Source organism: Biomphalaria glabrata, chromosome 9 (assembly GCF_947242115.1).
Source record: "Biomphalaria glabrata chromosome 9, xgBioGlab47.1, whole genome shotgun sequence".
Taxonomy (NCBI): domain Eukaryota; kingdom Metazoa; phylum Mollusca; class Gastropoda; family Planorbidae; genus Biomphalaria; species Biomphalaria glabrata.
In genome coordinates, this window is record NC_074719.1 from 3,435,952 (window position 1) to 3,508,040 (window position 72,089).

Consider the following 72,089-nt stretch of genomic DNA (forward strand, 5'->3'; position numbering starts at 1 on the left):
ATGTCTTATATAACTTTATACTGTGTTAACTTTAGGATAGCTGCCTTTCATGTATGTTATGTGCTTGAATGGTTTAATTTTAGTCTTTCCTGGGTATATTTCTTGATATTTTGGAAAATACGCATTTGCCCCTCAAAATACGCATTTCTGGATCTGGGATTACGCATTTCCTTTTTGGCATGTAGGCATCTCTTGTTAAACTAGAAAACGCTACACTTAATAACTATAAACGACACCAACACTATAACGCCATATTCAACAGTCCATTTTATTTACACACCCTCACAGTACGAGGTTACACACAACATTATTATTAACTTTCTTACCAAGGGGAATAACTCTGCATACTAATAACAAACACATACACATAAACACAATGTTAACATTAATTATAATTTCTTTTTTTTCTTTCTTTCATTCTTTCTTTCATTTCTTTCTTCATTCATTCAAATCTTCCTCTCTTCCTCTTTTTCATTGCATTTTGAAGGCTAAGTAAAACTGAGCATATAGGCTACATAACGAAACAAAAATAGATGCTAGTACCTCTGACTACCTCAAATTATAAAAGAAAACTTTGCAAGTGTCCTTGTCTACTATATACAATTCAATCTTCCCAAACATCAAGGAGAATGTGTAGAGTGAGAATAAAGAAAAACAAAAATGGCAACTTTAAATAAGAAATGTAGCACTATCTAGTATGTTCAGAGTTGCCTTAGCATTACATTCAATAAAACTTGTACAGCAAAATTTTAACTAATCAAAATAATAAATTTTATTTATGCATAATGTAATGTAATGTAGGCTACGAACATCAATGACATACAATAAAATGACATGATGTTAGACCTGCACATGTAAATGAATAGATTTGAGCAGTATATGTCAAATGGTAAGAGGAGTATTCTGGAGAGAAATAATTTAATTGTAGTACGTCTTCTGACAGTGTGTGTTCATTAAAGAAATATAATCAAAATTTGAACAAAATGAAAACAAAAGAACAGGTATCAGAGAAACGTAAGCAAAGTACTAGTGTCAAGCGAAAATAAAACTAAAAACAAGTATCATAACAATGAGAGCAAAATAATACGGTACATCATGTTGCACGCTATACAAAAGATTGTTAATAAGAAACAGCCAGATTTCAGCCAGTCTTCTTTATGTGCCCGTCTCACCTGATCAGCATTCTTATTTGGTGTCTGGTAATGCAGGGCCTTGGTCACTCATCACGGCGAGTCGTGTACCTTCGTATCTGGTCAAACATTGGCTGTAAGTTGAAAACAACTTAACTGTCAAACTGTGCACATAGAATGGAGTCAAATGGGTTGTCGACATTTGGTTGATAAGACTTGGAATAGAATCAAATGTCCTGAGGATTGGGGGAGGGGGGTAAACACTAGGTATGGAGCCATACATCATAAGAATGTAAGGCTTAAAAGACGCCATGAATGGAGTCAATTGTTCTGAGGATGTTATGGTGGTAAGCTGCCCCACCAAAAGACTTGTACTGTCAGACTGTCACCTTGTTTCTTCACAAGTTCTGTATTCTCTGATGGTAACGTTCATGTTAACAGTGGCAAGTGTAGATAGCATCTTTCTGTTGGTGTTGTAGGCATTCACCAGAAATACACAGTCTCATACGCCCAGGTTTCAAAGAACGTTCTTCCCACACAAAGAAGATAAAATATGGTGGGGTAAATAAATGTTGACAATGCTCTGCAGTCTGATCAAATGTAGTGGGGTAACAAGACTGGGGGGTGACTTTTAACAATCTGCTCTGTTGTTGTTTTTAAACTTGATGTACATCGTATGAATCAAGAGTGACTCAAAGGCAATACGGGAAAGTATTGCCAGTTGTTAAGGAAAACAATGTCTCTTTACACAGCAAACTTGTGGCTAGAGCAGATAGATTCACACTGTCTCCGACTAACACACAGATGTTTCCTTCTGGTCGCTAGATCAAAGGTCACTAAGTCAAAAATATTCTGCCTAATATTTCGACACAGGTGTGTTCACTTTGTTTTTTTCAGTCACATGAACTGAAAGTAGTCTCCACACACACACACAGTCAGCTACAGTATGATTATAACTCGTTGAGCGTGACCTTGGAGTATTGTCCAAACTATATTAGCAGCTCTACTACACATGTATAACTTCAAAATTCGTGCATTCTAGAAGCAGGTCAGCCTTGAATTTCTCCATCACTGTCAATAAAAAATAATTCATGGCTATACTGGAGCGTGCACTGCCCTCATGACCTCGTTGTGGTCTCCAGTAAACGGACAAGTTCCCTTTTCGTCCTCTACAACTTTGTGCGTTTCTGTCAGATTCTCCCAGCTGTCTGGACATTTAGACAAAAGATGTCTGTATGACCCACAAGATATGCATCTCAAAACATTTCCATTACGACCTAATGGGTTTAAACCTTTCTTTCTTGGTTGAGAGAACTGATCTCGAGCAATGTTTCTGACTTGATCTTCACTTCTAAAGTGACTTCCACCTTTATATAGTCTACTTCCATGATGTTCCACTTTCAGCTTGCAGGTAGATTTCAACTGCTTTTTATCTCGTCTTTCAAAGCTCTTGAAGTTTTCACGTCTGCTGTTGTTGAACTGTTGTTTAACTCGTCTTTCCAAACTGACAAACGGTTCATGTTTCTTGTAGCCAGCCGCCCATAAAGCCTCCTCATTCTCAGACAAACACCTTGGCTCAAGTTTGATACAGGCATCGAACTTTTTCCCTTTACTAACTTCTCCTTTGAACTTTCTAAGAGATGCCTTTGCTTCTTCATACAGCGTCTCCCGGTGAGCAAAGTTCATACCTGTCAGAACTAGCATCTTCTCAGTTTGCGTAATTCTTGCCTTTCTAAGCAGCTTGAAGGCCAGAATCTCAGGTAACATTTTCATTCGTTTCTGTTCCAATCTCCTATACTTTGTATCAAACTCTGAGATAAAATCATGTATGGATTGATTTTCACTTTGCCTGAAGTTTTCAAAATCATCAAATTTATCAATACTGTCTGCCAGGTCGTCTTTAGCCAAGTTCTTGTCAAGAAATTTTAACAGATTCTCGAAACCTTCCTGACACTTGAGCTCCGACAGCTCTAATTGCTCAAAAACCTTCTCTCTAATCATTGACTCACTGCCTTGTGGTAATGAAAGGGCTACGACTATCGCTCTCTTCTCTTTCTTTAGCTCCGTGATTTCATTCCACGCTAGCTGTTCTTTCTTATATAATTCATAAGACATATTTTTCAAAAAGGATGGAATCTCAATTCTTGTAGCCATTATTGCTTTAAATAGGATCAATAAGTAAATACTTGTTAAACTAGAAAACGCTACACTTAATAACTATAAACGACACCAACAATATAACGCCATATTCAACAGTCCATTTTATTTACACACCCTCACAGTACGAGGTTACACACAACATTATTATTAACTTTCTTACCAAGGGGAATAACTCTGCATACTAATAACAAACACATACACATAAACACAATGTTAACATCTCTGTCTTATGAGAAGGCCTTCGTGGTCCCGAGTTTGTAGTTTAGGACGATTCGTGTTGTGACAGAAAGACAGTTCGGCATAGTGAGTCCAGAGTTAGTTCACTCCGAGACAGTCAAGGACAGCCGAGTTCAAGACGAGACAGGGTCCATTACGGGCTCAGAATAACAGATACGGTTAGATGTTTAGTGTATCCCAGTCTACAGTATTTGGCTGTTAATGTATTAAACATGTCTCATGTTATTTTGGAGCCGGAAATGTCAAGTTCTTGAGTTTGTTGTTTGTGTTACGCCGTGTTTGCAGAGAGCCTGATTAGAGAGGATTGTAAAAATATCTTTATAATTCTGGGTCAAATGTGTTTTACTGTAATACACCACACAAACACAATATTATAATAATGCAAAAAAAAAAAAGTAAATTTATAACACATTTCCACTCGATCCATAAATGTAGAAAGCTTGGAAGGCAAAACCTTACAAAAAAAAATTCTTAAAAAAATGTTATGCATAATAATTAATCTACTATATATACGCGAAAATAAAAAAATGTTTGTTTGTTTGTTTTACATGTTCCTTCAGAGTTGAAGATAATTACCTCCTAGTCCAAACCTCCCACAGGACGACGGGGGATGGGAGCGGGCAGGGTTTGAACCCTGGACCATCGATAAATCTGAACGACAGTCCAGCGCTCAAACCGCACGACCAGGCAGCCACTCATTGATCACGAGATCTTTTAAACTGTCCTATTTATCCGTATCAGATTTCGTACACAGGTTCCTTTTACCTCCTAGGTACTCACTAAGAACATGTTTTTGACAAATTCACAACCTGACGACCGCTATTAGAGATAAAACAGCAAGCTCTATCCAACCTGTGTATTTTATTGATGGAGCGGGTCTTTCCAAATCAAGTCAAAAGTCTATGTTGGAGAAATAACAATGCACAGGTTAAAAGAAAACATAATGGGGTTCCGGAGAGATAAGAGAGAGAAAGAGAGATAGACAGACAGAAAAGGAAATATAAAGCGGGTCGTAAAATTTCATTGTAACATTCACTAATTCACGGGCTAAAAAAGTTTGTTAGTATCAACCTAACTTTTTTTTTAAGCCCCTGCAATGGTAGGAGTTATCGTTAACATGTGGCCCCGTTTTTTTTTTTTGCAATTCAGGAAAAGAAAAGAAATGGGTGTTCCGGCCATGATTATCAACATATAAAGCTTGGGAACAAATCAACGGGCGTAGCCGGTGTGTACTGCCAGTCATGAATAAACATGGCTCGTAGAAAAAGCAGCAAGAGAAGAAATGGCGAAACTTTTGCTCAATTTTATTGTTGGAGTGCACCAGATTGTGTATAAGTTGTGTCATTTTATTTTATTTTTTTTTTGCTTTTTATTTTTTATTTTTCTATTTAATTTAGGGCCCCCAAATTTAGTTCACCTAGGGCCTCCAATTATCTAAGGCCGGCCATGATACTAAAATGGAGAATATGTCCTCCTTTAGGCGGACGTCAGGTAATCCTATTTCGATTGAAATTTCAGTCGTAATTCTGCCTTATTCATTAAAGACATATACTTTCATACGAGTCTAATATGTTCTATGGCTTCCTTCAGTCGCGAAGCGACTACGGATCATCTCGGTGAGATGAATGCCTGGGCGTTAGCTATGGTCGGAACGATGTCGCCCACACATCAGTTCCCCCCTCTCCACGCAGCTGATGTACCCAAAGGAACGGCAGTGCCGATACAGTTTGGGGTCAGCTGCGTCGCAGGTTCTGCCAGAGTGTAGCACTGGGTGCTGTAAACTGCCTTAGGGTCGCCAGCTCCTGATTTTTCCTCAGGGTTGACTCCCAAAGCTTTTCCCATGATTAAGTATAGTTGCAAGGCAGCAGAGGTTTGAATTCAGAGTTTTCCTTCTCTTAGGTGGGTAGCCAGCCATGGCTAACGAGCCCCTCCTGCCCGAAGCTTACTGGTTAAGGCGCCAGTTACTCGCCTTTGCTCCTTCTCCTGTTAGTGAGAACAGTTCCGCCGGACTCAATATCTGAGCCACACGTGAAGGCCAGGAGTTGGACTGGTTGTCAGAGGCTATTTGAGTCGCATGGCATTAGGAAGCATTTTATAGGTACTGGAGTGCTTACTTCCATTACCACTTCCGGCAATGACAACCTTGCCGGCAAGAACAATATTTTATTTTTTTCTGGTATCTGATACCCAGCAATTTCTTGTAGCATTTACTCTCAAAAGCTTGAAGTCTTCTGTCAGCCTCGGCGTTCATCTATCACTATCATATAGGAGAGAACATAGGCCTAAATCAGTTTTAATTTAAAAAACGTAATACTTATTAAAAGGAATAGAAATCATAAACAATTAATAAAATAAAATACTTCACAACCTAGACTGATTTATTTTTCCACGGTGGCTGAGTGGTAAAGCGCTTGGCTTCCGAACTGGAGGTCCCGGGTTTGAATCCTGGTGAAGACTGGAATTTTTTTTTATCATTTCGGGTCCACCCAACTCTATTGGGTACCTAACATTAGTTGGGGAAAAGTAAAGGCGCTTGGTCGTTGTGCTGGCCGCATGATACCCTAGTTAACCTAGTTACCCTAGTTAGATGGCTGCCTGGTCGTGCGGTTTGCGCGCTGGACTGTCGTTCGGATTTATCGACGGTCGAGGGTTCAAACCCTGCCCGCTCCCATCCCCCGTCGTCCTGCGGGAAGTTTGGACTAGGAAGTAAACTATCTTCAACTCTGAAGGAACATCCGAAACATGTAAAACATTTTACAACATTTTTTAACGTGAGCCACAGAAGCACTGGATCTTCACATCGGCCCTATAGATCGCAAAGTCTGAAAAGGGGGGGGGGGAGACATTCCTTTTACAAATCAGGACTTGAACACACACTCTCTAGCACTTGGGACTGACTTGAGGTCACCTCGTAGACTCAAGTGTAAAAGTGTAACAAAATAAACCTGTTTTAATGTAATGAATTTATTTAGACTATTTTTAAAGTATGACATAATTGAACTATAGACTTGAATCTAGCGATTTAACTTTATTTAAAAAAAAAACAACACTGGCATTGTTCTTCTGTTTCCCAGTACAAGTGTGATTATACCAGGGTTAAGTGGAACAATAGGACATCTTGAACTTATCAAAAGTCTACTTGTAGACTTTCTCAAACAGAAGGTCATTTTCCCATGGTCTTCAAAATAATTGCCTATAAAAGTTAATTTAAGAAAAGTGTCATATTTTAAAGTTGTTTTCATGTGGAATAGAAAACATGTCCTGTGGGTAGTCAAAGCAAAGCTAAAATATATTTTTACTCTAAAACGGTTATAGAATGATATTTCTTAATTAAATTAAAATTATATAACTATTACTATACAGTAATGTACGTAACCAAAATATGGTTAAATGGAAAAACTTCGTACAGATTCAGTAATCACAGAAAAGAGAAATGCATTTATGGGTCACGCAACTCCACTAATTACTAGCTCCATTTCATAGTCAATATGTGAATGAATCACTAATTACACGTTTACATTTCGAAAGCTTATTTAGTGATCTTATGTTGAAAACGAAGATCAGGAAAGTAATCTCCCTTCAATCAATAAAACACATAATTACGCGTGTATACAGATCCATAGCCTAGAAATCGTTTTGATGCTGGATTTTACAAGTCACTTACGTCCCTTTATATATTCTATTCATATATGTTCACATTTCGTATTACACAATTTTATGTAACTCCAGTGTATATTAGCTTGTTTTAGGATAATAAAGAGGTAACAGTATTGTAACTATTTTCTCACTTCTGCAGCTTATTTACTTGTACTGCTTTGGTTTCATTTACGTAGAGGTAAGAGCGTTTATAATTATGTATTCATTCCCTTGTTAATTAATCAAAATAAGAAACGAAATTTTGTACATATTTTTTAAAATTAGTTTTTAAAAAGATTTCTTTATATTAAAAAAAAAAAAAAAAGAGGCTTGTAACTCAAAATGAATTTTTTTATTCCATACCTATGCGACTCGTTTGGGAAAGGTCTACGTGTTGGTAAAATCAATGATGTATAAAAACGAAAATTTGTATCAATTACATTTACTTTCAAACAGCTGTAGCATATATTATGTAGCATATAATAATATATGTTTGTATCTACAGTGGAGTCACTAACATGTTTACAGTGTACTTCGTACCAGCCTTATTGTAACAATTCTGTTACATGTGGAGAAAATGAGGTCAGTGATATTTGTTACATGTTATTTGTTCTTTTTTTGTTTTGTTTTTAAAGCATCATGCTTAACTTTCTAGGCAATTATTTTTTTGGTGGTTTCGTACTTTCTTTTACCTTTGTATTCGCGAATATTATTTTCATTTAAATAGACATGGCCGTGTTTTTTGATAAAAAGATAATACTTGGGGGTATGGTCTGGTTGTGTAGACTAAATAGGTTCTGATGAAATCCTGAGCTGGTCTGTCGTAATCCAAGCTAATAAATACGGGTGTGAAAGTTAAGATGAAGAGAACAATGGAGACACGTGAGACAGAAAGACGTGTATTTTAGTGAATTAGATCTTGTTGAAAGTATCAGTTTCAGCTTGTCTTTCTACAATGTTTCTATAATGAAGCTGAAAGCTGTGTATGTTTATACATCTAAGTTATTTTCAAATTTGTATAAAACGAAGTCTGTTCAAGTTTTTTTTTTTCAACTTCTGTTGGACTCCATCACTCGTAGAACGACTATGGTTCATCTCGTAGAACACTTCTTCAATATGACTGTGGTGCCCTGTTTTTGGAGAGACAGCCCCGTCCACAAATATTGCATGTTAAAGCGGCTTTCGCTTTGGTGGTAGAGGAGCTGGCCATTTTTTTTTTCACTGTCCATAGCTTTCTTTGTCACCATCTCTCTCAACGTAGAGCGGTCTAGGTCTTCTCGATGGCCAGTATCAAAATGTTCACTGTTATGAGGTCCCGTTTAATTACATCCACGTAACGGAAGTGGGGGCGAAAAGCTCTTGAACCAGACGAACATGACCAAGCCAGCGCAGACGTCATTTCCTGAGTATTGCGAAGATCCTGGGAAGACCCGTTCACGCAAGGATCTCACTAATACGCATACACCGGTTAAATGGACCTCATTCACCAATCGTAAACAAACAATATTTTGTCACGTGATCATATTGATAAAACAACGAAAAAAAAAACTGTCACGTGACAGCCACTGTGTATTAAAATTAGATCGTAATTTGTATAGAAGAGATAGAGAACCACGTGGCAAAATGTTGTTTGTTTACGATTGGTGAATGAGGTCCATTGTATTAACAGTTTGGAACTGCCAACTATTATTTTCTTTACATTGCATAGGAGGTTCTCATGGGGTCAAATTAATTTTTCGAATCTTTTCATTTAAAATGCAGTAGCCTAAATCAAAATAAAACCTACCAGTTCCCTAAAGAAAAAAAATGTGTATTTCATTTTCAGGTGTGCTACACCCATACCACTAATGTCAACTCTCGAATACAATATGACATGGGCTGCGCCAAACAAGATGTAGGTAGTTCTTACTTTGCAATTGATTTATCGGAAATGTAAGAATGAAATATGTTTGTTAACACCTGAAACATTTTCAAGTAGATTAGTGTATTTCAATTCTCAATCCCTTGCTTCATCTAAAGATAGATAAGCAATGCCTGTACGATGAAAAAAAAAAGATTTATTGCATAGAATGCCCATAAGAGCAGTAGTGCTGCATATCTTATCTTATCTTATATAATACAGACGTTACTTCAAAAAAGAAGATGATTACGTCCTACGCGTCATATTAACCAATGACGTAAATTCTGCCAAGTCACTGGTTTTCCTGGCTAGCTCAGGCAACCCATTCCATGCTCTAATAGCACTAGGGAAGAAGGAGTATTTGTACAAATTTGTCCTAGCATATGGGACGAGGAATGTGCCTTTAACAGTGAACACTGTTAATTAAATGGACTAAATGGAATTTGTTCCCCCTCTAAGGAATGTAGACCCTGACAGTGCCAGAGAATAATAATAATAATAATAATAATAATAATGTCTTATATTTGTTTTATAATCATGTCATTTAGATATCTTTGTAAAAATTTATTATAATTTTAGGAGCTGCGAGATGTCACAGGTGAATGTGTGTATGTATGTATGTATAATCTATTTTACAAATGAGCGACTCACTGGAAGTGAGATAGTTGTCAAAAGTAGAGAGTTCAGTGTTTAAATTATGTGTATCGATAATGTAATTGTTTAATTGTTTCGATAATTACAGCGGAACATCGGGACACCTAGACGTATCAAGTAGGTAGTTGTCAGAGAGTTATAAATAGATATATAATAGGAAAGCTGTAACATAATAAACCATTATCGACATAGCAATACCACTGTCTCATAACTTAAGAAAAACTAAGATAGATAAACAAAGAAAATACGGGAATCTAGGCTTGGAGAGTAAGCGTCTATGGAAACTATCCAAAATAACATACCCCATTGTTATATCAAGCGAGGGGATAATAACAACTGACCACACAGACACCTTCAAGGTCCTTAACATTCCTAGGAACATCATCGTTGCCTGTCAGAGTGAGATACTGCTGCAGACCTGCCACATCACATCAGAGAGAGAGAGAGAGAGAAAGAGAGAGATGAACTCCAATTGGTGACCTAGGTCTCCCGTAGTGCCCTGGTAAGGAACTCTGCTGTTTGGCGTAACGCCTCATAGCTTCCATACAAACTTAGTGAACCACTGGATACGTCTTCCCGCAGAGAGCGGAGCTGCGGACACTCTTGCAAGACGTGCGCCACCGTCTCTTCTGATTCCCCACAGTGTCGGCAACGGGCATCAAAATTCGGCCGGAACCGGGCGAAGTATGCACCAATGGGGCAGTGTCCCGTACGCCACTGCGCAATTGTCGTTTGTTCCGACCTTTTTAGCCTCCACCACGGGTCCTCTCGATTTGGGCGGCGCATGTGCTGCCAGACTCCCCTGGCAGTTTGCCACATCACCAGAAAATTCCTCAGTGGAAACTGATGAATTTTGTTTCTCTTTAACGAAACTCGACCCTGGCGGCGCCAGAGAAAGACTACTCGTTCGTTTCTGACATAATAATAATAATAACAATAGTAATAAAAATGCTAATGATATATATTATCTTTGTATCGTTGGGGAAATTTGTTACGAATGTCCATTACACGTAAAATACATTATTAGAACAAACGAATTATATGTTAATCGCATGAAATATACGTCCGCAACACAGTTCCTGATAATCATTACAAGTAAAATTTAACATCACAAAGGTGGGTTTTATTACTTTTTTTTAAAACGAAATTTCACTAAATTGATCTAATTCTAAACAGCCATATTCATTTAATCTTAATACGGCTTTAAACTTTAAACAAACTAATAGAGAGGTGTAACTAGCGCAATGATCTTTAGCATCGTATACAATTTTGACGCTCTTTGATGAATGAATCATCTATCCTTGTGTCGACGACTTCCCAGTTTTGTCAGCATTACAATAACGACAACGACATGATCGTTGGAAAGAGAGACACGGAAACGGAAGCAAGGGACAAGAGAGACAGCCTGTGCCTCAAGTGCTGCTCTCAGAATGTTTGCAATGGAGAGATTTGTTCTGAAACAAGTAAGATTGTGTGGACATTGCTTTTTTTTTAACCCGCATATTTGATAAAACTGAAAAAAAATTATTGCATTGTAATTAAGATCGCTTTATGTGATTCTTCTTTAAAATCAAAGTTTAAAAACGAATCATCGGCGTCACTAGGGTCGGAGTCACTCACCCGGTGCGGATTATTCTTAGTGTCACACCCTGGTGGTCACCTGGTAAAGTCCTCCTACTCTCCACCTGCTATAAACGCCACTGCATGTTTTTAAAACCTGAATCCTATAAGGCTATGAAATTTTCTAGTGTTTCCCACTCCCCTAACAACTGAGACGCGAAAAGATCGTAAAATCCTGTAATGATCTTTTTTTAAATTGAGGGTTATACTATTCTTAAATATACCTAGAAAAAAAAAATAGATCGATGAGCATAAAATATACCAATAGACAAGTTCCATTATGTTCGTTACCCAGAAACTAGAAATTGTCATCCTAATAACAATTTCGAGCTCAGTTATCAACTAGTCTGCATAACAGAGTTCAGCCAACCTTGAACAATAAAATGATTGTGTTCCTACATTGTTTAAACGTTGAATGCGCTTCGAGTTTCCTTTACATCAGAGGTTCTCAACCTTTTTTTTTTTTTTTTTAGGTCGGCGACCCCTTTTTACGATTCTCCACTATGCGGCGACCCCAAATGTAAAAATCAATGAAGCCCCTGTCTTATAAAATACAGACGTAATTTAAAACAAAAAGATTATTGTTGTGGTAATACCGGCCGATTTGGGGACCGGCCCACCGGGCATTTGCCCGAACGCCCATATAGCCAGTCCGCCCATGTATGTATGTGACTATTACAAAAAAAGCCTAACATAGCATGATATGTTTCTGCCGTCTGAGGCTTAGTAAACACAAACATGAGATAGAAACAATAGATAACTATACAATTTTCCATGCTCATAGACTCTTCGCTAGCAGAGTGGTTACCGCGTTGGCATGAGAAGCCTGAGAAGGCTTTAGCTCACAAGTTCAAATTCAGGCCGTTCCCTATTTATTTTTTTAAATACAATTCAAAAGCGATCACCCAGATACCCCATTCTTTCTACCCCTAACCCTTACCAACTGGTCCAGACAAGTGATAGGATCATAGCGTATTGAGAAAGCCAAAGACATGAAATTGCGCTAAAAAAAAACAATTGGTAGGCCTACAAAAAGATTTATTATTGTTTGTCTATATCTATATCTATTACAGATTTAATTACACGACTGATCTAAACTCATTGATTGTTTGTTTTTTAAAAGTATTTCTTTTGCTTTTTACTTGTTTTTAATTTGTAGTTTGATTTGTAGGATCAGGTTTGCATTAGGTCATAAAATACAGTAAGATAGTAAAAAAACAAAAACAAAATACAAACACAACAACAATACTATAAGACAAACCTTAAATAAACAATATCAAGGTCGCAGTATTGAAATATCACAGCGCTAAGAACAACACACACACATTTTCGTTCACCTTTTAAAATACATACATGTTGTTAAAGTAAGGCTTCCGCGCGGTGTTGATTCTTGGAAATATAACTAGTGTAGATCTACGTCTGACTGGAAGTAACACTGAACTCAAACTACTTCAGTAACACTGGCGAAAGGCCGAAACAATCAAAATATGTAGTCGACGCTGATGTTGTTCTATAAATATATTTAATAATCAAGAAGGGAATCGTCCAATGTCAGCTATGTCCGTAAATCCGTATATCTATTCTACTGCTCTATACGAAGCGTCTTCTTTGTAGCGTCACTTAGAGCGTTCTTGTTTTTTAAAGATCCGTCACGTCACTTGTCGCTAAGTAAAAACTTTCCCCTTATTCCCGAAACAAATAACTAAATCCTAATCATGTCATAACAATGTATATGATCCTCACTTCCTGTTGTCTGTACACCAAAAAGACATTTATTCATAGTTACCTCCTATAGAAGAAATATTGAAATTGCGCATTTCACAGCCAACACTGACCTACAAATACGACTGAGAGATGGACAAAACAGACACGAGGGAACTGTGGAGGTGTTTCACAACAACAGATGGGGATTTGTCTGCGACGATACCTGGTCCCAAAGTGAAGCCGAAGTGGTCTGCCACATGTTGGGTTATCGAAGGTAATGTAATTGTTCTAATGTGGCTAAATACAGTCGAATTCGGTTCATCGGCACCACGAAGGGGAGCAATCCTTTCGGTCCTAATGACAAGCTGGTCTGATTACACGATTTAACGTGTTACAATTTTATTCACCTCAACCCACAGCGAATGTAGAAACAAGAATTTCTGTTACTTAATTATTATTATTATTTTTTTTTTTATGCTGTGGTACATGCACATAAATAACACCTTTTTCACAATGATTTATAGTACAATGTATAGGTATTCTGCATAATTGAAAAAAAATTATCTCTATGGCACGATTAGGAATTAGTTATTAGTTTCGGAAATATGGGAAGTTTTGACAATCACGTGACTAGTAAAAAGTAGACTCTGTTTTGAGGGAAGTTATCGAAATATCAGCCGAAGTAAACAGACTACTTTGGGACGCTTTATGGAAGGTTATATCGGAGGGGCCTTCAACTCCAAATCCCCATTGGCTATGCTCTTGGAATTAGATGATTGTCGTTTGCATTATTTTTGTTGTTTTTTTAGAAGTGGGGGGTTTTAACCACAAAACCCCCTGGAAGGGGATTTTTAAAATCAAAACCCCCTTGGCTGCGCTGGGGGCAAGTGATGGTTTAATATTTAAAACTCACCTAAAATAAACAAAAGCAAAGCAAAAAATCAGTCACATGTCCCCCGACGCTAGTGATTTTATTTCGGTTCAACACCCCACCCCCTTGGCTACGCCCATGCTAGAACTAGATCTAGAATATTGACTAGATCTAGAATTTTTATATAGAATCTAGATATAGACTAGAATTCATATGAATTTACACGTTTATATCTTAAAATTACTAGACTTAAGCCAATGTTATGATCGGGAAAAGTAGGCATTTTCTTTCCGAGTAAAGGTGTACTATCTATGCTGTTCGTATCCGATTCACTTCTTAATGTGATACCTTTGTTTACATAATAAATAAATCAGCATCCTTGTCAGAAGACTAGCTATTGCATTCATTATTAATTATTAAATTTTTAAAAAATTATTAGTACATTTATAATAGGCCTATAAATATAATTAGATCTGGAATTTATTAGTCTTATTTAGACTGTCCAGTGTATGATTTGAAAAATCTGCTTGCATAGATAATTTTGAAAATATATGGTTCACTTTCCAAAAAAAAGTAGCCGCTGCTTCAGAACTTTGAATGATCTAAAATATCATGATGTCCGATTTTCATGTTCTCTTCTAGTTTCTGACATCTAAACGGGACGAACGGACGGACAGACAGACCACACAAAACTAATAGCATTCCTTACCTTATAAGTTTGTTCTAGATAATGCCGGATATAAGCAGGTAGAAAACCTGGAACTAGAACTACCTAACAGAAATATAATCTTGACTTTAATAGATCTGGCGCCAGAGCGGTGACAAACAATGGATTTCACTCGAACCACTTTTACGACTATCTACTTGACCAAGTCTTCTGTCCGGCAAATGTGTCGACCTTAAACGACTGTTTCCATAATGCCTGGGGTCAACATGACTGTGTACCTGGGGAGGAGGCGGGTGTCATTTGTGCTTCCGGTAATTTTTTTTCTTATAGTAATTACACATTTGCAATTTTCTATGTGTATATAATGTGATAATAAATGAAAGCCTGTTTACTTCTCTGTGTTATCCGTAAATAGAAATATGATTTGCATTTTCCCAGCTTTTTACCTTGTTATTTACTACAGTTTGTTAGGTATTTATCTTTGCAAAGAAACTGAACCACTTCCACATGACATGTCTAAGAAAAATGCCGAATGTCAAATGTCAAGACAAAATACCAGATACTAAAGTCCTTCGAAGAGCGGGTCTGCAAAGCATCCATACAACCCTGATGCAGTCTCAGCTGCGATGGGCAGGACAGGTCTGCAGAATGGAAGACCGCCGCATCCCTAAACGACACTTGTATGGCCAACTAAGCGAAGGAAAGCGCTCGCAAGGCGGTCAAAGAAAACGCTTCAGGGACGCCCTCAAAACTTCTCTGAAGGCGTTCAGCGTAGACACAGCCGCCTGTAAGACAGAGTTACATGACAGAACATCATGGCGTCGCGCTTTGAAAACTGGCGCACAGGTTGCTGAGTAAAAGAGAACAGCGCTGGCATAAGAAAAACGCCGGAGAAGAAAAGTAAGACCAATGTGACTAGCTCCAGCTGGAATAACATGCCCAGTGTGCAGCCAAATTTTCCGGGCTCACATAGTTTTCACAAGCCGAATGAGGAGGCACAAAATCCCAATGCAAGGCCCTCAGCCTCCTGGGTGAAAAAGTGGGAATCATCGAACCACGATGGACGAACTATATATCATTATATATTTATAATCCTTGTGCCAAAACTGTGGCTGAACGGTAAAGCGCTTGGCTTCTGAACCGGGAGTCCCGGGTTTGAATCCTGTTGAAGTCTGGGATTTTTAATTTCAGGATCTTTGGACACCTCTGAGTCCACCCAACTCTAATGGGTACTTGACATTAGTTGGGGAAAAGTAAAGGCAGTTGGTCGTTGTGCTGGTCACATGATACCCTCATTAACCGTAGGCCACAGAAACAGATGACCTTTACATCGTCTGCTCATCACAAGGTCTGAGAGGGGAACACTCAGGCTGGAAAAAAATAAGAAGCTCCTCAACACTGTGTAGAGAAGGAAAGCCCAACTGGCTCGGACAATGTTTAAGAAATGATTCGCTGTCGAACAATCATCCACAATGTAGGTCAAAATACGAGGGCTCACAATAAAAAAAATTCCATAGAAAAGCTGGCTTGACAGTGTATAAGAGATGGACCGGCCTTTCTCTTGTTACTATTTCAAAAATAGCTGCTGTTCTGGAAGAGTGGGAAATTCGGTTACGCCGAACAGTCTTAGTACTCTCTTTACTTTATATAATGATTTTTAATTATGATGATATCGATAATGATGATAAACGTTGATAATATTGACATTGTCTATTCATTTCCAGGTGAAACAGACACAATACAGTTACGTCTGAGAAATGGTTCCAACATCTACGAAGGTCTGTTGGAAGTGTTCTACAACGACACTTGGGGGTCAGTCTGCGATGACTCCTGGTCAGATCAGGACGCGCAAGTCGCTTGCTACATGCTAGGATACAAGAAGTAAGATCAGTGACGTCTTTACATCATAATAAGATAAGATAACATGCGCATTTCGTTTAAATGCATAGAAACCAATGCAAAGCTACCGCAGAGGACAGGCCCAGACGACCGAAATGAATGCTCATAAAAAGAGTTCTGTCTGCGTCAAACGTTAAAATACTTTAGGCTGCAACTGATTCGGAGTATTCATGTTAAATAACTTGACTCCTTCTTAACCTTCGTAATATTGAGATATTACGAGCGGGTATTATTTTGTAATAAAAAATATTTTTTACAAATGTTTTCCTAAAAAGACAACTCCTTCTTGACGGAGCTAATGATTTATAGTAGGAGCGATTATTTAGCAATTAAGAATTAATCAATGATAGATGAAAGAAAAAATGAAACATTTTTTTACTCCGCTCCTCCGTAACAAATCATGAATGTCTACCCACAGTTTATCAAATACTAATGACAAGAAATCTGCCCTGTCAGCTAGCTTTAGGACAGATGAATATGCATGCACGAACTGTGGCAAACTCTGCCGCTCCAAAATTGGCTTGATCAGTCACTCCAGATTCTGCCCCGTCTCAAGACGTAACCAAGCCAGTGACTCATTTGGGCGTATTCATTGTCTTCTGAGACAGAAATAGCCATATAATGACAAGCCTATATATCCAGAACAAGATCATGCGCAAAAGGAATGTCTATTTATCTACTTCTTTAATCATAAATACGTGCGGTGATACCCGCTGAGGTATGTGGTGTTAAAGAAACAGAATGTCTTTAACTCCAGACCAATTTTATTTTTAAAGATTATTAGCCTATATTTGAAAAATAATACTCGAACTAGAGTTTTCCCTTTCTGGACATTTAGCTAATATATTTTACCCAAAGATAAACATAATCTAATGTCTCGAAAAATCGTTTGAGCCATTTTCGAGGTTCTTGTCCGCCCACCATGAACCCATGAAAAATTTGCAAGCTGAAAATAGGAATACAAAATTATATATAATAAAAATATAATTTTTCATATCTCTATATACCTTTTTTTTTTAAAAAAAGTCGAAGTTTAATATAATAATAAGGCGTGTCTTCGAGTTCAAAGTATATTAAGAAATGCAGTTTTTTTTCCGTGGCTACGCAGCCCCAGCTGTGACCTACATATTTTGCCACTTCTATCGCATCGATGATGGGCGATTTAGATTTTCTTTTCGCCGTCTACGTTTGTCTTCGGCAGTGGATTTTCGTTAGTTCTCAGATGTGTATCTCTCGGCCTGTGTAAGTGGAGACCATACGTCACGAGTTTATTAAAGTTACAAACAATAGTGCTATACAAACTATGGTTCGGAGGAGTTATCTTTATATTAGATGATGAGATATGTATTGTGGATGTAAGATCTAGATCTATAACTGACGAAAAAAATATTTAAAAAAGCGTGTGTTGACTAAACTGGTGATTATTGGTGTCTCTTTCAAACTGTTCCGTGGGAGTACAAAAAGCTTAAATGAAATTTCAAGGATCAAAAGTAGGCCTATTGGAGGTAGAGCGGGGCCCAATAATAATAAAATAATAATAATAATAATTGGAGATTAAGCGTTTATGGAAGTTATCAAAAACAACAATATACCCCATTGTTATATCAACCGAGGAGATAGTAACAACTAATCTCACAGATACCTTCAAGGCCCTTAACATTCCTAGGAACATCTTCGTTGCCTGTCAAAGGGCGGTACTGCTGCAGAACTGCCACATCACCAGAAAATTTCTCACTGGAGACTGTTAAAGAGACTTCATCGAATTCACGAAACTCGACCATGGCAGTGCCAGAGAATGAATACTCGTTCGTTTCTAAAATAATAACAATAATACGATGTTGAGTGTCCCAGACTAAAAAAAGGACACATATCTTATAACTTAGACCTACTCGGAGCTATTTCAATGCTTCTTTATCACATTTTGATCAATCTCCTAATATTGGACACAACTCAATATTTCTAGGTCAGGAGCTAAAGCAGTTGGTGGTGGATATTTTCCCTCTGGTCATTCATTGCCATTTATGCTGGACGATGTCATGTGTTTGGGCAACGAAACTAGTTTGGCTGATTGCTCACACAGAAACTGGAAAGAACACAACTGCCGCCCAATGGAAGAGGCTGGAGTTATTTGCAATCCAGGTGAGAAGTACACATTGTAAAAATAAACAAAAAGAAACAAATAACGCAGATAAAAAACTAAAATATGAGGTTTAAAAAAGCAAAGATCTTTAGACCAGTCGACCTATTAAACAGATGGTGTAAAGGCCATGTTTCTATGACCCGCCATTGACGAGGATGTCATGTGTTTATCACATAGATCAACCTGCTTTTACTTTTTCCAGCTAATGTCAGATACCTGTTAGAATTAAGTGGACTTAGTGCATCCTCAAAGTCCCGAATTTCAAAATGGCAGTCTTTGCCGAATTTCAAAATGGCAGTCTTCGCCGAATTTCAAAATGGCAGTCTTTGCCGAATTTCAAAATGGCAGTCTTTGCCGAATTTCAAAATGGCAGTCTTTGCCGAATTTCAAAATGGCAGTCTTCGCCGAATTTCAAAATGGCAGTCTTCGCCGAATTTCAAAATGGCAGTCTTTGCCGAATTTCAAAATGGCAGTCTTTGCCGAATTTCAAAATGGCAGTCTTCGCCGAATTTCAAAATGGCAGTCTTTGCCGAATTTCAAAATCGCAGTCTTTGCCAAATTTCGAATTTCAAAATCCCCTCGGTTCGGAAGATAATTGTTTTACTACTTAGACAACACGCTCCGTGAAAAGGATCGGCCCTACTTATAGTTATAACTCTAAAAATTATAATAAATTAGGCCTATCTTTGTTTGATTTCTTTTATTTGAGCGTAGCTTTTAAGCCTACGGAAGAGCCCTTTTCAGCAAATGTTTCCTCCATAAAAATAGGAATCTTTTTCTCAAACCCGAAAGTTTAATAATAATAATAATTCAATTTTTAGAGCGCTGTTAACAGACAAAATTTAGGCTCTAAGCGCTGTGATAACATTACAAACATAAACACGAGAGCTAAAATGACAAACTAATCTAAAAAAAGTTTTAAACAGATAGGTCTTAATGTTCTTCTTGAATCTAGTGAAGCATGTTGTCTGTCTGATATCAATGGGGAGGGAATTTCAAACCTTTGGTCCGTGCACTGAAAAAGCCCGCGGGCCGTGGCTTTTGAGGGAGAAACGTGGCACCACCACAAGGGATATATGGAGTGATCAGTTCGCTAAGGTACAATGGCATTTCTTTACTCTAGATACACTGATGACAAAGTGTGGCCAACTTATAGTCGATTCTCACTTTCAGAGGAAGCCAATGGAATGTGCGCAAGAGAGTAGTAGCAGAATCTCGTTTTGTTTTTCTTTGCATCTCGTCTTGTTTTTCTTTGCATCTCGTCTTGTTTTTCTTTGCATCTCGTCTTGTTTTTCTTTGAATCTCGTTTTGTTTTTCTTTGAATCTCGTCTTGTTTTTCTTTGCATCTCGTTTTGTTTTTCTTTGAATCTCGTTTTGTTTTTCTTTGAATCTCGTTTTGTTTTTCTGTGAATCTCGTTTTGTTTTTCTGTGAATCTCGTTTTGTTTTTCTTTGCATCTCGTCTTGTTTTTCTTTGAATCTCGTTTTGTTTTTCTTTGAATCTCGTTTTGTTTTTCTTTGCATCTCGTCTTGTTTTTCTTTGAATCTCGTTTTTGTTTTTCTGTGAATCTCGTTTTGTTTTTCTTTGCATCTCGTCTTGTTTTTCTTTGAATCTCGTCTTGTTTTTCTTTGCATCTCGTCTTGTTTTTCTTTGAATCTCGTTTTGTTTTTCTTTGAATCTCGTCTTGTTTTTCTTTGCATCTCGTTTTGTTTTTCTTTGCATCTCGTTTTGTTTTTCTTTGAATCTCGTTTTGTTTTTCTTTGAATCTCGTTTTGTTTTTCTTTGCATCTCGTCTTGTTTTTCTTTGAATCTTGTCTTGTTTTTCTTTGAATCTTGTCTTGTTTTTCTTTGAATCTCGTTTTGTTTTTCTTTGAATCTCGTTTTGTTTTTCTTTGAATCTCGTCTTGTTTTTCTTTGAATCTCGTCTTGTTTTTCTTTGAATCTCGTCTTGTTTTTCTTTGCATCTCGTCTTGTTTTTCTTTGAATCTCGTTTTGTTTTTCTTTGAATCTCGTTTTGTTTTTCTTTGCATCTCGTCTTGTTTTTCTTTGAATCTCGTTTTGTTTTTCTTTGCATCTCGTCTTGTTTTTCTTTGCATCTCGTCTTGTTTTTCTTTGAATCTCGTTTTGTTTTTCTTTGCATCTCGTCTTGTTTTTCTTTGCATCTCGTCTTGTTTTTCTTTGCATCTCGTCTTGTTTTTCTTTGTATCTCGTTTTGTTTTTCTTTGCATCTCGTTTTGTTTTTCTGTGAATCTCGTTTTGTTTTTCTTTGCATCTCGTCTTGTTTTTCTTTGAATCTCGTTTTGTTTTTCTTTGCATCTCGTCTTGTTTTTCTTTGCATCTCGTTTTGTTTTTCTTTGAATCTCGTCTTGTTTTTCTTTGAATCTCGTTTTGTTTTTCTGTGAATCTCGTCTTGTTTTTCTTTGAATCTCGTCTTGTTTTTCTTTGCATCTCGTCTTGTTTTTCTTTGAATCTCGTTTTGTTTTTCTGTGAATCTCGTTTTGTTTTTCTTTGAATCTCGTTTTGTTTTTCTGTGAATCTCGTTTTGTTTTTCTGTGAATCTCGTCTTGTTTTTCTTTGCATCTCGTCTTGTTTTTCTTTGAATCTCGTTTTGTTTTTCTGTGAATCTCGTTTTGTTTTTCTTTGAATCTCGTTTTGTTTTTCTGTGAATCTCGTTTTGTTTTTCTGTGAATCTCGTCTTGTTTTTCTTTGCATCTCGTCTTGTTTTTCTTTGAATCTCGTCTTGTTTTTCTTTGCATCTCGTTTTGTTTTTCTTTGAATCTCGTCTTGTTTTTCTTTGAATCTCGTTTTGTTTTTCTTTGCATCTCGTCTTGTTTTTCTTTGAATCTCGTCTTGTTTTTCTTTGAATCTCGTCTTGTTTTTCTTTGCATCTCGTCTTGTTTTTCTTTGAATCTCGTCTTGTTTTTCTTTGAATCTCGTTTTGTTTTTCTTTGAATCTCGTCTTGTTTTTCTTTGCATCTCGTCTTGTTTTTCTTTGAATCTCGTTTTGTTTTTCTGTGAATCTCGTTTTGTTTTTCTTTGAATCTCGTTTTGTTTTTCTGTGAATCTCGTTTTGTTTTTCTGTGAATCTCGTCTTGTTTTTCTTTGCATCTCGTCTTGTTTTTCTTTGAATCTCGTCTTGTTTTTCTTTGCATCTCGTTTTGTTTTTCTTTGTATCTTGTTTTGTTTTTCTTTGTATCTCGTCTTGTTTTTCTTTGAATCTCGTCTTGTTTTTCTTTGTATCTCGTTTTGTTTTTCTTTGCATCTCGTCTTGTTTTTCTTTGAATCTCGTTTTGTTTTTCTGTGAATCTCGTTTTGTTTTTCTTTGAATCTCGTCTTGTTTTTCTTTGAATCTCGTCTTGTTTTTCTTAGGACTTTTCATGCAGCGTTAACTTTGTTTTTTTTTTTTTTTTGTATGAATGTCTGGCTTGTCACGTGATGCAATTGGAAATGAAGTAGATTGTTGACGTTTAAAGAGTGTGCAATAGAAATTAATTTACTCTGCTACTTTTAAAAAATCTTAATTCATTATCTGCTCGAACCATTCTCTGAGTTTGGCTGGAATTCGGGCTGAAGCTAAAATGTATTCAGTAACATTTTTCGGTACACTGGACCGTTTACAAACCTTTTTATCGACTTCAGCACTCCGCTACGACGTCCTCAACAGAATGACTGAAATTAGTTTTAAGCTGCTAAGACTAAAAAAAACCCACAAAGATTTACTGCTGCATGGGTAAACGACTGTATAGAAAATACGAAAAACATGCATATATGTGACAAAATTAAACAAAGGACGTTTGGGCCACGAGGCCTTCATCATCAGCTACATAACAAACAAAAATAACGAGCAATTAAGACAAAATAGTCTTAAGTGAACTTATCTGCCCGATGTTGTTCTCTGTCGAGGCAGAAAAGAAATGAGCTACGCTGGTGTAAAAAACGCGGGAAATCTGAAGGGGGCGGAGATGTCAGGCAAAGATAAATGGGAAAAGGGGGTAGTGTTTGTGCCCATCGCATATTAAATAAAAGTGTGCTGGTTGTTGATCCCGTTAGGTTGTAGGGTGCCTGACATGTAAATAAGTTTGTTTTCGATCTGCAGACGGGTGTTTTTGTCATTGTATTGTTGTATAGCAGTGACGAGAAGATCAGTGGTACCCCTATGATGTGTGTTATTTAAATGGATAGGGACGGGCTTAGTAGCAAAATTATGAATGTCTCTAAGGTGTTCTTGATGTCACAACATTTCAAGTGAACCTAGCACTTGGCCATGTAAGCGACCTGCAAACACACGCTCACCACCCCCACCATCACCTGTCCTAAAATGACCATCAAGATCAGTGGCAAATTTAACTGTAATAGTAGAGGAGTCATATATGCTATAATATGACATGGTGTCAAATGGTCTATATTGGAAACACAGGCAGGACCTTAAAAACACGACTCCAAGAACACCTTAGTTTTTTCAGACTCAAGTTGATCATTAATTAATTGCAATCAACGATGAAAAAAATGCCATTCACTCATTTGGCAATTGTTGGATAAAAATAGATTTCAATTTTTGCCAGCAAGAAAGCACCTAAGATTTTTGTAGTATCTTGTAGTTAAATTGATTTTTTTTTTTTTGCAAATTAGCAATACTTCAACAATAAATACACATTAGGTCGAAAAAAAAGTCATTTAGTCGTTTTATTTCGTTTTTTTTTTAAAGAAAGGGGGGGGGGGCATCACGATGAGCTACCGCACTGGGCATCATATACCCTATAGCTACGCCACTGGATCTATATGCCTACTGCAACTTCAGTCGCAGGACAGAGAGATGACATTTCACATTTTTTTTTAGAAATATTTAATGCTGTTAATGTAAAACCACAAAACCTGTTTCTCAGAGCTCACAAAGATGTGTGAATTTTCGCGAAGCTTATGTCAACTATGTCCGTCTGTTTGTCTGGTACAAATTTCGAACACGTTATTTCTCCAACCCCCCCCCCCCCTTTCTTGAAGTTGAAAATTTACACAGTTACTTATTGTACTTAACAAAAAATTAATCAATAATAAGAACTTTCTTCTTCTTCCTCGTTCTCATTTTTATGTTGGAGCGTTCAGATGACTAGACCAATTTGTGAGATGAACTGCGCAGTGGTTTCCAAATCAGGGAGCTCTCCATATAGTTTTCTTTCTATTGGGGTGTTTTGGGGGTCAGTGTCTTGTTCAGGTCTCTTGGTAAAGAGTGCAGTTTTGACGGACACTGTCAGCATTCTCTGGTGACACTCTACGTGGGCAGATTTCACTGGTTTCAATTACTCATCTAATTACTGGTAATTAATTATTTTCACAAGGAATAATAAAGCAAAGTTGTTGTTTTTTCACATTGTGCTGTTTGGAAGCTTTACTTAATAATAATAAATCAGTGATGACGCTACAGCATTAACAGATTATAATGAAACCTCTCAATTAAGCCCTGCGTAATTTATTTAATAAATAATTGAAATTAATTGCTATCAATTACTATTTAAATATTATTTTCACTTAGCTTTCACTGGCAACTGGACATTTGGTCATGTGACTTCATTCTATCTCTTCTCTAGGCGCTTTATCACTTTATATAGATCTATATAGATCAGTCATAATTGACCTCCTGAAAGGTTAGCAGGGTATGGAAGTATATCTAGTAGGCCTACAAATATTCGTGGCCCTCATATGAATCATACGACACTCGCACAGGGCCTCGCAAAAAGCTAATGCAGCCTCTAGGTTGACTAGATATAGAATTCGATCCAGATCTAGGTATAATATAGATCTAGATCGCTATATTGGAAGCGGCCATGATAATAATAAATCTTATCAGTCTCAGAGTCTGCAGCTGTTCTAGAACTCTGTTGGCTATATAGGCCTACTGTCTATAGATAGATCTATTAACTTCAAAGAAAGAGGCGGATCAGTTCTTGTGTGTTGTCCAGCAAGCTTTTCTTATGAGATGACTTTCACTTTGCTATGGGCTTTGCTTTCACTGTACATTGAAGGATCCAGGCACGACATGGCCTAAATTGTGCCGATGTGCCTCAAATCAACAAATCAAATCAAATCAACATTGAAGGATGACTTTTTAAATAAACAAAAAAAGGAAAACATTGTAGATCTGTGTGTGTCTGTCTGTGTCTATCCCTTAGCCTTAGTCTGTTGGGGCACCAAGCAATAAGACTCGTCGACCGTCTTTCTCCATTCCTCCCTGCCTTTTGCCTTGTTTAGTACCTATTTCAATGGCAGGTCATCCATTCTTTTATGTTGTCCTCCCATCACTTTCTCTGCTTCTTTTTCCTGGTAAAGTTCCCTGAAGGAAGGTCTTTTCGAGCCTGAAGATCTTGTAATATGGCCATAGATATTTAAGCTTGTGTTTTTTTACAATAGTTAGCAGGTCATCATGGGGTCCGATCGCTGCAGTAACCCTGTCTCTAATCTCTTGTAGATCTGTATTTAGATTTAGATATTTTGTTGATTCATGACTGGCATTGATCTATATATTTTCAGATCCAGAATTACCAGTTCGTCTTCGAAATGGCAAAACAATTTCTGAAGGCACTGTAGAAGTCTACTATAACAATACATGGGGTCCAATCTGTGGTCAGAGTTGGTCAAATCAAAATGCAGAAGTAGTTTGCTATATGTTGGGTTACCCAAGGTAAGTTTTTAAATAAGCACAGATCTGTAGATCGTTAGATATGTTTAGATCATTTAATTAAAACAGTTAATATCAAATTTGAGAACAAAATCAATAAAAAGAAAAAAATTATCTATTTACTTTTAAATGGTAAAAGATTCTAAAAAAAAAGAATATCTTTTTTTTTTTTTAGAATTTTTAGTAGTTAAAAGTAAATAATTTTCATACACCCTGAAGATAATTCTGTATCTTACAAGTATGATTCTATTTCAACTTTCATGTTAATTTTCTAGAAACAACTTGAACCTTCATTTTGCATGTCTTTTGAAACAGTCTTAATTCTTGTTATTCTATTGTGTAGATAAAGTCCAGTTTGCTTCTTCTCAAAGAACAATTGCTAAGCCTTACCAATTCCATTTTCTTTTCTTTCACTGATTGTCACTAATTTCTTTCACTGATTGTCACTAATTGTTTCTAAATAAAATGATCAACGACATATAACACAAGCAAAATAAATTGTAGTTCTGTGGCATTTTACATCTCCAGAGGTGATTTTTTCCCTTTGCAACTTCTCGTGTGACTAAAGAGGCCAATCCTTGATACACTGCTGGGGTAATCACCAGATATTTTAGCACTTTCATGTTTTTTTTTTCTACTTCTGGTGTGTATGCCATCTGCAATCCAAGACCCTTCCTTTATCCTTACTCACCATCTCACTAGCAGAGTTTGAATTCAAGTCATTCCCTTCATTTTTTTTTATATACATGAAATAGCACTAAACAAAAACAATTAGTAAAATATTTCTAATTGCAAAGATTTATTGTTCTTGGTCTAGCTCTATTTCAAATTTTATTGCATGACTGATTCAAACTAATTGATACATTTATACTTCATATAAACTTTGATTAAAAAAAAAAAGCATTTCTTATGTTTTTCTTGTTAGAGCATTATTTCTTTTAATAATAAGGGTATTGTCCATGAATTAAAAAAAATATTGTAATCTGGACAAAAATGTGTAATATTTTGCTTTGTTATTAGTCATGAACAGAAAAAATATACAAGCTTTTTTCTTAATATACTATATATATATTTTTGTATTTTCTATAAACTTCTGGGCAGACTGACTGCTATAGGATATACGAACACTACATCCAACCAGACATTATCTTTCCTGCTTCATGAAGTGAATTGTTCAGGCTCAGAGTCAAGTGTACTTGAGTGTGGACACAGAGCTGTTGAACAGGACCTATGTCTTGATGGGAAAGTGGCAGGAGTTACTTGTAGTCCAGGTAAAAACAAAGCACTAAAACAGAAAAAAATAGAATGTGCAGAAAAAAATAGAATATTTAATTCTATTACTTAACTACCAATTATATGAAGGCTAAAGAGAAGGAGAGAAATCTATTCATAGCTCAAAAACTTTTGCTGAAAAGTCAGAAATTATGTGTTATGTAATTAAAACCTTGTCTGTATAGTTTTATACAATGAGTATACAGTGAGTTTTATACAAATCTAAGCTTTTAAAACTAGGTTAGGTTGAATTTGAAGCATCTAATACCACTGTGCTTAATTTTATCATGGCCATTCTCTTAATTCCATTCTCTTAATTCATTGTTTGATTAGTCACTTTATTTCTAATTGATGAGTTACAAAACTTTAGTATACTTCTCTAATGAGAGTCTGCTTATATATCAAATTATCAAATTAAATCCAAATTATCAAATATAACCAATTATGTGCAGAGTAGTTGAGATTAGAAGAACAGCATACTTAATTTGAAATAAAATCTGAATAATTAGAAAATTAAGAACAATATCATTTTTTGTTTGTTTAATGTTTTAGGAGCTTGTGATGAAAATAATACCTGCACTTATTTGCTGAAATAAAAAATGAGTGAAAAATAACAACAGTTAAATGTTTATGATCAACAGAGAATAGAAATGTACCCATACGCTTAAGTGGTGGTGGCCATGAAAATGAAGGGGCTGTAGAAATCAACTATAATGGAATTTGGGGTAAAGTCTGTGATGATGGTTGGTCAAATGAAGATGCTCAAGTTGTCTGCCATATGTTAGGTTATCAAGCGTAAGTTTCAATGTTTTTCTTCCTGTCTTGTTACCAAGTTATTTTTCAATAGATTGGCTAATTCTAAATAAAAATATATATGAGAAATACACAACATTATGAATTCCGTTTTCTATATTTACTGGAGATACTCTTTTAATTTTCATACTAGCTATTGGTTTAATTTGTTTCCAGGCACGGATCAACTGCTGTCCATGGGTCAAGATTTGCATCCAGCCCTAATGTGCCTTTTATTCTAGATGATGTTCGGTGTTCTGGTAATGAACAGAATCTACTCGAATGCTACCACACACCATGGGGACAACATAACTGTGGTGATGGTGAAGTAGCTGGAGTCATTTGTCTACCTGGTATCATTTAATTTTATCATTTAATTTCATCATTTAATTTTATCATTTAATTTTAAGATGGAATTAATACCAATAAACTTTTATTAAAGAACCTTTAGATATTTATATCTTAGCTATCTATCTTATATAATACAGATGCTACTTCAAAAAAGATGTATTGTTTATTGATATTTTTTAAAAATTCTAAATGACACTCATAGGCTTTTTTTTTCATTAATAATGAAATGGGAATATTAAGAAAGTGTTTCATTTAGCTAACGAATACAAGATTTAGATTGAGTCACATCTTTTAACACAACTAAGAGAATTTCCACTGTATTATTTTTTTTTCACATTTTAGTTTACTCTTACCCAGAAGAACTTTCCTATACTTGCATAATTCTTTCTTTTTTTATGTAGTTTTTCATTTTTTTTTTTTTAATAATAATTCAAAATCTTTTTTTTCTTTTTGTTCTAGTGCTAATGGAAACAGGTAAGACATTTATGTAATAAACTAAAAACTATATTGGTCTGAATATGTCCTGATGTTACATTTTAGTGTAGATTTAGATCCATTTATTATCTGTCAATTAGGAATAATCCTTAGCCTTAATTAGCAAACCTGAGGTTCCTGCAATAAGAAATCAGGTGGCACCTTTCTTAATAGCCGCATTGCCTTGTGTGTGTCCCTGTAACCTAAAAAAAGTTAAGGTCTAAGGCTAAGGAAGTAAACCCTAACAAAAAATCAAGTTTTGGAGCCCCGTAGGTGGGAGGAAAGTGGTAAGACTACTGCAGCCATCTGACCCCAAATTGTGACAACCAGTAGGCAACAATTAATAGAATTAAGTCTAAATAATAATTTCATTTTCAGGGCTTTGGCTTTTAATTACAAAAAAACAGTAAAAACGGTTGAATGTCAAGACTGGTCAAATTGGTAATACTTATTGGCTACACTTAGCAAGCATTTTGATAAGGAAGCTTAAAATAAAAGGTTTGGCCATTCCAGCACAACAACACTGTATTATGTCTAAGTGTGAGACTATTAACCTATAGCTAGGGGTTTGGTTTGTGGGCAGCATGCATGTCCGCATGCCAATGGGCCATGACATCTTGGGGCCAAGCCTCCTTCAAGACCCTTGCAGATTTTCCTGAGGCTTCACAGCCTCTGTTTCCATCTGTCACCATAAGGAGGTACTGCATAGGACTTGGTGTGAAGAGGCTATGTACTGGCAATAGAGACGTACAAAGTTGCTCCCCTTTCACAGATGCTAGCCAGCTTTGGCAACAAGTTAAGCTACCACACTAGATGCTTCATACAGCCTCTTTAGTCACACAAAAAGTCGCCATGGGAAAATATCGTCTTTCGAGACGTAAAATGCCACAGAATTGGTTGTCACCCATTGGTTGTTGCCCACTGGTTGTTGTCCGCTTGTTGTTTGAGGAAAGAAACAGAAACAGTATCAGTTTTTTTTTTTTGTTTTTCTATTACATTCTGTGTTTTATTCATTTGTTTGGTGTAATGCAGAAATATTAAGACAATTTCCTTATGGACAATAAAGATTATTATTATTATTATGTTAGAAATGAACGAGTAGTCATTCTCTGGCGCTGCCAGGGTCGAGTTTCGCTAAAGAGAAACAAAATTCATCGTAGTCCCTTTAACAGTTTCCACTGAGGAATTTTCTGGTGATGTGGCAGGTCTGCAGAAGTACCGCCCTCTGACAGGCAACGAAGATGTTCCTAGGAATGTTATTATTATTATTATTATTATTATTATTATAATTATTATTATTATTATTATTATTATGTTAGAAAAGAATTAGTATTCATTCTTATTATTAATAGTTTTTATTTTTCTATAGGAAACAACTCATTTGTACGCCTTGTCAATGGACGCAATAAGTATGAAGGTCTTGTAGAAATCTACCATGATCAAAGGTGGGGAACTGTTTGTGATGCAGGCTGGAATGACAGAAATGCAAAAGTCATTTGCCACATGTTAGGATTTTCAAGGTAGAATTAGTTCTTTTTTATTTTAGCGTTGCAATTAATTTTTCCTCAAACTTCTTCCACTTGAATGCTTTTTGGGTTCAAGAAAAGAACTAAAAAGTTAAGTTCCACTTTCAGACTTTGTAATCTATAGGGCAGATGATGTAAAGGGCATCTGTTTCTGTGGTCCATGGTTAACAATGGTGTCATGTGAACAGCACAATGACCAACCACCTTTACTTTTCCCCAACTAATGTCAGGTATCCATTAGAGCTTGGTGGACTCAGAGGCACCCAAAGATCCTGAAATTAAAATCCAAGTCTTCACCAGGAATTGGACCTGGGACCACTCAGACACTGTACCTCCAAGAAAAGAACTGATATACTGATATTTTTAACTTATTTTTGAATGCAATTTATTGTTTAAATAAAAATAAGCACAAAGCTTCTCCAGGTACAGTGATTCAAAGTTTTGTTATCATACATTCTGAAAGAAATGGATGCTGTATAAACTAAAACTGATTCCTTTTTTAACTTCCTGCATGTTTTATCTATCTCCCTAGCACTCCTAGACATCATAAGGCTATGTTGAAACATTCAGTTTTTTTTTCTAGATAGCTCTGTTTTAGCTTTTAGGAAATTTCAGTTTTCTACCTGCTATGTAAAATGAAAGACATAACTCTTCCGATATAAAGAATAAAAAACCGCCACTACAATTGTCAGCAATTTCTTGATGAAGAAATGGAAAAATAATACATCAAAGTTTAAACAAAGATAGGCTTGGGCAGTGCAACAATACATTTAAGGGAAACTCTGATGGTTTTTCAAATTTGAGTTATTGACATATTTAAATTCTGCATATAAAGTTGTAATAGTAAACATTTTACCATTTTTTATTTAAATGCTTAGAAACATTTATACTTAATAAATTAGTCTGTAAATTCTTGACATCTAAAAAAAAAAAACAGGGTTCTTTGAGATTTTGTTTTTAGCTTAGGCAAATGTCACTTCCCTCAACTATACTGAAAGGAAAACTAGATTTAATCAATCATATCACTTCATTCTTACAGTAGCTGTTAGGCTTATTATAGTGACGGCCTAGTCCAGAGCTATGGTACAGAATATAAAATTTAAATCTTCTTCTTTTTTTGAAGTAACATCTGTATTATATAAGATAAGATATATCCCTAAAAGCCTTAGGATAACCAATTCAAGAAAAAAAAAACATTTTCATCTAAGCCTCTCCCTGTCCCAAAAAGTAAATAGATCATGTGTCTTACTGATTCGAACAAGCTGGTCAGTGTAAGGCTAGTCTAGACTATGTGTAGTCAGTCATGACAAGACAACCAAGCGATAGTGTTTGTTGTGTGTTGAGGGGTCTGGCGGGAAAATATACACTGCCGTGGTTAGTCATGCATGTAAATCTACTTCTAACACGCATTTTTTTCTTTGCTTACAAGATCCTAGATCTAACTGCAAAGATGAAGATATATTTCATATTTCTTTTATGAGAATGTAAACTTTACTGTATGTTTTTCTGTTATACAGTAAATCAATAGATTAAATTAATAGGTTGGTGTGATGTCACATAGAAACCTAGTGAAAGTCTGATGGTTTTGGATGTGCAGTAAAATTACGTCAGAAAAACATCAATTACTTAATTATTATTGCAAATAAAAAAAAGGAAGAATATATTCATTATCTGTAGATCAAAACACATATTATATCAAAAATTGTCAAAACCGTCGGAGTTTCCCTTTAAACATTAATTAATTTAAACAATCAATCCATTATTCAAAACATGATTTTTTGTTATAAATTGTTTGGTAATTTAGAAAATGATTTCTTTAAAACTATTCATACAATTACATTTCTAAGCTATTGTGTCATTTATTTTTTTATCTTGTGTCATATTATTATTCTGATTTTAAAAAAAAAATCAATTTAGTTTAATCCCCAAAAATTGTGTAAACTATAAAGCTCCCAAGAGAATAGAGGAAGTGTTGATCATGTGAAAAGGGAAACTGAAAGAATAATGAGAGAGTGAAAGAATAATGAGAGAGTGAAAGAATAATGAGAGAGTGAAAGAATAATGAGAGAGTGAAAGAATAATGAGAGAGTGAAAGAATAATGAGAGAGTGAAAGAATAATGAGAGAGAGGATCAAGATAGCTATTGAGATAAAAAGACATCTTTATGTTTAAGCTATTATCTGTGAAGTTGAAACTTTGTCAAAAATAATTTTAAATATTTAGTTATTGAGAAAACAATTTTAAAATTTTTATATTTTCAGAAACATAATGATTATATATATGATGCAAATGTCTAATATGATATATTTTTTTCACAACCAAGCAGATTTGATATCAAATTGATTTGTTTTGGTACTTTCAGAATTTTATATTTCAAATTTATGTATCAACAGGTTTAGTGCTCAAGGTCTAAGAGGCTCTAGCCATATGTTTCCATTGATCCAGTCATCTCCCTTCTGGCTTGATCTTGTGGCATGTGTGGGTAATGAGACAAGTTTAAATGATTGTGGCCATTCAGACTGGGTTGCATCCCATTGCCAACCATCTCAACAAGCTGGTGTTATTTGTATGCCAGGTAAGTTGCCACACTTGTGTTAAAACTTGAAGGTTTGTCTTGAAATTAAGGTAGAAAAATATGCATCACTACTCTTAAACAATGTTTTTATTTAATCATGATTCCAAGGCTGCAGTCTTTAAGCCCCTGTAGTTGCAAATCATCCTCATCTTTCCTTTGACTTTCATCGTTGGGGTGCTGTGACAGTTTGTACCAAACCACTACATTTTTCCTGGTCAGCAGCTTTTTTTAGCTGGATATATATTGTCAAGCCAGGTTTTCTTTTGATAACCCTGTCTCCTTGCTCACTTCATTCTAGCTGCAGATAGTCAGCGAAATATCCTGGGACATACATTATATATATACTACTATAAATAGTAATTATTTTACATTGCAATATTTTTCAATGTTATATAAAAACCTAAATAATTCAAAGCTTGCCATGGGTTAAAACAAACAAATTGCTAAAAAACTGACACCAATTTCTTTTCAAAAGTATTTTAAGTAAAGGCTATTATGCAAATACTTGTTCAGTAAAATTACTTTATTGCTTTAGAAACATAAGACATCAAAGCTATTGATTTTCAAATGATTAAAGAATATAATATTTTTTTTTTAGAGCTTTCCAATATAAGTGTTCGTCTGATTAATGGTACACATACATATGAGGGATCCGTGCAAGTTTTATACAATGGCACCTGGGGACTTATCTGTGATAATGGCTGGTCGGATGCTGAGGCCCAGGTAGTTTGTAGCATGCTTGGATATGACAGGTTAATGGATTTTTTGATAACTTGTGATATGCTTGTCATGCTAAAAAAATTTAAGCCCGGATTCTTGTTTTTAAATACCCTTAATTTAAAAAAAAATCATAGATTATGGAAAAATGTTAGATTTTTAATTTTAACATGTGACAAAAAAAACATTTATAAAATACAACATTGCATCTTGTTATCTATGTAACAGTAGGCTATAACTCAAGGAAAAAATGTACACATGCCTGTTATTTTATCCAATGAAAATTCATCAATGAAGATTGAAAAATGATACAGCTTTTATCTAACTCATGGCCCTTTTTGATACAATAATTAAACAATTAGGGTTTTTATTTTACACCTCTAGCATAATCATCTTAACATGAGTACTTATTGTTGTTTTTTTAATTCAATATTTCTCCTTGTTTTTACTTTCACAGATCTGAAGCCAAAGCTATAAAGCCAACAAGATTTTTTTCTCACATGCCTTATTTTATAGATAATATAAAATGTCAAGGCAATGAATCAAATCTATTAGGGTGTGACATATACGAATTGGGAAAAGCCGTCTGTCCTGTAGGAGTACAGGCTGCAGTGAACTGTCGTGCTGGTAATATTTTTATACTTTCTTACTCTTTCAGTAAGCTTTACATAGCTATATTTTAATTTTTTTTTCATTATAGTATGTGTTCATTTTTTACTCTTAAAAGAATACTTTTGAATTCACACTACCTAAAATAAAACAGTTTTTACTTAATTTGCATCTGTGCATATTTATGTTGTTCAATAACTTCAAATGTAACACATTTTGTCACTTTGCTACTTATTAAAGGTAAGGTTTTAGTACGTTTGACTAATGGCAATAGCAGCCATAGTGGCACCGTTGAAGTTTTCTACAATGGCAGATGGGGAACAATCTGTGATGACTACTGGACTGATGCTGATGCTCAGGTGGTTTGTCATATGATAGGATATCAAAGGTACATAACTTTTCATTTTATTTATTTTTTTCCGATTCAAAAATTAAAATTTCCTTTCAACCTTAGACAAAATGTTTTTCCACAATAAAACACAAATTGATTATATTTATTTCCCTAAAACAAAATGTCACGTAGCACACTGGGAGAGCTACAATGTACAAATTCACTAGTATGACCTTAAAAGAAGTATTTTTCATGGTTCAAAATAGACCACAAATTAGAATTGTTTGTGTTTCGAGAAATGTAGTAAATCTTTGCTCAAGCCTGTATTCATTATCTGCATTTACTATCCTTTTTTACATAATCATTGATCTGCATTCTCTGTCTGATCCTTTTCAGCATTAGTCTTAAAAATTCATGACTGACCCTTGTAAGGGCTGTTAATAGTATCTTCACAAACTTATAGTTTTGCAAATAACAGAGGGTATATTAGAAAATGGAAATAAAGAAAGATATCTAGTTCATTAACAAGGCTGCCTTTTTGTGTGGTTATTGTGATTGCTCTTTGTTTGAACCCCACACACTGTCATTCTCTGGCATCCTAGTAGGAAGTTTAAACTAGGGCAAAACTATCTTCATTTCTGAAGGAATCTCTGAATCTTAAGACAGAACAACATCCAAATTTAGCACTGAAGAAGCTCTAATATGTCTAACAAGTGTTTTATATTACATGCCCACCTCAGGCTGGAATGGTGATAGTATGTAATGTTTTAACAGATATGGTGCTAAAGCAGTCCGATCTCCAGGGTTCCCCTATGATCCAAGTCAGAGTGTTTTATTGGATTATGTGACATGTCGTGGCAATGAAACAAGTATCCTAGAGTGCTCACATCAGCCATGGGGACCAGATAACTGTCGTGCTAATAAAATTGCAGGCGTCATTTGCAGTATAGGTAAATATGTCATCTTATTGACGGTAATATCATCTTTAATGTTTCAAACAATATTAATATTTGTTAGTGATACCTAGAATTATCAACTAGTAGGGTGAGTTACAACTTATAAATTAGATAGTGCTATTTGGTTAAGTTATATAAGTTTACAATGTGCTACAACTGAGAGGAATAGATTCTACCTTTTTTTTTAATCTTTGTAAAAGTAAGTAAGTTCCCCTTTCAGACCTTGTGGTCTATAGGTCAGATGATGTAAGATCATCTGTTTGTGGTCTACAGTTAATGAGGGTGTCATGTGACCAGCCCATTGACCAACTGCCTTTACTTCCCTAACTATTGTAAGGTACCTATTAGAGTTGGGTTGAGGTGCCCAAAGATCCTGAAATTAAAAATCCCAGGCTTCACCAGGATTGGAATCCAGGACCCCTGGTTCAGAAGCCAAGCACTTTAATGCTCAGCCACATCACCTCCTTTTCATCTTTGTACAAAAGATTAATACAATGCCAACATCAACAAAATAGGATAACTTTTAATCACTCTTATGCTTAACAAAGTAAAATTAATAAATACAAATATTTGCATTTTTGGCTGACTTTACATGCAGAAATTGAAATTGAATTGTTCTGTAGAACTGGCTATTAAAAAAATGAGAATTTTAGTCTGAACTTGATTTGTTTTCTAGTTTACAATATTTTAACATACATGCCAGTGTTTAATCTAGTTGTGCATGTTACATAGAGAATTTAACAGTTTTGATTCAGACAACCCATCCCATTTAATGGCATTAGGGAAGAAATAGCATGTGTGAAAATTTGTCATAGCATATGGAATAAGAAGCTCCTGATTGTACAAGTACTGTTTGTCATCTTATTAAATTGATGGGTAAACATATAGATTATGATGATTGGAAATTATCAATTATTAAAAATATCTATAAATGTTATGCATTGTTCTTTTATCTTATCATGATAAAAGTCTAAGTCAGTGTTTGAAAACTCTGAATTCAAAGGATTGACCTATGTATCTATGTAATGTCAAATACCTACTTAACCAACTTTTATTGTCTCTTTTTTCAGAAGAAAACAAAGATGATGTGCTCCTCCTGCTAGATGCACAGTCAAAGTCTATCTACAAAATGTACCTCAGCACTCAAACATACATCACCCTTCCTTTGCCACTTTTATACATTCCTGGGAGTTTTGACTTTGATCCTGGCTCTGACAGACTGTTTGTTTATGAAAAGAGATACAATCATATACTGAACATGAAATCTGATGGGACTGATATACGCATTGTTAAACAACTAGAGCTAAGTAATGCTTTGTCAGTTTTTTACAAAGCTTATATTAACTCTGTCTGTCTATCTGTCTGTCTGTCTGGTAAAAAAAGTTTGTACATGTTATTACTCTCATAACACATCTCGGATCAAGTTGAAATTTTGAAATTGATAAAATTTTGAAATTGATAAAATTTTGAAATTGATAAAATTTTGAAATTGATAAAATTTTGAAATTGATATTCTCAATTATTACTTGTACCTGACAAAACAAGAATCAATAAAATAAATCAAAATTAACCAAGTAGCTAATTAAATATTGGTAATCAATTATTTTGTTTGGTATTGTAAAAGGGAAAGAAATTGTACTTAATAGATATGGCAGTATAAGTTGAATTAGTCCCCTTGAGGAGGCTTGAGCCCTGAGTTCCAATTCAAGACACAACTTTTTTTTTTTTATGCATTTAAAAAATGATCACAGTAACATTTCTCCCTTCCCCAAATGGCCCAGACAAGTGATGGATCATAGCGCATTGAGAAAGCCAAAAGCATGAAATGGCATAAAAACAAAAAAAATTAGTAAAAATATTTCTAATCGCACAGATTTATTGTTGTTGGTCTAGATCTAGATATAATTACAAGACTGATCCAATGTAATTGATATAATTACACTTAAAATAAACTTTGCTGATTTCTATTAAAAGTATTTTTTTTTTTTTGTATTTTTTTAAAGTATTTTTTTTATTGTATTTTTTAAAAGTATCTTTTAATTGTATTTTTTAAAAGTATTTTTTAATTGTATTTTTTAAAAGTATTTTTTAATTGTATTTTTTAAAAGTATTTTTTTATTGTTTTTCTTGTTTTTTAATACTTCTAGTTGAGTCCAAAAAAAAAATATGTTCATGTAAATATTTTATCAAGATTAGGTACAGTTTCTTTACAAAATTGCATGATTGAGATCTCTGAAGAATAGAGCAATTCATTGTGGTCTCCCCTTTACATTATAAGGGTGAGAATGGCTTTTATAATTTCTACATGAGGTGGCAGGTCTTAAGCAGTTTTGCCTACTGTCCACAATAATTTTTTAGGTATCTGCAGTACCCCACAGTTTGGGAGGCCAGCTACCACCACCACTAGTGCTAATTATCAAGCATAAATTATCTTTTTTGTTTCTTTTTTTTAAAATGTCCAGCGTACAATTTATACATTTGAAATAGTAGTAACCTAGTTATCAGATATTGTATTTGAGACTGAAGATGAAGTAAAAATAAAAGAATTTCTCATGAAAATATAGACCCTGCTGTGACATGCATATTTTGTCACACCTGTTGCAGACAAAGCCATTAACCAATGAAGGTTTTTTTTTTCTCACCATCTTCACCTGTTTTCATGAGGTCTTTTCTTTAGGTACCCAATGTGTTTCTAAACATGTTTTTAATAGTTTTCCAATTGTCTCTTTTTGTAGCCTTTTGCTGCCATTTTTTTTTCATGCCTGCGCACACTAATTCTTGTTGGTTGGTCTTAAAAGAGCTTGTGGGGGGATTTCTTAAAGCTCACATGTATTAAAAAAGATGATTCTTTGTCTATTATTACAATAGCCTCTAACAAATATTCAAAATTATGTTCATAAAGTTCAAAATTCTGTCTGATAAAAAATTAATAATTTTTTTCTATATATATATATTTAGTGCAGAGTTGTTAAATTATATTGATTTTTTTCCCATTCAGATACAGAAGTGTACAATATAAAAGCAGATGTAGTCCACGGCAAGGTGTTCTACAGTGACACTGGTCTTGGAGTTATTGCATCAATAAATACTGATGGGTCCAATCACTTTTATGTGGCGTCTAATATTTTAAGTCCTAGGAGCATCGTTCTGGACCCAAGATATCAGTGAGTCTTTTACTTTTATGCAGCACTACTTGAGTGTTACAACTTGTACATCTTGCAGCTAGTATTAGGAATGTAAGTCCAAACTGAAGCCCTGTGCTTTTTTTTTTTTTTTTTTTTTTTTTTTTTTTACCAAGATCTAAATAAACACTTGATATCAGCTGAGAAAAAATGAGGTAGATTAATAAGTTAAACTAATAACATCTTGGGATATGAAGGGAGAGTAACCCTTTGCAGGATTATGGGCACGACATGGCCTAAGTTGTGCCAATGTGCCTAAAACCCAAAATACAAATACAAATAACATCTTGGCCTAGTAGGGGTGTCCAAAGCAGAGATGGCATTACCAAGCACTCTACCCGCAAATGGTATGCCATTTAAGGGGATAGATTTATTCTTACCTATTCTATCACAACTAACACTTGTATGTCAACCTAGATAATGCATGTATTCATTATGACCCCGGAGATTTTCCACATAGTTAGAGAGTATGTTTTCTCATTACAGTAAAAGTGCAACCAAATTTTGTTTCAATTTAATTCTCTATTCTATGAATTTGGAACTGTTGATATTTCTTTAAGTGTAAATCACAACACTTGAAAAAGAACTTAGGTGTTATGGTAGAGTAAGGGTATATATATATATATATATATATATATATATATATATATATATGTAGGCTAGCAACAACTTGATGACAAGATACATTCCTCTCAATAATTTTACCTCTTTAAAATTTTGTAATAGTAATTTAGAGAGCTATGACAAGACATCCACACTCTTCTCTAAACTTTCTTACCACAATCTTCTCAGTATTTTACATTCATGTTCAAGGGTGATGTTATTTATTTGTATATATCAAAAACTGCATACTGTAGCCTACTGTATAAAATACAACAGTAGCATTGAGAAATTTAGTACTGATCTTTAAGTGCAGGTTCCTGTTACATAAATATATTAGATACTTAGATACCAGTACAGATAATTATGTCCAACAGAAATCCATGTCTTAATTATGGATGTTAATAAGTGGCTTAGACTCTGCCAATTCATTGGTTTTCCTGGCTGATGCATGTAACACTTTCCATGCTCTAATATTACTAGGGAAGAAGGAGCACTTGTATAAATTTATCCTAAAGTATGGAATAAGAGGTGGGCACTGTGGATGAGTGGTTAAGCACTTGGCTTCCGAACCTGGGGTCCTGGGTACGAATCTCTGTGAAGAATGGGATTTTGAATTTTGGGATTTTTAGGGTGCCCCTGAGTCCACCCAACTCTAATGGGTACCTGACTAGTTGGGAAAAGTAAAGGCTATTGGTTGTTGTGCTGGCCACATGACATCGATCGTTAACCATTGGCAAAAGAAACAGATGACCTTAATATCATCTGCTCTATATATCGCAAGGTCTAAAAAGGGAACTTTCCTTTTTTATTTTAATAAGTTTTGTTTTTGTATTTATAAATTATGTTTTAGTGTTTATATAATACTTTAATTTCTAATTATGTAAACTTCACTACCATTAGGCATTGTTTTAACCTGATTATTGATACATTAGGTTAAGCTAGGAAAGAGCTGCCTACTTCAGTCTTTAATAGATATAGATGATGACCAATAATGAAAAAGAAAGAACACTGTTTAATTTGTAATTACAATTTTATTGACGTCTTTATTGTCTCCAAACTTATTTATTATTTTTGTTTTGTTTTGTTTGATTTTTCATGTTTTGAATTTTTCTTCAGAATTAAAGTTTATTGCAACCTACTGGTCAGGGTTAGAACACAGCCCCATCCATATGACAATTCAGAGCACATACCAAACAACTATGCAACCATCTTGCTTCACATTCTTCTTCTTCTTCTTCTAGGCAGCTTTTTGTTGCTGAGCTGTGAGGTCTTTTGCAGACTGTGCCAAGGAAAAATTGTGTGCTGTTTGCTTCAGTTGTTCAGCACTGCCGTACAGGGTGTTGGTTAGGTTGGGCTGGAATGGAAGTAGGCTCTGCCTAAAGTGGATTTGGAAGGGGCATTCAAAGAGGATATGGTTTTACTATTTCATAAGGGTGGGCGAAGTGTCTACAAAGGGGAAGTTGTTTGTTATTTTTTTTGTTAAGATGGTCATTTGACAGAGGTGTGTGTCCTGTTCTTAGTTGGAAGATTGTAGATTGCTCCCACACAAACCATATTGCATCAAAATATAAGTTTCAGAGGTTATTTAAAGTGTCATTTGTTTAAAATGAAATCCAAACAGAATTCTCTGCTGGACTGGCTGGGGATTTCATCCAGAGATTGCATGTTCCAGCTATGATGGAGCAAACAAAAGAACATTAGTGGATACAAACCTGAAATCTCCCAATTCTCTTGCTATTGATTATAATGGTATTTTGTTTTTGAATTTCTTGTGTCTTGTGATCTAAATTACTATTTCTTAGTTTGCATTCTAATAATTTTTCTAGTAATTTAAATATACAGTTACATTTAACTTATAAATAAATAAAAAAAATTTTTTACATTTTATTTCAGAGAATAGACTGTATTTTGTTGATAGTGGCATGAAAACTATTGAGTCAGTAGATTTCCGAGGTAACAATAGAAGAATAATCCTACAAGACATGGAATACCACTACCGTTCACTTGATGTCTTTAATGATATTATATTTTTTACAACTTGGGAGACTAAGTAAGTTATTGTTGAAATATGATTGTAATACACATTAACTTAGAAGATGTATTAATCTTATTCAGTTGTTGAAACAAAACAAACATTTCTGAAAACCTTTTATTTTAATACTTTGTGATTATATTGTTATTGTTGATTGATGTTTGCCTTCCCCACTGTTGTCTTGATGGTCCAGGTTCAAATCCTGCTCGCCATCACCCCTGCTTTCCTGCAGGATGTTTGGGTTATGACATAATAATCATGATTTATGAATGAATGTCTGTTAACTTACAAGTCAATGGTTCCATAGAAACCAGCCAAGTCTGTACTGGCCACATCTTTATTTGCCAAGTGAGTACTTGCCAATCTGTATTATGCCAAGTCTCTACTGCCCTTATTTGTATTGGCCAATTCTGTACTGCCCAAGACTATACTGGCTGATCTTAAGGATTCCAGTTGATTAAAATAACCTATGGTGCCTATTTTTTGCTGGACTTTATCCATGGTACTAGCCAATCTGTATTAGCCAAGTCTGTACTGGCAAAAGTCTTTACATCTTGAACTAATATTGTTTGTGTTGTAAATTGTGGTCTTAAACACGTCATGGTTGATATTATTTTGATGTATTCTTCCTAGAACTGTGATGCAAATAAAAAAAGATGGTTCTCAACAGACTGCAATAGGCCCTTCCTTTTATAATAAGTTGTCGGAAATCAAAGTTTACAGATATGGCAAAGATTATATAGGTATGTTTAAATCAGTATAACAAAAAACAGTTGATGTCATTTTTCTCACTAAAGTGTGTAGAGAGATTTATATATGAGCCATAGAAAAATGCAGTCTAATACATAGATATTTTTAAAGAGATAGATAAATATATAATGTACAATTGGGAGGTGCTTTCAAAAGTAGCATTTACTGCCTGGTTTGTGTGGGATCGATTCTATATTATTGTCTGGATGGTTGTGTATTTAAGCTCTTCCAGTCACCATCCACTGCTGTCTTGCAGGTGGATTTAGGCTCTTAGTCTTAATTCCCCTTTCAGACCTTGTGATCTATAGGGCAGATGATGTTAAGGTCTTTCTCTGGCTCATGGTTAACAAGCAGGGTGTCATGTGGCCAGCACAACAACCAACCGCCTTTACTTTTCCCAACTAAAGTCAGGTACCCATTAGAGTTGGGTGGACTAAGGGGCGCCCTAACAATCTCGAAATTCAAAATCCCAGTCCTCATCGAGATTTGAACCCAGGTTTGAAAGCCAAGCACTTAACCACTCAGCCACCGTGCCCCAGGCTAGAACATTAATAATTTTTATTTCTGAAAGAACATCTGAAACATTTAAGACAAAGACTAAAACAACTTATTGTTGTAACCTAGGTAAACAGCTCAATAAATGAATTGTTAATTACAGTAGTAAAATTAGAAAATAAATTTAACAAGCAAAATAAAAAGAAAAAAACTCTGAACTCACAACAATAGCTCCAATTAATGTAGAAGTTATTTTCCTTATTAAATATCAAAGAAAATAATTATTTGACTAATTGCTTAATTCTGTAATTGATTCATGTTTTGTTAGGTAAAATACATAATTGTATTAAGTTTACACCTAATCCAAGAATGGTTGTGGGGAAAAATAACGTTTTCAATCATCTAAGTGGACAAAACCTTACATATTAAGCCATATTTGTGAATACTGAAGCATTAATTTCCGTATTGTTAGCAAACAAAATAATTATCAGTAATTAATTGACTAATTGATTAATTTTTCTTATCTATTCATATCTTGTCTATGCCTATGAATAATTGTGCAAAGTTTCAACTTGATTCTATAATGGGTGTCATAGAAATAATATGTACAAACTTTTTACCAGACAGAGTTGATATAAGCTTTGTAAAAAAAGAAATAAGCAGGTAATCATTAGCTATTACCTCTAGTTCTGCATTCTGTTAGAACTTAAGTAAACATCAACTCTCTACTTCATTGTGTTAGAAGTATGCATCAGATGGTGTGCATCTTTTGTACTTTGAGGGCAGTGTATAGCTCTGAACTGTAACAATACTAAACATATCAGCAAAATGCACAATGATCAACCATCTTTACTTTCCCCCAACTAATGTCAAGTACTCATTAGAGATGGGTGGACTCAGAGGCGCCCAAGGGTGCCGAAATTAAAAATCCCAGTTCTAAACAGGATACGAACCCCATACCCCCAGTTTGGAAGCCAAGCACTTTACTGCTCAGCCACAGCACCTCCATGTCATAGAATATCTAGTATTTAAACAAAACATGATAAATAAATTATAGTTGTCTAGTTTATATGTGAAGGATTAAAGAAGTTTGTTGATTATTAGTGATAGAGAAAACATTGTAAGATTGCCACAATGCTTATAGCAGCTGTTTTGGCTATTCTCTATAAAGAAAATAACAACATGAATTAAGAAATATTTGCCAGAGCTTTATGAGTCAGTCTAACAGTTAACAAAAAGTGGAATAGTTATCTTTCTTTTTAATCTTAATTAAAAAAACAACTCATTCCCTTACTTTGATTACACAATTTTGTAAAGTAACTTTATTTTTGTTTCAATATTTTCATTCAACTTTTTTAGATTTTGTGTTGGTGTAATGATTCTGCTAGTCCTAAAAATAATGTCCCTGAAATACTGGTCATAAATGTAGTATAACTATCCATTTTTTCTATTCTTTACAAACATTTTAATAAAGGTAACTTTTTTTCCCTTTGTATTTAGGTAACACCATTAGTTTACCCTTAGAGTCATACACTAATAGAGCTTTTGTTCGGATGTATGCAACAAAAAACTTTTACAATGGTGAATTAGAAGTCTTTGACAATGGTACCTGGGGAAGAGTCTGTATCTGGAATAATCCTGATGCCAAAGTAGCTTGTCACATGTTGGGATTTGACAGGTTGGTCGTAATTTTATTCTTTAATTTTTTTTGTTTGTTTATAATTGAAGCAATTCAGCTCAGTTTTTCATCTAAAGTTTTTAGTCTATTTTTAGTTTTGTTCCATTGGAAAAGATGATATTAGCTATAGCTGGAAGATTGCTGCCTGCAAAGTAGTTTACCCTCTTCCTCTTTTATTTTATTTTTCTTGTTAAAATATTTTCAGCCTAAATCATTTCCTCCTAATTAAAACATTATTATTTAAGAAGCATTGCTGTCTGTAAAATAGAGCTTTTTTTTAACATTTTATTTCTGATAGCAAAAACATAGCACAGTTATAAAGAACCATAAAAACCTGTTTTTGAATCTTTTTGAAACACAGGAATGTGGCAATCAAAATGAACCCCAATGAGAAGTCAAGCAGCTATGGATGGATCTCTACCAACTGTTCTGGCTCTGAAAGTCACATCTCAGATTGTGAATTGCCTTCAAATAACTGGGACTTTCTTTATTGTTTTGGATCTGGAGTCAATTGTGAACCCCAGCACCATGGAAACACTACACATGGCAAGTAGATAATGGAGGGCTGTCTGGTTGAGTGGTATGTTCTCTGAACTGTAGTCTTAGTGGTACTGGTTTTGACCCCTGCTTTCTTACGGGAGGTTTGGGCTTCTATGTAACAATTGACAATTCAGAAAGAACATTTGAAACATGGAAAACAAACATGGCAGTTACATCATGCAAGCAATACAACAAACGTATATGTAAATCCTTTTTTTTACAAAGCTTGTATTCATTCACTCTCCCTGTCTGGTACAAAAATGAGTAAACGTTATTTCTATGACACATAATCTTGGATCAATCTGAAATTTTGCACAATTATTGATTTTACCTGACAACACAAGAATCGATAAAAATAATTGACCAATTATTTAACTAATTATTTTGTTTGGTATCTTGAACAAGGGAAAGAAATTGCTATTATTCGCAACACATTTTATAAATAACAGTTAAAGATATTTAAAGTTAAATACTCCATACTTTTTTACTTTGAGAATGTGCTGTGGATGAATTTTTTCAATGGCTATAGACTTAATGATTATCCAATTGTCATTTGATTTTGAATAGTCCCTTGAACTTTATTTATATTATTCATCTTTTATTATAAAACAATGTGTGTTAAACATAAGTTCATTGTTAACGTGTGGGTCAGTTGTACTTTCACACTAGGCTGACCAAGTACACAGAGTTATGGCAAATTAACAGTTACAGATATATGCCAACCCCATTTTAAACCATATTTTCAAAAAAGGAGCATATGTATGTGCAGACAAACTGCAAACTTAATTTTGAAATATAGATGTACAGGCTTTTAAAAGACAATACAGGTGATAGTGAAATCTGATTCTCACCAACACTTTTAGCTTTTTAAACATGACACTAATGGAAGACAACACTAAACTAGATATTTCTGAACACTCAAATGGCTACTAAAATACTTTGATATTATACAACAAATTAAGTTGACAATAGTTTCTTTGGTTTCAGATCTTAAGCTAGACAACTTTCTGGTGTTTGGCGTTGATGGGGGCCACTGGATAAAAATGGATTTAAATACATACAGGCAGGTGCATCTATGTTTTTTAACGAGTATTAAATAAAACTATTTATTTATAATTATTGAAATCCAAATTATATTAATATATGCTAGAGCATTGGAAAAAAAATGCGATCTATAGTTCATTCATCATTGTTCGTTGTCATCCCGGGGGCTGAGGGCTTTGCACTGGGGTTGTGTGGCTGGTGAGACCTATGTGAGCTTGGAACATTTTTGCAGAAAACTGGTCAGGCTATCCAGCTGGAGCTGGTGTCATTGGCCTTACTTTTTTTATGCTTTCTGATGCTTTTCTTCTGCTAGCGCTGTTCTATTGTCCTATGCATCTTTCGCGCCAGTTTTCACAGCGTGACGCCATGATGCTCTATCATGTGCTTCTGTCTCCCAGGTGGCTGGGTCAATGTTGAAGACTTCCTAAGCTTTGAAGGGTGTCCCTGAAGTGTTTTCGTTGTCCACCTTTTGATTGCTTCCCTTCCCTTAATTGGCCATAAAGGATTTGTTTAGGGATGTGGCCTGTCCATTGCAGCTGGAACTGTGTGGATGCATTAGCAGACCTCCTCTTTGAAGGACTTCAGAATCAGGTAATTTTTCTTGGACAAAAAATGCAATATAGGTAAACAACAGAGTTTAATTTTTTTCTTGTTATTGGTCTCTATCTAGTTGCAGCTCAAACTTTTTGGTAGCTATAAATTTTTTTAAGGCTTTCCATTCTATATTCTATTTAATCCAACAGTTTAGTTGTTAAATCTAGTGAAATTTAACTGTGCAAGGGGCATGGTTCTTGAGTTGTAAAGTGCCTGGGTTCCAAACAGCAGAGTCTTGGGTTCATGTCCAGTTGAAGAATCTCAGGAGTCTTAGGCCACCCTTTTGTCCACCCAACTCTAATGGGTACCTGACATTAGTTCAGGAGAATTAATGATGATCATTCATTTTGCTGGCCATATGACACCTTGTTTAACAAAGACCACAAAAGATAAGATAAGATAATTTTATTGATCCATTCAAATGGAAATTCAGTTTGACTACAATTGACAACCTCAGCGTAACTACTTTACAAAAACAATATGGATGAAAAATTCGAACAACATTCACTCACCAAACACATACACATTCACAACCAGCGCTTTATGAGTTTGACTTCTATGTACTTCTCGATGATGACAGCTGATCTTGTAACACTCTGACCAATAGTGGGATAAAGGAGTTTACATCATCGGTTCCAAGGTCTAAAAGGGGTACTTTTTTTTCTCAACTTTGCAATAAAAGGCTAAAAAAGGCAATAGCTTTTGAAATTTTATAACCATCTGAACTCTATTATGGTATTTAACTTGTCTATAGTATATTGTATTTCTGTTTTCACTGGCCTTCTTTTTAGATTTTTTAAAATTCATTTGTATTTAGCTTACTGGTCTTTAATTCATTGGTCTAGCCAATCCATAGAATTTCTGATGTCACTTTTAGTTTAAGACAATTAAGTGATGGGATCACTTATATAATAATTGTCAGGGTGGGATTTCAGATTAGCTAGGGTATGGTACTATGGTCCCGTATCCCCAGCCTGAACAGAGTAACACAAGAACCTAAAGGTAATAGCATGTAAAAAAACAAACATTGAATAACAGTTATTCAACTGAACATTTAGTGAATAACAACAGTTGTCAACAGGAACAATATTTAATTATACTTAATTGTAATTTTCAAACATATTTACATATACATCAATATCATTGAAATTAGCATTTGATTAATAATTGGTCTAGTATCATCCCAACAAGTTTCCGTAACACACCTTCACGCTCACGCTCCATCTCGGCGCCCAACAGAACCTCAACTCCCTACACCTCAACACCGATAGTTACTACATAACTCCAAGGGCGGAAAGATGACACACTTTCCCATAGCCCAAAGCCTAACACCCTGAAACGAAAAGAAAACCTAGATCTAGCGATGCCGCTACAAGAACTTTTCAGTAGCGACACCCGTACCGAAAGATCAGCTTACTTAATACAACTATGTACTTACGTACCCTTACAAGGGGGAACCAGAAAACCAGCTACCTAGCTCACAAAAGAAGCTCTCTCTCTCTCTTGCGGGAACTAAGGATGACGTAAACACACACACACACAATATTCTAGGCTACAAAACGCACTTAAAAGAAACTACTTCCTATACGCTAAAACACCAATATTAAATGCAAAGAAAACTTCATGCACACACAACAATAATTAATTCTTGTTTTAAAATAAACATTAAGACAGTAACTACTATTCAGTTTTCACACTATTTTTAATGAGAATAATTTGAATTCCTTGTGTCTCTGAATGGTGACAAGTAAGGCAATATATTTGTCTTCCATATAAAGTTAAACCAATCTATTGATATGTTGGTGTTGGAATGTAGATCTACTTATTGCCCTAGAAGCCAATGATTATGCTAAAATGCAAGCTTCTTTAAAAGCACTAAAATCCCAAAATAAATCTTTGCAGGTGAAGATGATGTTTGCTTTTTGTTAAAAATGTTCAACAAACATTTTGTTTTTGGCTTCCAATTCTGTAACATGTTTTTTTATTAAAATTGTCCATTTTCAGATACTCTTGTTCTCCATGTTTACTGGATTAAATTGCTGCTTTAATTTTTTTTTTACTACAAAATTTTCTATTTTAAGACACCAAAGTTGCATTTAACATTCTTTTGGGTTTCTGTGTACTTTTTGAAAAATAGATTATAATTAATAGGTTAAGATAATTAATTAATTAACACACTCTTCCAATGTTGTTGTTTTTTTCTTCCTTTTTTCGCAGCTACACTTACACAACCATGGATTACACAGTGATCTGTGAGGCTATTGCTTTTGATCCTATGGCTCAGACTTTTTACTTTAGTGACTGGGAATGGAGGCAGTCATCTTCCATGATCAGAAGTGTGAGTAACTTAGGAACTACTTCTTCATTGGTGGTGAGCTTATTAAGAGGTATGTTACAGTGGAAGCGGGTAGCTTAAATGTCTTTGAATTTTCAGAAGTGAACTATCTCTCTTAAAGGATGATAGCATCATTGATTTATACCCATTCTGTACCCTAATGGAGGATGGTATCATTGATTTATAACCCATTCTGTACCCTAATGGAGGATGGCATCATTGATTTATAACCCATTCTGTACCCTAATGGAGGATGGCATCATTGATTTATACCCATTCTGTACCCTAATGGAGGATGGCATCATTGATTTATACCCATTCTGTACCCTAATGGAGGATGGCATCATTGATTTATACCCATTCTGTACCCTAATGGAGGATAGCATCATTAATTTATACCCATTCTGTACCCTAATGGAGGATAGCATCATTGATTTATACCCATTCTGTACCCTAATGGAGGATGGCATCATTGATTTATACCCATTCTGTACCCTAATGGAGGATGGCATCATTGATTTATACCCATTCTGTACCCTAATGGAGGATGGCATCATTGATTTATACCCATTCTGTACCCTAATGGAGGATGGCATCATTGATTTATACCCATTCTGTACCCTAATGGAGGATGGCATCATTGATTTATACCCATTCTGTACCCTAATGGAGGATCGTTGTTTAAAAAGTCAGGGTTTTTTTCTTTCCATCCAAAATGTTTTAATTGCTTCAAATTTAATCTTGATTAGTTTCCCTTCGGAAAAAAATGCAAATGTTTTTCATTTCCAATGTGTTTTTACCAAAAAATCAATGCATTTAGTGAGAGGAACTACAATAAGGCTCTATTTTTCTAGATTAATTTTTCATGGCGGCATCATGGGATAGTGACGTCAGGACAATTAATTTAAATGCCTAATCTAAATATGTTATATATTAATTTTTCATGGCGGCGTCATGGGATAGTGACGTCAGGACAATTAATTTAAATGCCTAATCTAAATATGTTATATATTAATTTTTCATGGCGGCATCATGGAATAGTGAGTTCAGGACAATTAATTTAAATGCCTAATCTAAATATGTTATATATTAATTTTTCATGGCGGCAATTAGGGATAGTGATGTCAGGACAATTAATTTAAATGCCTAATCTAAATATGTTATATATTAATTTTTCATGGCGGCAATTAGGGATAGTGACGTCAGGACAATTAATTTAAATGCCTAATCTAAATATGTTATATATTAATTTTTCATGGCCGCATCATGGGATAGTGACGTCAGGACAATTAATTTAAATGCCTAATCTAAATATTTTATATATTAATTTTTCATGGCGGCAATTAGGGATAGTGACGTCAGGACAATTAATTTAAATGCCTAATCTAAATATGTTATATATTAATTTTTCATGGCGGCAATTAGGGATAGTGACGTCAGGACAATTAATTTAAATGCCTAATCTAAATATGTTATATATTAATTTTTCATGGCCGCATCATGGGATAGTGATGTCAGGACAATTAATTTAAATGCCTAATCTATATATGTTATATATTAATTTTTTATCAATAAGTAAAATACTTTTTTTTTGTTGTTTTTTTTTAAAGTAAAGGTTTATAGATATTCTTAATGAAAATGTGTAGTAGTGGACCTGCATATGACAAATAAGTTTTAAAATATTTTTTAAAACTGTCTGTTGGATTTCAAAGATTAAATTTAGTTTTAACAGTCTGTAAATAGTTCAAATGTTACATATTAGCAATTTTATAGTATAACTATACTTAAGAACTTTAACTCTAAAAAGCTGTGACATTTTTCTAAAAAATCAAATGCTTAGCCTAATACACGCATATTTCCTTACAAGTCAAGAACAAATGGCTTCTCTGCCCTGTTGAATCCAAATTCTGTAAGTCTGGCACAGTTAAAAAAGACAAGGCATCGTTTCCTTTTTTCTCCCAGTAGTGGGGACCCCAAGAGTTTTTACACTGTTGTGGCTCTTCCGCGGTGTTGAACGTAATCAGTGCAATGATTATGGGGTAACCTTCAACCCAGTCAGGAACACCGACAAAATGCCAAACAATCGACAAATAGTCGACACTGATGTTGTACTACAAATATATTTAATAATCATGAAGGGAGTCATCCGATGTCAGCTATGTCCGTAAATCCGTATATCTATTCTACTGCTCTAAATGAAGCATCTTCTTTTAGCGTCGCTTAGAGCGTTCTTGTTTTTTAACCAACTTTATGTCATCGTCGCTAAGTAAAACTTTACCCTATTCCTGAAACAAATACTTTTACCCTATTCCCGAAACAAATACTAATTCCTAATCATGTCATAACAACACATTGTACATGGGCCCATACTTCACTGTAGCATTTTCATTTATGTATTTATAACAAAGACTCCTAACATTTTGTGAGCATGCTTCTAAAGATACAGTTTCTATATTATTTTGTTGTATAATTTTCCAGGCAATATAACAGGAATCTCTCTCGATGTTAAAAGAGGTCTCCTTTTCTTTGCCGATGCTGGGAATAACACTATCTGCTCAGTCCATACAGATGGTTCTAATCTTCTAACTCTTTATAAAGATCTCCCTGACCTAAGAAGTATAGCACTTGACACCAATACCTTGTAAGTAGAAAAAAATACAATCTAAGTCAATTTAATGATAAAATAGCCAAATATTGCCCGCTGGTCTTAATTTGCACATCACTATATGACCTAGATCCTTGAAATAGTAATACTTTCATAAAGTTAGGCAACTTTTTTTTTGAGGGTCTTAAGTTTGTTTGAGGGCTACTTTACATATGTTACTTTACATATGTTACAGGTTAGTATCCAGGGAACATTTATGCCAAGTTTTATCAAGATTTGTCAAACAGTTTTGATTTCATACATACATACATAGACCTTTCTTTATGCTTTATATTAAAGATTCTCACATTTGATAATTTTGTTGTTATTTTATTGTTTTAATTTTTAAATACATGTTTATATGTGGTATCCTGGAACCTGGACATTCTATTTTTTTATAACAATAAATAAATTTATTTGTATTGGATTCTGTAGGCTTTGCTTGTAACTTTATCTACTTATATTAATGAAAATAAAGTAATTTTATTAATTAAAGATTCAATAAATATTTTTTTCAAAAATTTTTTTTTTAAGTTTTCCATTTACATTAATTTAAGATTTCGAATTAAACTATTATATAGTATATTATAAATTAAAAAAAATGAAATGTAACAATAATTATTAGATTAAATATATTTGTGACAGTGAAATTTACTGGACAGCTTGGGGGTCACGCCCTGGAATATATAAAGGACAGTATCAAGGGGACACATTGATCAACACTGTATTAGATATAGATCTAAAGCGTCCTGACGGTCTTGCATTGGATTCTATAGGTAATGTGTAACATCACATTAACTATGATAAGCATAAACTAAAGCTTTCTGGGTGTCCTGGACATTTGCCCCTTTCGTTTTGTAAAAATGTTTGTCAAATGTTTTATATGTCTCGGATGTTCCTTCAGAGTTGAAAATAATCCACTTCCTAGTTCAAACCTACTGCAGGTGGATGTCAGGGGGCAGGGTATGAACCCAAGACCATTGAGATTAAATGACAGTCCAGCGCACATACTGCATGACCAGGCAGCCATCTTAATTCTGATTTTTTTTTCTTGTGAACTTCTTCCAGCCAAGAAATTATACTTCTATGATGCTGGCGCACACACTATTGAAGTCATCAACACTGCTGGAGCACCAAACAGAGTTGTCTTGTTCACAGACTATAGCTCTCAGTTCACAGGTCTTACCATCACGCCACAGTACATTTTCTTCTCTGACTATAACAAAGTGTAAGTTTTTTTGTTTGATTTTCTACACCTAAAGTCAAAATGTATAATTTTACATCTTGGCAAATTGTCATAGCACTGGAAGAGAAATAAGATGAAAACATTGCATTCAATTCTCTATAGTGTTGTATCACAACAGGATGTGTGGCTGAGTGGAAAAAAACACTTGGCTTCCTATCAAAGGTAGTTTGAATCCCAACTGAGCTGAGTGGTTTTTGCTGAATTCCTAAAGGCAGCCTGGAGACCTTCCAAATTTCTATTACCCTCACAGGTCCCCCAAAGTGATTGGACCTTAGCCCATTAACCATGCCATAGCATGAAATGTCTGCTATACAAAAACATTTTTTATTATTATGGATTCGTAACAGTTTTTAGTTCCGTGTAGAGATATATAAGTAACTATAAATATATATCAGTAGTAAGTTTGTGACAATAATATTACAGAAAAAAAAACTGTCTTCAATCATGATGTTAGCTCAAAGCACATGACTAGGCTACATAATCCTAGACATGAACTTCTTCAGTTTAGTGTATAAGGATTATATTTGTACTTGAGAAACTGTTGTGTTAACATTTTGAAGAATATTTATTTAAATATGAGTGGGTTATTGTTCTTAGTTCAAGAGTTTCCATAATAACATGCAGCCAGGCTACTAGATCCATAGTATGATATTTATTTTGTAGAATCTAAACACCTATTGAATTGTATGGATTCCAATCTTAAGTACTTTATACTCATAATTCTGTGTGTCAGGCCCACCGATATTAAAAAGGGACCCCTTCCTGTCACAGTATTGTTTGTGAACTGAGGTGGTCGAGATTCACTTGGAGTTCTTGGTTATCATGTTTCACGTGGAAAGTGGAAATCTCGCTCAAGCCTCGTTTTAAGATCTGACCAGATGGTCAGACAGTCAGTTGAGCTGTAGTCCTCAGACAAGATGAACATGTATTAGATGTTTATAAAAATAGAAGGATTGGAGCATATGTCATAGTGTAGTACTTTAATTCTTTTGATTGATAACTGTGAAGTATCATTAAGGCTGTGCCTTTGAGGCTGGGTTGTGTATTTCATTTTATATCAATAAATGTGTATTGTCTGCTAATCAAGGACTCAATTCATGAATTTCAATGTCTGTTGTGTTGCTTTAGTTGCAGTAGATATACGCAACCATAGAAGTGCAACAATTAAACTGAAGAGAGAGTACATTTATTTATTGTACAGCAGACACACTAACAAGCACCAGAAGAGGTGTTACACTTCCCACTGTTTAAGCATCTAGTATACTATTTTTCAAAATTTCTGGCATATGAGAGAAGTCAAAGGCACCCACACGTACCCAGTTGTTACCCAAATATTTCTGTTAGCATTGCATAATAAAATAAATTACAATCAGCAAGGAAAAGACTGTTTATGTAAGTTATACTCTGAGGAATGTTTTATATTGGTATTACTAAGCAAGTAACTTCAATCATATAAAATGTTGTTTCATAACTGTAAACCTACTTTTGGGACACCCTGCCTTTTAATATTTTTTAGGAAAAAGTTCATTGATGATTGTGTTATCATGGTTATATGAAGATTTTATTATGATAGTTTCAATAGGATACATTGATACAACTAAGACTTTCATCGAGTGCATCTTGTTCAACTTTCCAATATACGCTTCATGTACAAGCTAAATTATTGCTAAAAAATTAAAAACAAAGCTGTGGCTCAATAACTTTTTAAATTATATACCAATTGTCAATTTTATTTTTTTTTTTGTTCTAGAAATATCATGCGTTTGAATCGTGACGGAAGCAACCACAGACCTGTCGGAACCGGAGACTTTGCTAGAGTCAAAGGTCTTTATGCTTACCAGAGTACAAGTCCCTAGTGCTACGTTTTACTTGTGATTAATAATTATCAATTAAAACATTGAAAGATTAATTGAATATTAATTAATTTTGAAACGAAACATTGATTGCATGCAAATAAACAATTAATCTTGCTCTTGGCTTTTGAGTTTTAGATGTTCTTTCAAAATTATATCTTAGACCAAACTTACTTGCAAGACAGCTGGGGAGAGTGTCTGGCTAGGTTCAAACCCAGAAACATAGAGACAACATTCTGAAGTGTATGCCACATGACCACGCAGTCAACCATTAATTTTAAAATTCAGTTATTATATTCGTATTAACTGAGATATAAAAAATTCTTAGTTTTAAAAAAAGAGGTTTGGTGGCTGATGGTAAAGCTTTTTGCTTCTGAGTTCTAATTGCTGTGAAGTTTGTATTTGATTTTCTGGATTGAGTCCAGCCAACTCTATTGACTACCTGTCATACATTGGGGAAGTAATTGTGGTTGGTTATTGTGGTGGCTTATCGACACCCTCATTAACCTTATTAATCTGTCCCCATGGATTGAAAAGGGGCAAACTTTCTTTTATTGTAACTTTACTTACATTCACCAAAAAGTTCAATTTTTAAAATTCATGGTACAAACTTGAACAAGTCATGTTATTACCTTTCATTTCCGTTTTTTTTTAAAAGGGAGAACACTCCCTCCTAGTACATACCAGGCATTTGTAATACATTCCTTTCTGTCATATATTGCCCCCCCCACCCCCACTTTAGCTCTCTCTGTTTCCAAGGTAAAGGATCTAACTACCTGCTGGGTAATATTCTTGGAAATAATTTAAAAAAAATAAACTAAAATTGTTTGCGCATTCAAAAACCTTAACGTTTAACCCATTTTAAAACAAATTTTTGTAACATAAATCAAGGATGATGACTTAATAAATAACTATTACCATCTCATAACATACGACACTATTTTGAAGGGCCGGCCTTGGGCCACCGCCACCTATGCGACCGCAGTGGGCCCCACCTTCATAGGACCCGCGATAATTCTAGGTGTAAATTATTAAATTAAACCATTTTATAACTTGTAACAGATTTCCCGCGGCCTCCTGATTTACCAGGAGCTCCTGGAAATCTCCTGACATTTCAGAATGTACGAAACAGTAGTGGAAATATCCGGAATATATAAAAAATCTTTTGAAAACTCAAACGAATCTCCTGAAATATATATACAAAAATTGTCATTTTGGGGTTTCATTTAATATGGAAAACGCCAATCCTACGCGCGATAAAAAAAGGGCATTATGCAATACCCGTAATTGTGGAGTCTGGTAAAGAAGCTTCTCGCGCCTCAAACTAATGAAGAATTACTTGAGGGCAACAATTCTCAAAGATATATTGAAACATTTGGTAATTCTTGCTATTGAGCGTGATCTATGTAGGAAACAGAATTAGTATTATATACTGTATGACTTTGCTACACGCAAGGCTCGTAAAGTAAGTCTGTACGTAGTAAAGAATGAATAAAATGCAAAGACGAATTTATTTTCTAATGTAAACTCTCAATTTATACTTATTATCCGTATCCCTACCCAAACATGGCCCCTCGAAATCCGTTTCTTATAGGGCCCCACAATGGTTATGTCCGGCCCTGCTATTTAGTTACGGGTTAATACATAGTAGATTTCCTATTCTCCTCCCCCTCTTTTTTTCGCCGCTAAATCTACGTAGGGTAACTCTTGTCCCATTTGTAGAAATAAAATAGTGATCTTTCCATGATTTCTTGGTCACAATGGTTAAGTGCGACCCTGCTTTTTAGTGACGGGTAAATAGTACTTGTTCTCCACCTCCCCTCTTTTTTTTTCGCCACTTAAGTTACGTGGGGTAACTCTAGTCCCACTTGTAAAATAAAAGAGTGATCTTTTCTTTACTTATTGGTGTTCAAAGTGTTGAGCCATTATAAGAATTATACATATAGATGTGGCAAGATGTTTAAAAATATATACAGTAAAGTTATGTATGTAGACATTACCTATTTGGAATTCCAATTTCAAAATATTCCCTCAGGAAAGTTTACAAGTCATAGCTCACTTTCACTTTTGTGGATAACAGCAGGCAATCCTTAAACTCGGTCTTATCATGGTGACAGTTAAAACGTGTGTGGCTAGGCATCCAGCCGAAAGAGAGAAAAGAACTGATATCCAAGATTCTTTTCAGGTACTATTTTCAGATTGTTACCCTTTGGACCTTTTGATACCTACCGTCAACCGTTTCATTCTGAGATGACCATTTCTCAGTCTGAGGTAACACTTTGCGCGGCAACTGGACTCTTCAGTATTTGCACAAAGCCCAGAATATTGTTTACATAACATAACAGAAATACAAAACAAAGAAGATGATTACGTCCTACGCGTCATGCATTTAGTCATGCATTATTAACCAATGACTTAAATTCTGCCAAGTCACTGGTTTTCCTGGCTAGCTCAGGCAACCCATTCCATGCTCTAATAGCACTAGGGAAGAAGGAGTATTTGTACAAATTTGTCCTAGCATATGGGACGAGGAATGTGCCTTTATCTTTGTGTCTTTCAGAGTATTTTATGAAGTTTTGTTTTTTGTATTTGAAGATTAACAAGTTAGTGATGAGAAAAAAAATACGTAAAAAACAAAACAAAAACATAAATTTGAAATTAAAAAATATTGATATCTCTGTGTCATTGCTCAGTAGAAATTAAACTTAACAAGTAGCAGTGGATTTTTTTTTTCATTATGACTAAAACCATAGTGAATTGAAAATAGTATACGACAATTACCTAGAGCAGCGGTTCTCAACCTTTTAAGTTCCGCGACCCCTTTTTTACAATCCCCCACTCTGCCGCGACCCCACCCCCACCCCACTCACACAGCGATAGAAGAGTAGACAATAACAATCCATATTTTCGATGGTCTTAGGCGAAACCTGGCAAATGGTCAATCGACCCCCCAAGGGGGTCGCAATCCACAGGTTGAGAACCCCTGACCTAGAGCTAGAGTGTAGGGGTAGCTATACATAGAAGCTCTACATCTAGATGAAACAAGCGTACTGAGAAATGAAGTAACAACATGTGCACCAGAAGAAAATGGGTGTGTAAAGAATGTGTTGCCTTGAGATACTTAAACAAATCTAGTAAATTTGATTCAAACTGGTCTACAGCTTAGTTTTAATTTAAGAAAGAAAGTAGGCGATTCACAAAGTAGAAAGTATTGACATTTGTATTTAACATTTCAAATACAGTAGTTTGATTTTGTTCTTATTTGTATCATCATCATCACTCCTTTGAGTTCCTCGTGGAACATAGGGCATCGACAAAAACACGCCACTCTTCACGGTCTCTTGCTAGCTTTTTGATGGTTTCCCAGCTCTTCCCGGTCTTCTCTGCTTCTTCAAGTACACTCCTTTGAGTTCCTCATGGAACATAGGGCATCGACAAAAACACGCCACTCTTCACGGTCTCTTGCTAGCTTTTTGATGGTTTCCCAGCTCTTCCCGGTCTTCTCTGCTTCTTCAAGTACACTCCTTTGAGTTCCTCATGGAACATAGGGCCTCGACAAAAACACGCCACTCTCCACGGTCTTCTCTGCTTCTTCAAGTACACTGCGTCGCCATGTTCTTTTTGGTCTTCCTCTGCGTCTTGTTCCCAGAGGGTTCCACTCTAAGGCCTGCCTAGCTCTGTTGCTGGTATCTTTTCTAAGGGTGTGACCAATCTATCTCCCCTTCCTCTCTAAGATCTGCACCTCTATATCTTTCTGTCCACTCATCTCCCACAGTTTGGTGTTTTCTACTTTGTCGTAGCAGTGTATTTTTAGGATATTTCTCAGGCATCTGTTGATGAAAGTCTGTATTTTTTTTTTGTTGTGGCTTCAGTTGTTCTCCATGTTATTTGTATAACGCATTGTTTTTACTGAGAAAGTTTATCCTTAGTTTGATGGTCACCACTTGATGCCCCGTGCGGCCCGCACCACCCGGACATAGCTAGCTACGCCACTGAATGGATTCAAGAACACTCATACTATTGGGCTGTGACAGTGTTACTCTAATCCAATTGGAATATTCGTTCGTTATAAATCTCACTGCCCTATTTTGTATTTGTATTATACAGACAAAGACGTTGTCTGCCGTGGGTCTATTCAAACTCTGATTACATCGTCTGCGCCCGTCTTCTACAAAAGTTATTTTTTTTAGACCTCAAATGTCAATTGTGTGACCCGCGTCATTACATTAACTCCCTTAATTATTTTTTTGGACTGAAAATAACAATAGAAAGGGACGCAATGAAACGCTCTCCCAAACATTTTGTACTAATATCTATTACGTTGAATTGGATACATATCCCGCATAAAAATGGGAGACTACCGCATTCCAAAAGTGAGCTTAAAGGAGGACGGCACAGCAGAAATGCCCCCAGCTATAAAGATAATCAGAGGCGTCATTTCGCCCACTGTAAAAGAGGAAAGTAGCTGGCAGTAGATATATATAAGACAAAATGATCAGGATTGTTAAATAAACAATATATTTGGACTAAATACCCATACGTTTTATAAGTAGAGACATCCTTCTGAATAAAACAAAATACGCCCTAGTCGAAACCTGTTTCAATACATTAGGGAATAGAAGCAGGCAGTGTCGAAACTAGGAACGATCAGTCGACATTGCTATTTCGCATATATATATATCTGTATATATATATATATATATATAATTCTATACGTCGCCCAATCATGCGAGACAACTCTCTAACCCTCGATGAAAAAAGTCAGGGAAAGATAACTCTTTTATTAACCCTCCTCCCGCCCGCACCCGCGCCTTCCTCGCTCAGTCGTTTGCCCAAACCCACCCCATTAGGACAACTGTGTCTTTCAGGAAGTGTTTACCCGTCACTAAATAGCGGCGTATACTACGCCGCCGGTCGGCTAGTTCTAGATATTCTAACTAAACTCATGGGCGTAGCCAGGGGGGGTTCTTGGGGTTCAAACCCCCCCCCCCCCCGAAATGAAATCTCCCCCCCCCCCCGTGGGGGGGAACGAATTAAGTGACTGATTTTTGCTTTCATTTTGTTTATTTTAGGTGAGATTTTAATACTAAATCATCACTTACCACAGCACAGCCGAGGCAGTTTTGAGTTAAAAACCCTCTACCAGGGGGCTTTGAGTTTAAAACCCCCTACAGGGGGTTTTGAATTTTAAACCCCTACCAGAGGTTTTTGCAGTTGAATCCCCCTCTTCTATAAAACAAAACAAAAAAAATGCAAACAACAATCCCCAAATTCCAACAGCACAGTTGAGGAAGATTTTGATTTTAAAACCCCCTCCAAAATTTACGATAAACCCCATCTTCAATTAAAAAAAAAAGGAAATTACACACTCAAAATTCTATGAGCGTAGCCAAAGGGGTTTTGAGTTTAACCCCCCCCCCCCTCCAGTTGGGGTTTGAAGCTAAAAAGTACCTCTTCAATATAAAAAAAAAGCAAATTACACACTATAAAATCTATGAGCGTAGCCAAAGGGGTTTTAAGTTTAAATCCCCCTCCTCCAGATGGCTTTTTCTTTAAAGTTTAAAACCCCTCCAGATGGTTTTGAGTTTAAAATTCCCTTACAGAGCGTTTAGAGTTGAAAACCTCTCTCTTCAATATTATTTTAAAGCAAACTACAGTCACCAAATTCTAAGATCGTAGCTAAATGGGGTTTTGAATTAAAAACAAAACAAAAAAACTCCAGAGATTTCTTAGTTCAAAACCCCTCAACAGATGATTTGACGAAAAAACTTTCCTTTTCGATATAAAATCTAAAGCGAAATACAGGCATGTAATTCCAAAAGCGTAGTCAAGAAAGGTTACAAATTTCTACCAGTGGCTTGGGCTCCATTAATAAAGTGTGAATAGTCTTCTGCCGAAATTGAAAATCATTAAATGTGTCTCAACAAAGATGGTTAAGACAGATTTTAGGAGTCAGTCATAGAGATCGGGTCTAAATCAAAGAAATCATATGCCGAACTGGGAGTCGAATCCTTAGTGAGGTTATGACAGAGCGTCGCATGAGGTTTTGCGGGACATGTTCTCACACAAAATGAAATACGCAAAATAAGAGTTGGGGAAACAGCTTGCCGGAAAATGCGCCGAACGGCGCGAGAGGGTCTAAGTCAGTAAGAATAGCACATTAGGTTTTTTGAAATAAAACTTTAATAGCAAGATAATGCACTGTAGATACCTCAGAATATGCATTTTGTTGGCTTTCAATACCAGAAATAGTGCTCGGCGGCGGAGCACTGCAAACTCCCCCAGACCCCCCTGCTAGCAAGGGCGGGGAGTGTACAATAAACAATAAACTTCCGAAAGGGTCAGAATGTAATAAAGATTAATTATGTACACACACATACACACACATATATATATATATATAATTTTTTTCGCCCAGGGGGGGGGATGTCGGGGGGGGGGGATCCCCCCCCCCCCAAAACCCTCCCCGAAAAAAAATCCTGGCTACGCCCATGACTAAACTAGAATTGAAAAAAAAGAAAACGTTAATGGAACTCTGTTAGTCTTCCAGGGGTTGGATGTACCTCCTGAAATGAAGAGTATTTCCTCCTGTCCAGGTCACCTGGAAAACGGAACGAGATGGTAGATTTTGGTAGATTGTGAGTTTGAACCCTGGAACATTGTAATGGCAGTCGGAAACGCATACGACTCGACCAGGCAGCCAAACTCTTAACAGATTTATCATGTGTAACTGTGTAGGTTATGACAGTCGAATGCCGAGGACAGTGGCTCTAACTTATCTCTTGTTGACCTGTATTACCTCTTATCTCTCTTTTTTTTTTTATAACTCAAAACACTTTGTAATATTTCAATCTGACAAAATGTCTAACTGGGTCAGGTTGTTATAGAGGACACATAGCTTACAAATCATCGTACACTGAACGTTGTCACGATGGGAGAGTCATTTACCACATTAAATAATCCAATTTTGTTTTATGTTCATATTACGTATTATTTTCTCTCACATAAATAAAGTAAATTTTGTAGAAGGTTTTATCGCAAGCTCATGAGATGTAAGTAGTTTTCTAGCAATCGAATTGAGATGCTATAGAAGGGTCCTAGGAATTACCTACAAAGACCGCGTCACAAATGAGGAGATTCTGAACAGGATCACAATGGGGGCCCCCACGATGACCTGCTGACAACTGTGAAAAAAAAAAGCAAACTAAAACTCTATATGGTCATATCACAAGGCCCTAAGGGCTCGCATTGACCTTCTTACCCGGAACAGTACCAGGAAAAAGAAATGGCAGACACAGAAAGCGATGGACATCATCAAAGAGTGGACACGACTGTCGCTGAAAGAGATTCTACATTAAGGCAATAGACAGAAAGGAATGGAGGAAGACAGTCGACAGTTCATGTGTGGTGCCCCAAAGGCTTAACAGAAGTGACAGTCTCAAGTGTAATAAAACCAATGTACAAATTAGGAAAATGAAGGCATAATAGGAAGGATAATATCTACTATATTTGTATTTGACATACCCAGTATTACTATACCCGGTATTACTATACCCAGTATTACTATACCCAGTATTATTATATCCGGTATTACCATACCCGGTATTACTATACCCAGTATTACTATACCCGGTATTACTATATCCGGTATTACTATACCCGGTATTACTATACCCAGTATTACTATACCCGGTATTACTATACCCGGTATTACTATACCCAGTATTACTATATCCGGTATTACTATACCCAGTATTATTATATCCGGTATTACTATACCCAGTATTACTATACCCAGTATTACTTTACTCAAGTTGTGTAGAAATGGCAGTTACCGAGTATAGCTGTACCCGTTTGACAAATAACTCTTTATGTACAGTCTAATCATAGTTCACATAGGCTGCGGGACAAACATTTGAGACTCAAAGAAAAGCCACTTTTGAAAACAGGCGCAAATGACAGAAAGAGAACTGAAAGCCATCAGCGGACAACGGCTTTGTCTGCATGAGAAAAATATGCAGGTCGCAACTGGGTTTGTGTAGTCATGTAAAACACTGCACTCATCCTTAATCTTCAGAATGGAAGACATTGCCGTTATTAATCATAGTTCAAACAGTGTGTGCATTTTTATTTGTATTTTTCTTCAAATATTTCAATGTTAAACATTGTTAAAATTCTTGAAATCAAATCAGCAAAATGTCCAGGTTAAGTAGTAAGGTGTAAATTTCTCTGTTGGCCTGTAGAAAATTTCTTAACAATAGAATTAACTCCCTTCATCTACTTCTGCTATGATATTGGTATCTCTAAAAAAAAAATAGTGGGGATTTTATTGTGATCAAACAATCCAATTCTTTACTTTCACAATCAAAGCAGTATACTCAACAAGTAAACGAATAAATGATCAAATACACTGAAGAATGACTTGTCATTTTATACATATTTAGTCACTGGTTTTAAATTATTGATTGACTGTAAATAATTTGTTTTTTCACTAAGTTAAAATGTAAGTAAAAGAAGAAAATATAATTTCTTATTAAAACTATGGGATATCTTTAAAACCAATTTTCCAATCGCAATTTACTTTATATGTATGGAGCAATTAAACATGTTTTTAAGGAAGTAGAGTTGTAGTAATAAAGCGCTCGACTAGGTCCCGGGCTCGTATCTGGGTGAAAATAAATTTTAATTTAGGGATTCTTAGGACGCCCCTGAGTTCTCTGAACCTTAATAGGTACCTTACATTAGTTGGAGAAAGTAAAGACAGTTGGTCGTTGTGCTGGCTACATGGCACCCTTGTTAAAAAACTTCGGCTATAATGTTTTTTGTAAAATGCTCTACATGCTTCGGATGTTCCTTCAGAGTTGAAGATATTTTACCTCCTAGTCCAAACCTCCCGCAGGACGACGGGGGATGGGAGCGGGCAGGATTTGAACCCTCGACCATCGATAAATCCAAACGACAGTCCAGCGCGCAATCCACACGACCAGGCAACCATCGGATATAGAAATAGATGATTATCACATCATCTGCCCTATAGATTTCAAGGTTGCACTACTACTAAGAAGGATTCTAGTTTCACGTGTTACTAATAACAATGTCACTGTCATTCCTATACCACGTGACATTGATTGACTAATGACCTTTTTTTCTTTACTTTAAAGTTGCTTAAAAAAAGATGCCATGGCTTTATTGTTAAGTTACTTCAGTTTTAATTGTCAGTTGCCCAAACTGCGGTCATAACCTGGTCACCAACATGACTATACTTGGTGATCCAAGAAAGGAAAAAAAATTACTGGGCCAAGAACTGGTGCCTTTGATAAACTTACTCGATGTAAACAAGAGAGCAGAAAACATTCAAAGAAGTGACCAAGATGTTTGTTTCAGGTAGGAAGCAGATGTGTCAGTGTATATGGACCAATTTTGTTCAAGTTTCCTGCCAACTAATATTTCTAACGCTCCTAATAAATGAAAACATTTGAAGCAGTTTTCAAACTAGGATTTCAGATGTGAACTTTCAGTACTAAAATATGTTATACGTTCTCACTATACAATTATATGTTATGGTTAGGTTGATGTTATGGTTATGTTAGGGTTATATTTAGGTTATGGTATATTTAAGTTATAAGCTCCTCAAAATAACATAGTAGTAGGCAAAATCGGGCCTTTGGCAGATTGCTCCGAATTGAGCCCAGCGCCTGGCAGGGACCCCGCAATTTACATTAAACATGTCACTATCAGTCAAGGCTCTTGTCATAGGCCTTTAGAGATGTAGGACGTCAAGGGTTAACATATTTAGTGTATCGTACGATTGACGTAGAGGCGCGGTGGCTGAGTGGTAAAGCGCTTGACTTCCGAACCGGGGACCGGGGTTCGAATCCTGGTGAAGACTGGGATTTTAAATTTCGGGATCTTAGGGCGCCTCTGAGTCTACCCAGCTCAAATGGGTACCTGACATTAGTTAGGGAAAAGTAAAGGCGGTTGGTCGTTGTGCTGGCCACATGACACCCTCGTTAACCGTAGGCCAAAGAAACAGATGACCTTTACATCATCTGCCCTATAGACCACAAGGTCTGAAAGGGGAACTTTACTTTACTTTACAATTGACGTAACTTTAATTACCCAACTGGCACATATTGCGTTTGAGTTGCTTCCCATGCCTGTTGTATAATAGATGTTAATATTATGATCTAAGTAATAGTAATAGTTGTTATTGTAAACAAATTTAAGCAAGCAAGCATCTATTAAATTGGGCCCCGCGATTTTTAAGCCGGCCATGGTAGAAGGTTTTTTGAAACAGGGGCGCATTGGAGTGTTTTTGGAGAAGGCGTATGCGGGTAAAACTGTTCCAAATTATTGCATAAATCCTTCAAGGTTTCGGCGAAAAATAATATTTAAAAAGACAATATTTGAAATATCATCCTATTCTTTATATGTTATGTGGAACCTCCCAGGGCTGCCTGGTCGTGTAGAGTGAGCTTCGGTCTGTCAACAGGATGGTCATAAGTTCAAACTCGGTCCGCTTCCATCTCCTGCCGTCATGCAGGGGGTAGGGCAAGGACGTAATTCTTTTTATGACAAAACGTTTACACCATATATAAGAACGTATTTGTATTAATGACATGGACACCTCTGGCTAAAAATAATGAAGGCAGAATTGCCCACAAATGTGCATGCTTAGACACTAACTATTAATGTCAACAGCCATGTACACAATGTGACTTTAATGTCTCTCACAGCTTCTGTTCTTCTTGCAGTGTTACTGTTGACATGGACCTGTATATCCCTGGCAGGTAATTGTTGTTGTTTTTTGTCTCCTAATATTTTCAGTAAACGTAAACAAACAAAGAAGATACAACGAACTTATTGACAGATACATCGCTACTTATGGGGATACAGGGGCTTGGTGGCTGAGTGGTTAAGCACTCGGCTTCCGAACCTGGGGTCCTGGGTTCGAATCTGTGTGGAGATTGGGGGTTTTGAATTACCTGACTTTAGTTGGGGGGACTTAAGGCGATAGGTCGTTGTGCTGGCAACATGACACCCTGGTCGTTAACTGTTGGGCAAAAGAAACAGATGACCTTAACATCACAAGGTCTGAAAGAGGAACTTGAATCGATGAGAGATAGTCTGTAACAATCATTTAATAATAATAATAATAATAATAATAATAAAATTATCTTAATAGTGTTTAAAACAAAATATTTATATATTTGTATGGTATAAATTATAATTTGTAAGTGGCAATAAATATATTAAATTTATGAGACGATAAAGGCTGTAAATGTTCTTGAATCTCCTTGATCTGTATCCATTAGTATTACTGGGGAGACAGCTGCTTGAAATTGTATAACTATTAATATGAAACAATGCACCCTCCCTATGCTCCGTAAATTTTTGCTATTTCATGGTATAGAAGAGCTTTTTATATAAATCACAAGGTCTGAAAGGGAGATTATGATTTGAGATTTGGCTTTCTAGTCAAACTTTGAGGTTAGACTTTCTAGTTCAACTTTGAGATTTGACTTTCTAGTTAAACTTTGAGATTTGACTTTGAGATGTGGCCTGAAAGATCGCATTTATGCTTAATATCGGACTGAGTTCTGGTCAAGTCTGGGTCCCCTGTTAACTTTAAAGGAGAAAGAGGTTGGGGACAATTCAAGTTGTTGACTTTGACATTTGTTTTGTTTTGGTTTGGTTTGCTTTGTAAGTGGGCCTTTGAATGGAATGTAACTCATAGTTAGTGTAGTCCTTGGTTCTAGTCTAGGATTTTTGGACTTTAGTTTCTAGAGTTGAAATAGAGACTTTATTTTTTCAGTCCATGGGATATTGTTCTACTGGATATTAATTTATACTGGATATTTCCTTTGCCAGAACTGTGCCTGTATGTTATTCATATTTTCTATAAACAAGTTATATGTCCGTGAATCGGCATTCTGAATCTTCATTCTGTCTTTATATGCTCTGTCACAGTTTTATTCATGACTAGGTTACATTTGGTAGTCAGAGTTGAAGTACACATATCCCGTGTATTAGCTCTTATACTTATTAAAAATATTCTGGACAAATAAGGGCTTTGAGAAGAAGAAAAGAACCTTGACACTTAACACTAAGCATATTAGACAGTAAATTGGCTTCATACATTCTCTATGCAGTAATATTAAACATATAAAATAATAAGAATATGACAATGGACCTCATTCACCAATCGTAAACAAACAACATTTAACCACGTGATTCTCTGTATCTTCTATACAAAGTATGTCATCCATCGTGGCTGTCACGTGATACTTATTTTTCATTGTTTTATAAATATTATGACGTGGCCAAATGTGTTTATTTACGATTGGTGAATGAGGGCCATTGTACATGTAACAGTTTCCATGTTTACCTTGCCAAGATACGCTTCCAATTCTAACTTGCCACTACTATAATGAATTCCATTCTATTCAAACCACTTGATCCACATATAGAGGCTGGACCAGAATGCTATCAATGTACAGCTATCAGCGACCCACAGCTGTGTACACAGAAAGTTTATTGCGGATTTGAAGAAGTCAGTATTTCTTTTTGTGTTTCATTACGTACTGTATGTTTATCTAAAAGTTTTTATATGTGTCATTATTATTACGTGCAATGTATCAAATTCTGGTTTTCTATAGAATGTTTAAAATGTTTGACATGTTTCGGATGTTCTTTCAGAGTTGAAGATAATTACTTCCTAGTCCAAACCTCCCGCAGGACGACGGGGGATGGGAGCGAGCAGGATTTGAACCCGGGACTATCGATAAATCCAAACGACAGTCCAGCGCGCAAACCGCACGACCAGGCAGCCATGCCTGTTAATCCATACTCTGCCTGACAACGCCTGGATTTTGCAATAAGCAAATAACATATAATTACAACTTGGCATGTTACTACAGAGTGACTAGTTCCCCTTGTGTGTATAGCTACTTGGTAGAGTTGTCGAATAGGAGGGTCCATAGCCCTTGCCTTAGTCAGGACTGTTAATTATAATTCACCCTTTTCTCTCATTGCACAGATGTCCCCCTATGCTGCCTTATCATATGTTATATGTATGCATCATTCATTGTTGTAGTATATATGGTCGATGAAGATTTGCATATTTTATTTCAGCAATGCTATACAGAAAGAATACAGTTAGGGTCACATGGTTTTTACTATAATATGGGATGCATAGCAACCAATGTAAGTAACAAATGTAAGTAACTAGTGTAAGTAACCAATGTAAGTAACAAATGTAAGTAACTAGTGTAAGTAACCAATGTAAGTAATCAATGTAAGTAGCCAGTGTAAGCAACAAATATAAGCAGCCATTGTAAGCAGCCAATGTAAGCAGCTAATATAAGCAACTAATGTTAATGTAAGCAGCTAATGTAAGAAACCAATGTAAGCAACTAATGTAATCAATCAATACAGGTGTTGCGACACGGTTACTGTGTGAGGTCAATCGTGACACACGGTCAAGTGTTAGGTATCGGAGAGTTAGGGGACTTGGGGGAAGTGACGAGTGTGTAAACAAGAAGAGAGGAAGTCAGCGAGTGAAGTTGGGTATCTGTATATAACGTTGCCGTGTATATATGTTTTGTTGAAATGTTCCACAATTAAAAGGCACTTTAAACGTAAAAGGACTTGTTTCTTCACAATAGGTAGCTATTGTAAGTAACTAATGTTAATGTAAGAAGCTAATGTAAGAAACCAATGTAAGCAACTAATGTAATCAATCAATATAGGTAGCTATTGTAAGTAACTAATGTTAATGTAAGAAGCTAATGTAAGAAACCAATGTAAGCAACTAATGTAATCAATCAATATAGGTAGCTATTGTAAGTAACTAAATAAACTAATGTAAGCACCTAATGTAAGCAACTAGTGTAATCAATCAATATAGGTAGCTATTGTAAGTAACTAAATAAACTAATGTAAGCAACTAGTGTAATCAATCAATATAGGTAGCTATTGTAAGTAACTAAATAAACTAATGTAAGCAACTAATGTGAGCAACTAATGTAAGTAAACATGTAAGCAACTAAGTAACTAATGTAAGCACTTAATATAAAAAGGCAATGTAAAAGCAAGTAAAAACTTGAACCGAGCAATAGATAACTACAAAACCTTCTATTTTCATAAGCACTTCGCTGGCACAGTGGTTTGTGTTTTGGTTTGAGGAGGTTTGAGCCATCGATTTCGAATTCAAGCCGTATAACTTTTTTTTTTATAAATTAAAAAAAAAAGCAATCACGATAACAATCATACAGATACCGCCTTCTTTATCCAAACTAATTGATACAATGCGCATAAGAGCCCAATTTACCAAGGGCTGGTTTCGGTTTGGTTTGCATCTATATTGATTGCTATTGTTGTAGTTGTAATTATTAGGTGGAACATTGTACTGAAGCTGAATTTCCATGTGTTTGGGCCAATAAAATAATCTTATTTCTAAAAATATATAAACAGTTCAAAATTATTTCAAGTTATCAAAAGATTTATGTCATGTAAATCTTTATTCTTCTAGTTGTGCTACTCAATAGACAACAATGACGTATTAGTAGGGAAACGATTTGATCTCGCAGACCAGGCGACGAGCAGAAGGAAGAGAGACCCTGCTTGTAAACAATGCTGTCGAGAGGAGCTGTGTAATCTCCCTTTATGTTCTCTTCCAGGTTAGATAACCCTCTAAATATAAATATAATTAGTATGATTAAAATGGTAAATGTACATTTTGCATACAAACATAATTAGTGGAGGCTAGTTAAATAGCTGTTTGCTCTCTCTGTGGCTACAGATACGGATGTTACTTTTAAAAAGACGATGATTCTGTTCTAATCGTGACCCTAGGTCAATCTAGTCATATCTGTTACTTAAACTCTGCCAAATCATAGTTCAATCTAGTCATGCATATTAATCTGTGGTTTAAACTATGTCACATCCTAGGTCAATCGAGTCATGCATATTAATCTGTGGTTTAAACTATGTCACATCCTAGGTCAATCTAGTCATGCATATTAATCTGTGGTTTAAACTATGTCACATCCTAGGTCAATCGAGTCATGCATGTTAATCTGTGACTTAATTAAACTCTGTGTCCAATCCTAGGTCAATCTAGTCATGCATGTTAATCTGTGACTTAATTAAACTCTGTGTCCAATCCTAGGTCAATCTAGTCATGCATGCTAATCTGTGACTTAATTAAACTCTGTGTCCAATCCTAGGTCAATCTAGTCATGCATGTTAATCTGTGGTTTAAACTCTGTCCAATCCTAGGTCAATCTAGGTCATGCATGTTAATCTGTGACTTAATTAAACTCTGTCCAATCCTAGGTCAATCTAGGTCATGCATGTTAATCTGTGACTTAATTAAACTCTGTCCAATCCTAGGTCAATCTAGTCATGCATGTTAATCTGTGACTTAATTAAACTCTGTGTCCAATACTAGGTCAATCTAGTCATGCATGTTAATCTGTGGTTTAAACTCTGTGTCCAATCCTAGGTCAATCTAGTCATGCATGTTAATCTGTGGTTTAAACTCTGTCCAATCCTAGGTCAATCTAGTCATGCATGTTAATCTGTGACTTAATTAAACTCCGTCCAATCCTAGTTCAATCTAGTCATGCATGTTAATCTGTGGTTTAAACTCTGTCCAATCCTAGGTCAATCTAGGTCATGCATGTTAATCTGTGACTTAATTAAACTCTGTCCAATCCTAGGTCAATCTAGTCATGCATGTTAATCTGTGACTTAATTAAACTCTGTCCAATCCTAGGTCAATCTAGTCATGCATGTTAATCTGTGGTTTAAACTCTGTCCAATCCTAGGTCAATCTAGGTCATGCATGTTAATCTGTGACTTAATTAAACTCTGTGTCCAATCCTAGGTCAATCTAGTCATGCATGTTAATCTGTGACTTAATTAAACTCTGTGTCCAATCCTAGGTCAATCTAGGTCATGCATGTTAATATGTGACTTAATTAAACTCTGTCCAATCCTAGGTCAATCTAGTCATGCATGTTAATCTGTGACTTAATTAAACTCTGTCCAATCCTAGGTCAATCTAGTCATGCATGTTAATCTGTGGTTTAAACTCTGTCCAATCCTAGGTCAATCTAGGTCATGCATGTTAATCTGTGACTTAATTAAACTCTGTCCAATCCTAGGTCAATCTAGTCATGCATGTTAATCTGTGACTTAATTAAACTCTGTCCAATCCTAGGTCAATCTAGTCATGCATGTTAATCTGTGGATTAAACTCTGTCCAATCCTAGGTCAATCTAGTCATGCATGTTAATCTGTGGTTTAAACTCTGTCCAATCCTAGGTCAATCTAGTCATGCATGTTAATCTGTGGTTTAAACTCTGTCCAATCCTAGGTCAATCTAGTCATGCATGTTAATCTGTGGTTTAATCTCTGTCAAATCCTAGGTCAATCTAGTCATGCATGTTAATCTGTGACTTAAACTCTGTCTAACCACTGGTTTTGATGGTTGATTTAGGCAGCCCATTTCATTCTCTGATGGACTAGAGAAGAAGGAGCATTTCTACAAATTAGTCCTAGCATATGGAACGAGGAATGTGCCTTTATCTTTGTGTCTTTCAGAGTATTTTATGAAATTTTGTTTTTGTATTTGAAGATTTTGGTTCAGTGTTTTACGTATAATTGCTAATTTACGTTTGAGTCTTCTCTCCTGAAGGCTTTCTAAATTTAGTGATTTTACTAAAGGAGTTACTCTAGTCAAATGTGAATATTCGTTTGTCATGAATATCGCTGCTCTATTTTGTGTCTTTTCCATTTTCTTATGTTTTTTTTTTTGAGGATATATATTCTATTATTGGCCTAACCAAGGTTAAATAACATTTTAGTTTTACTTTCATAGTTGATTTGCAGAAACTTCTTTTAATTTTAGCGCCAATATTTAAAATCTCACAGTTGGCAACACTGTCGTGTTTTTTTTTTTAAAGAAAAAATTAGATGCTGTTAATTAGTCATTTCTTTCTTATACAATTCGATAAGATTTTGGGTATAAGTATTGTAATAACTGAAGGGAGGCAACTCAACGAGACGTAGACGTCTATTTACACGGAGACATGACAAACACAAAGGGGCATCTGCCCTGAGTACAGCATCTCCATATTGGCTCTCTCCTTGGGCGGAAATCGTTCTCTCTCTCTTATGTCAACATCCGACTTGTTTAGTCACAGATAGTGCGCACCTTCTTTCTGCACTATCTTGGATGGCGGTGCGCTGTCAATGAACGTTGAATGGTGTAATACTGCAGAATGCGAATGTCGCGTAATACTGAGTTCTTGCTTCCTGAAGTACTCTAGACACGTGACAAGACAAACACTATACGACTGACTCAAGTCCGTTCAGCAGACAACATGAAGTTTATTTTACTATAATAATAATAATAATAATAAGACACTGCACTCCTTGTTAGTGCTACAAGTCAAGAAATAATAAACAATCCTATCCGCATAGCAGCGGTATCAAATGTATCAATCACGTCCGCATCTCAGCGGGTAACAATAAGAACAATTACTACTAGTGACACTCGAGCTTCAACTATAGATATCCATTGAAATACGAATAATACTTTAATATTCAATAAGCACATTATGAAATCAACTCTCAAATATTATTAATCAACAATCACTAGTCCATCGACTTTCATGCTATATACATATATATACACCAGTCCAGGAAGCAACGTCCAACCTTCCTGGACCGGGAGCAAGACCTTACTGACTTGACTTGACTGAACTCAAAGTCAACTTTATTCATTCTACTTCCTGTTTTCTACATCAGGAATTCGACGTGTCTTTTAAGCTCTTAACATGACGTGAACATTAGATCATGCAATGTCAACTAAGACTGTGACATGCGCATGGCAAAGTCCTAACAGTATTATTTAAAAAAAAAGGATTTTTATTAATTCTTTCGAAAAGTGTAGGAGCCTCTAAAAAAATCATGTCCCACGGCCTCCACTTCCTTCAATTTGGCCCTGTATAACTTTTATGTAGTGATTTAATAGTTTCGTGTGTAGACAAATCTGTTGGTATCACGTTCACAGCTGATACTGCCACCATTCCGCCTGCTGCTGATATTTATGCAAGACTTCTAGGCGGGAAAACGCCTTACGAGGGGACTGTCGAAGTGTTTTACGGAGGGAGGTGGGGCGCCATTTGTAA

General features: G+C 35.5%; 2 protein-coding genes across 4 annotated transcripts in view; both read left to right on the top strand.

Moving 5' to 3' along the window:
- Positions 1-6,764: 6,764 nt before the first annotated feature.
- On the top strand, positions 6,765-54,003 carry LOC106070440 (scavenger receptor cysteine-rich domain superfamily protein-like). 2 transcript variants are annotated; one of them, XM_056040668.1, is made up of 33 exons: positions 6,765-6,790; positions 7,324-7,362; positions 7,669-7,745; positions 8,989-9,057; positions 11,039-11,180; positions 13,162-13,315; positions 14,715-14,890; positions 16,304-16,460; positions 18,442-18,617; positions 25,140-25,290; positions 26,389-26,558; positions 27,201-27,354; positions 27,529-27,704; positions 28,162-28,176; positions 29,546-29,696; positions 32,096-32,277; positions 32,876-33,029; positions 33,452-33,621; positions 33,844-33,991; positions 34,709-34,884; positions 35,961-36,197; positions 37,889-38,054; positions 40,297-40,424; positions 40,569-40,725; positions 41,341-41,450; positions 43,453-43,630; positions 43,992-44,176; positions 45,158-45,233; positions 48,026-48,195; positions 50,622-50,784; positions 51,433-51,563; positions 51,856-52,015; positions 53,784-54,003. In XM_056040668.1, exons 1-33 carry the CDS (start codon positions 6,784-6,786, stop codon positions 53,887-53,889), a joined length of 4,611 nt encoding a protein of 1,536 aa, XP_055896643.1. In that variant the 5' UTR covers positions 6,765-6,783; the 3' UTR covers positions 53,890-54,003. The 2 variants fall into 2 exon arrangements, with proteins under 2 accessions (XP_055896643.1, XP_055896645.1); XM_056040670.1 differs by lacking the exons at positions 51,433-51,563; positions 51,856-52,015; positions 53,784-54,003 and having other exon boundaries at positions 48,026-48,146; positions 50,622-50,760.
- A 9,126-nt stretch (positions 54,004-63,129) lies between these two features.
- Positions 63,130-72,089, top strand: part of LOC106062861 (low-density lipoprotein receptor-related protein 4-like) — a 39,215-nt gene continuing 30,255 nt past the window's right edge. Inside the window, exons 1-6 of one of the 2 annotated variants that reach the window (XM_056040672.1) lie at positions 63,130-63,270; positions 64,641-64,676; positions 66,357-66,439; positions 67,021-67,092; positions 68,420-68,567; positions 71,972-72,089. The exon at positions 71,972-72,089 is cut by the window's right edge and continues 57 nt beyond it. In XM_056040672.1, coding sequence (XP_055896647.1) covers positions 63,258-63,270; positions 64,641-64,676; positions 66,357-66,439; positions 67,021-67,092; positions 68,420-68,567; positions 71,972-72,089 — 470 coding nt within the window. In that variant the 5' untranslated portion in view covers positions 63,130-63,257. Of the gene's footprint in view, positions 63,271-64,622; positions 64,677-66,356; positions 66,440-67,020; positions 67,093-68,419; positions 68,568-71,971 lie in introns of both variants that reach the window. The other variant, XM_056040671.1, reaches the window with a different exon arrangement.

Excerpts from the sequence above, each read along its gene's own strand:
- LOC106070440 (XM_056040668.1), top strand. Across the intron at positions 41,451-43,452 it reads ATATGGCAAAGATTATATAG|GTAACACCATTAGTTTACCC; the intron begins GTATGTTTAAAT and ends CTTTGTATTTAG. Across the intron at positions 48,196-50,621 it reads GGTGGTGAGCTTATTAAGAG|GCAATATAACAGGAATCTCT; the intron begins GTATGTTACAGT and ends ATAATTTTCCAG.